This window comes from Gymnodraco acuticeps, unplaced genomic scaffold, assembly GCF_902827175.1.
Source record: "Gymnodraco acuticeps unplaced genomic scaffold, fGymAcu1.1, whole genome shotgun sequence".
Taxonomy (NCBI): domain Eukaryota; kingdom Metazoa; phylum Chordata; class Actinopteri; order Perciformes; family Bathydraconidae; genus Gymnodraco; species Gymnodraco acuticeps.
Window position 1 is genome coordinate 3,291,844 of NW_022991180.1, and position 71,833 is coordinate 3,363,676.

The 71,833-nt window shown below is 41.5% G+C and overlaps 2 protein-coding genes across 6 annotated transcripts; one reads left to right on the forward strand and one right to left on the reverse strand.

The window, feature by feature from the left end:
• Nucleotides 1–32,288: 32,288 nt before the first annotated feature.
• Nucleotides 32,289–35,354, forward strand: LOC117560934. Its single transcript, XM_034238071.1, has 2 exons — nucleotides 32,289–32,884; nucleotides 33,472–35,354. The coding sequence occupies exon 2, from the start codon at nucleotides 34,070–34,072 to the stop codon at nucleotides 35,120–35,122; it is 1,053 nt and encodes a 350-aa protein (XP_034093962.1). The 5' UTR covers nucleotides 32,289–32,884; nucleotides 33,472–34,069; the 3' UTR covers nucleotides 35,123–35,354.
• A 439-nt stretch (nucleotides 35,355–35,793) lies between these two features.
• Nucleotides 35,794–41,541, reverse strand: LOC117560933. Of its 5 annotated transcripts, none has more exons than XM_034238065.1 (11): nucleotides 41,506–41,541; nucleotides 39,906–39,972; nucleotides 39,254–39,385; nucleotides 39,010–39,149; nucleotides 38,603–38,693; nucleotides 38,210–38,375; nucleotides 38,017–38,125; nucleotides 37,503–37,581; nucleotides 37,248–37,389; nucleotides 37,014–37,141; nucleotides 35,794–36,649 (listed from the first exon to the last, which is right to left on the reverse strand). In XM_034238065.1, exons 2-11 carry the CDS (start codon nucleotides 39,957–39,959, stop codon nucleotides 36,335–36,337), a joined length of 1,356 nt encoding a protein of 451 aa, XP_034093956.1. In that variant the 5' UTR covers nucleotides 39,960–39,972; nucleotides 41,506–41,541; the 3' UTR covers nucleotides 35,794–36,334. The 5 variants fall into 5 exon arrangements, with proteins under 5 accessions (XP_034093956.1, XP_034093957.1, XP_034093955.1 ...); XM_034238066.1 differs by lacking the exon at nucleotides 41,506–41,541 and adding an exon at nucleotides 39,475–39,583 and having other exon boundaries at nucleotides 39,906–39,991; XM_034238070.1 differs by lacking the exon at nucleotides 41,506–41,541 and adding an exon at nucleotides 39,470–39,583 and having other exon boundaries at nucleotides 35,795–36,649; nucleotides 39,906–39,953.
• Between the last annotated feature and the right edge of the window lie 30,292 nt (nucleotides 41,542–71,833).

A 71,833-nucleotide genomic window follows, 5' to 3' on the forward strand; every position in this document is an offset into this window, starting at 1 on the left:
TCCCCGTTTGGGAATTAGGAAATACTTGGAATAAAAGCCGCTCTGTCTCTCTGGAATTGAAAAACGCACGGCAGTCTTTCTTCTCTGACATCATTACCAAAAACAAAAACAATGCACGTGCCTTGTTTGCTACCGTCGACAGACTAACTAACCCCCCAGTGTCAGTAGCCTCTGAATTTCTATCCACCAGGGCGTGCAATGATTTTGCCTCCTTCACTGACAAAATTCAGAATATCAGACAAGCAGTCAGTGCCTCTGCATCAGGAACAGCAAATGTGTTGTCCCTATGTCCACTTAACATCAATTCAGACATCATGACACAATTCCATCAGATTAATGATAAAAACCTAGAGGACATTATTCAACTTCTGAAATCCTCCTCCTGCTGCCTTGATATTATTCCAACAGGATTTTTCAAAGATGTTTTGCCTTGCATGGCCTCAGATCTACTTCATATAGTAAACAAATCTCTTCACTCGGGTATTTTTCCACAGGCCCTGAAAACTGCAGTCATTACACCGCTCTTAAAAAAGAATAATCTAGATGCTTCAGTAATGAACAATTACAGGCCCATATCAAACCTCCCATTTCTAGGTAAAATCATTGAAAAAGTTGTTTTTCAACAGTTGAGTAATTTCTTGCATTTAAATAACTGTTTCGATGTGTTCCAGTCAGGCTTTCGTCCAAACCACAGCACTGAGACTGCTCTTGTAAAGGTCTTTAATGACATCCACTTAAACACAGACAGTGGCAGAACTTCAGTGTTAGTATTATTAGATCTCAGTGCTGCGTTTGACACTGTTGACCACAGCATATTACTAGACCGACTGGAAAACTGGGTGGGACTTTCGGAAACAGTTCTAAATTGGTTTGAATCCTACTTAAAGGACAGAAACAACTTTGTTTCTATAGGTAAATACACATCTGAGTTGACAAATATGACATGTGGGGTTCCTCAAGGCTCCACTGGCTCAGATAATGAAAAACAACAAAATAAGTTACCATAGCTATGCAGATGACACACAAATTTACGTAACAATTTCACCAGGAGACTATGCTCCAATTCAAACACTGAGTAAGTGCATTGAATAAATCAATGACTGGATGTGTCAGAACTTTCTCCAATTAAACAAAGATAAAACTGAGGTTATGGTTTTTGGAGCCAAGTCAGAACGTATAAAAGTTAGCGCTGAGCTTCAGTCTGCAATGTTCAAAACAACAGATAAAGCCAGAAATCTAGGTGTAGTCATGGACTCTGACCTGAGTTTCAACAGTCACATTAAAACAGTTACTAAATCAGCCTACTATCACCTAAAGAATATATCTAGGATTAAAAGACTAATGTCACAGCAGGATTTGGAAAAACTTGTCCATGCCTTTATCTTCAGTAGACTGGACTACTGCAATGGTGTCTTCACAGGTCTCACTAAAAAATCTATTAGAAAGCTGCAGCTGATTCAGAACGCCGCTGCTCGAGTCCTCACTAACACTAAGAAAGTGGATCACATCACTCCAGTTCTGAAGTCTTTACACTGGCTTCCTGTGTGTCAAAGAATAGATTTCAAAAATATTACTACTGGTTTATAAAGCACTGAATGGTTTAGGCCCAAAATACATTACTGACCTCCTGCTAAATTATGAACCATCTAGATCTCTCAGGTCTTCAGGCACTGGTCAGCTTTCTGTCCCCAGAGTCAGAACTAAACATGGAGAAGCAGCGTTCAGTTATTATGCTCCAAATATCTGGAACAAACTCCCAGAAACCTGCAGGTCCGCTGCAACTCTGAATACTTTTAAATCCAGGCTGAAGACTTTTATTTTTGTCGCTGCTTTTAATTGAACTATTCACATCTTAAACTGCACTGTAACTTTTATCCATGTATTTTTTCTTTTAATGTTTATTTTATTAGCTTTTCTTTTTAATGACTGATTTTAAATGCCCTTTTCTTAATGTCTTTCATTTTTTGTAAAGCACTTTGAATTGCCTTGTGTTGAAAAGTGCTATATAAATAAACTTGCCTTGCCTTGCTCTGACTCTGCTCGGCGGGTACTATAGATACTCTTTTCTAGAAGTGAGAGGATCTCTCTCTCTAGAATATGGGTTGACTTTCCTCGGGCTTGTGAATACAGAATGCCCGAGAAGCGAGGGGGGGTGACAGCGAATTGGAGTCTGTAGCCCTGTGTTACTGTCTTAAAAACCCAAGCAGATGTTGTGAGCATCTTCCACTGTATGCTCCTTAGAGCCAGCGGAGATGTCACGTCTCTTACCCTCTGAGTCTCTATTTGTTGTGTTATGGGGCCCTCCAGTGACTGAACACGGTGGTACCCCATTTCGACAATCCCCACCGACACTGCGCATGCGCGTGACGGTGGTGCCTTCACAGACCCGTCTATTATCCGCCTTTTGAGAGAGGCCGTAGCTGCTCTCAGAAGGGGAACAGTTGACGGACTGTTTATTGTTTTTATTGTTTTTCTTTTCATTTTTTTTGAGCTGCGCCCTTGGCCTGAAGCCTGGATGTGTCAGCGGAAAATGGTTTATGTGAGAAACAACAACAATATTGTGACATGTGTTTTTGCGGACTTGAGGATGGCGTTGAGGCATCTCTCGAGGCAGCGGGAACACATCTAGAGCTGGGGAACCGTGGACTTCCAGCTCTGTCACAGAGGGGAGAAGGGGGGGCTGTCAGGCCGCCCGCTTCTTCTTCCTCGACTGCTGGCCGAAATTCTGGGTTGGCTGCGCCTGAGCTGCAGCCGGAACCGGAGATTTTCTAGGCCAACTCGCCCTCGTCTCCTGCCTGGGCTGGGGACTCGGGGCGGGCTGCGACCTCTGCTGTTTTGGTACTTTGAACCGAGCAGGGTTCGAGGCAGCTTGGGCGAAGGACTGCCGCTGTGAAGGCAGCGGCTGGACCCTTCGAGGGAGACAGAGGTGGAGGGCCTCGTCCTCCTTCTTTTTCGACTCGCATCTCCTCTGCATGGAGGCGAGAGCGGAGCCGAAAATCCCCTCGGGAACGATGGGCATGTCTAGCACATCCTCCTTTTCCCGGTCTGGGAGGTTGGTGAGGTTGAGCCATCTAGCTCTTTCCTGCACCACCATGATCCCCATTGCCTTACCCGTGGCCTGGACGGCGCAGCGTTGAACACGGAGACAAATGTCTGTGATCGCGGCCATCTCGTCCAGAACGGCCGGTCCAGGATTGCTTGACAGATCCTCGCAGAGCTCCGCTTGGTATGCGGTTAGCAGCGAGGAAACGTTCAAAGCCCTGGCAGACAACGCTGCGGCTCTGTAGGACCGTTCAGTCATGGTCGACTGGAATCGGTCCGCCTTCGCTGGCAGCGTGGGGTTCCTGCTTAGTGACAGGACCAGCCTCGGTAGGAGGTGGGCTGCCACCAGCGGTTCCATAGATGGTATGCGGAGCAGGCCGAGCCTCTCCATACCGTCACAGTCTAGGGAGGAGGCACCCTGGATTGGGGCCTTGTTGCTAAAGGGTCGGTCTCTCCACGAGACCGACACCTCATCCAACATCTCCGGGAAGACCGGAAGGAGTTGCCTCTTTGTCCTCGTTGCTTGGGGAAAATGTTTCCCCTCGTAACGGGACCTGGAGGTCTCCTTGGCCATTTCGGGCCACGGGATGTCTAGTCTGGACGTGGCACGCTGACACACGGCCTGCAGGTCCATGCTCAGACAGGGCGAAGCTGGTGTGCTATCGCCCGGGAGAGCAGCCATCGCTCCCGGCTTTGCAGCCTGAGCCGATGACACGAAGAAATCGTCTTCTTGCTCATCCGAATCAGACAGGAGGAACTCAGAGGCACCCTCTTCGTCCTCCATATAATCCAATTCCAGGACATCCTCCGCGGGCGAAACCATGGTGAGGTCCAGCCGGGAGCCCCAGCTTGGTAAAGCGTGGGGCTCCGTTCTCGCGTCTCTTGCCGCCACCGGGTCCCAGCCTGATACGGCGCGGGACTCCGGTTCCACAGCTGCCGCTGTTGATGAGCCCCAGACCGACACAGTGCGGGGCTCAATCTCTGCGGCGGACGCCCCCGCGTCTTGATTGCCAGCCGGCAAATCAGTGGACATGAGGGGGTCCTGTCCCGACAAGCTAGCTTGGCGTGCTAACCGTCGGCGGAGGCTCTTTACGGTAAAGCGGGCACAATGCCCGCACGAGCCGAGGTTGTCAATATCCTCCTGGGCGTGTTCCAGCCCGAGGCAGGACGAGCAGACCTGGTGTGAGTCTGTGCCTGATATTTTCAACCCGCAGCCGCAGAGCCGAGACTCCGAATCCCTGACTCCACTGGTGTGAGGGAGAGAGGCGTCCATCTTGTTTGCCGCGTGGCGTGGAGAGGACCCGCTCGTAACAGGTACGTAGCCTCGCTACCGTGGTGTCGGTAGTGAGGGAAAGCAAGCTAGCAACACACCTGTTGCTAGCTTGAAAAAATCAAAACCTTACCTTAATTTCCGAGGAAAGAAACGGCGAGGTCGATTGTAATACTAACTGGTGTGTTAGCATTAACAGTCTTCTTGCGAAGCAGAAGAGTAGCCGGCGAGCGCCCGTCGACCGAAAGTTAGCTTTGGGTTCAGTCTGTGGACTGTTAAACTAGCCCGGCTACCATCGAGATGTGCTCTAAAGCGAGAAGAGGTGTTTGAATGACGCATGCGACGTAGCGCAAGTAGGGTTGGGAACCGAAACTCGGTTCCAGATGAGAACCGATAAGAAAATGCCGGGTACCGGGTACCCATACAAAATACACAATTTCGGTTCTGCTTAACGGTTCCTAAACGCGGTAGACCCTGTATTCCAGCGGGTCCGTCTGCACCGCGGCGCCGCGGTGACCCGGTGGAATACAGGGCGGACCTGGAGAATCACAGAACGGCCGGTCGTCAGCGGGCCGTTGACGGCCGGCTCGGTACGCTGACGGCCGTCACCGCCCTTCATTTTTTTAAACGGCATCATATAAATTGCGCTGACAGGCGACAGAGGTCCACAGTTGCCCCGCAGCGATGCTCCCCCGCCCTCCCGTAGACATTTCACGAGCTCAGTCACTTCATAACACCAAAGATAGGTCGCGGTAAACACTCTGAAGTGAGGCTCCACTACACTAAAAAAGAAAAGGCAAAGTGTAATGCCTGTTAATAGCTTGCCACAGGCATAGCTCAGTTAAAATAAAGCACAGCTATTGTGCAATACATTTGTATTGCATGTATATTTTTTAGTAACAATTTCAGTTAAAGCTTTTAAGAATAAATATATTTTTGTTATCTAAACGTTTGACCTCTTTATTTTACAATTTTGGAATCGAAACGGGGAATCGATAAGAACCGGAATCGATAAGCAGAACCGGAATCGAAATCGGAATCGATAAATTTCAAACGATACCCATCCCTAAGCGCAAGCTACTTATAGGGGGTGGATTCCCCGACGCTGACGTCAAGATCACCAGCCAATCAGGATTGGTGTAATGAGATTGATGCTTCTGTTTGCTCCGCGATGAGGCGCATCCCATAGTGAGACATCGAACGGAGTGTTATGAATGAGAACAAGGAACATTAGCTGAGCGTAAATAGTGACAACTCCCACAGTCATTGTAAATTAGCTACAGCTTAAGAACTTCAATGTCAAAAGTGACTTTCTTTGCTCATTACATTACATGACATTACATGTCATTTGTTAGACGCTTTTATCCAAAGCAACTTACTCAGTACTGTGGATAATCCCCACAGGAGCAATTTGGGGTGAAGTGTCTTGCCCAGGGACACAACGACATGCTGACTGCAGTGGGACTCGAACTTGCTATCCCCTGATTTGAAGTCCAGCACACTATCCACTATCACTATCAACTGAGCCATAGCCATCTTCATTGATGTACTGTAAATTGTAGCCATAGAAAACAAAGGTAAAGTGAATGTTTTTGATTGGTATTTTGATGTTATTATGTGAAGTTTTGTATTGCAGCCTATGTGAATACTTTGACCCTTACTACAGCACTGAATGCCCTCACATCAGATTATTGTACTTTCTGTTATTCATCACTTGATGAAAAAACAAACTGTCCAAAAAATCTCATGCTGCTGACCCCTGTTGAATTTGATGGAGAGCGGAGAAGATGGCTCAGCATGATCTCATACTGTGGCGCAGTAATAGCTGTCCTCTTTGTGAGCACCTTTGACCTTAACAACTAACTGTGTGGGGTGTGTTGGAAACTGATTTACATAGTTCAAGGTAAATTGGATCACTATAATGAAATGTTTTCAATAATGATGCTTAAAAAAACAGATACTTTTATTTTTGGACCCAATAAGATGTTCAAAGCTGTTCGCCTGTCCCAGTGTTTTGAGTTAGAGGATGATTACTCTGACAGTAGTGGGTGTTACAAACTGTGAAGGAAATGGTTTCTGGCAGATTCAGAAGAGAACTGAGTGTACATTTGCACTCATGCCAACATTTTCATGTTCATTTTGGTGTTCATTTGGTTAATTTATGATTATGACTGTATTCAATAAAGGACATACTATTTAAAAACTTTAAGTTTAAGTCTCTAAGGCTTAATAGTTAGTCCAGGCCAGTATATAGGCAGGGCAAGGCAAGGCAAGGCAATTTTATTTATATAGCACTTTTCAGCACGTGGTGATTCAAAGTGCTTTACAAGATAAAACAAAAGACATTTAAGAACAAATACAGCATAAATACATTATTAAATGGCATTTAAAAACAGGCATAAAAAGCAAAGATAATGAAATTAAATAAATAAATAAACACAGCAGGTACAGAATACATGACTAAAAGGCATACGGTAGCCCATACTCACATGTGAGTATGGGCAGCTCAATTAAAAGCAGCGGCAAATAGATGCGTTTTTAGTCTGGATTTGAAAATAGGAAGTGTTTCAGCGGACGTGCACAATTTGGGCAGTTTGTTCCAGATTGTTGGGGCATAATAACTAAAAGCTGCTTTTCCATGTTTAGTGGTTATTCTCGGAACAGAGAGCAGACCCAGAATACCTGAGACTCGGATGCTTCATAGTGAAGGAGGAGGTCGTCTATATACCTCGGCCATTTAGTGATTTAAAAACTAGCAGTAGTATTTTAAAATCAATTCTCTGGTCGACTGGAAGCCAGTGTAATGAATGATATAGTGTCCTGTATTTACATTTAATAACTGTTTTAAAAAGTGATGTACATCCTAACAAATACTTGCAACCACTCCCAGTGGTAGAGCACTTTGTTGAATTAAAATCAATCAATTTAAAATCCTCGAACATGACTAAGGTATTCAATCCATTTGGACTGGCGGTATTTTGAAAACTCTTGCCGAGCAATCCTTTTAGCTGACAAAAATAAAGGGGAACCATGACTCATGACAATCATGCATCCCAATGTCTTGGATTGCTGCTTGTATTTAGACAATATTTTGCAAATCTTAAACATATTTTTGATAAACATTTCCAAGAAAGTTCTCAAGAAAGTTTATGTTTTTGTATAAGTTGCCTTCCAAGGTATTGGATGTTTAGCCTGGGGCAACAAAATGCCCCAAAGAGCTAGTGCCAGTATTAACTATTCAGCAAACATAAAACAAATTCAGAAAAAGGTCCATCTTTTAGGATCATTTGTATTGCTGGCTGCTCTGAAAACAAGTAAGACTGAATTTAAATGCATAAGACAATGCTCCAAGTGGATAAGATAAGGGGGAGACACTATAGAACAGGTAAAGTTATTATGTGCTTCTCAATATAACCCCTTAACTCGTGAAATGTCAATAAATGTCAGGAACTTTAATCGACCGTGTCTTAACTATTTGTGTGGCAGGTCAGCCCCTTATCCTAAAATTGAAAGCAGGATATGTTGAGGAAATGATGTGCATCCCAAGCAAGATAAGCAGTTCATGTTGTTGTGTGTGCAACAGGCAGCAAATGGAGAGAGAACAGACAAAATAGGTATTGCGCATAAGCATAAATGATGGTATTTTTAACCAAATAGTCGTTATGTCTAATATCATCACTACACTTATTGAAATAGTAATCCAGACGGGGGACAGGAGGACCTGATCTCAATGATGGCCACCTCCAGACAAGTAAAAAGCTTTGGCTAAAGTTAACCTTTGGAAACACAACAGTAATATTTAATGACTAATATTTTGTTTGTGTACTTTATAGGCAGTAAATATGTAATGTTGGTCCTGCAGTTCATCAAATCAATAAAACAATGTGCCCAGTAGTATAAAAAAGCACTATAAATTCATTATGCATGTTGTATTGCACTCTGAAGTATTGTATTTCATTTTTTTACATATAATCCATGTAGATGGTATTGCAACATAGCTCCTTACATTCTGAAAATACTCTCTGAATTGTCAGGATTCTCATATACTGTGTACATTAGCTCAAACGTTCCTCAAAATGACCCATGATGCAGTGGGGTGAACAGCTCAAGGACGAGTTGACAGCTTTCTGAGAGTAATTGTTGCTCTCAAGGAAAATGTGTTTTCTCTGCTTTTTTACAGAGCCGTTTTTAACCTTTGCTAGACACCAGATAATCAACCACTGAATTGGTAGCTCGGGCATGCATGTTAAAGGTATCACTTTGACAAAATACAACGAACGAAAAAGATACCAACTCCAGAATGACACTTTTTCTGGACAGGTATCTTTAGTTTAATCCCGTTTTGTGCCACAAAGCAAGGAAGTCATAAATTGTAGCTGACGATTTTGACTGCCAGACATGATCTCTTCAGGAGAACAGGGAGGTAAAGTGATGGAGAAGCAATTTGTGATTGCAAAGCCGCAGCAAAAGTGCTGCTTACATCCATGAACAATAAACATTGAAATGCACATTCTGACACTTCTGTTTTGTTTGCCATTTTTCTTTTCTTTGTAACTCTTTCTGCACAGGAGTCTATATCTATTTGTTTTATTCTTATTTGTCTTTTATCTGTTCCATCATTGCATCTCAGTTGGCTCTGATTTGCCTGCATCGATGTTACTTTTTGTACAATTTCAGATGGTAACACCCACAAACAGGTGGCTGGTTTCAATTGATTTTTCTTGATTTTTCTTCTCCCAGTCTTGACTGGGAGAAGAAAAATCAATTCCATTTACATCCAAACAATACAGTGGACAGTCAGAGGCCTGTGAACACTACAATAGCACAATGCTACCATCACCCCTTTCCCTTTCTCAAAGGATGAATTGATTTTGCTTGAACAAAATCAAAAGGATTTGAAGCATATTCTGGTTGTGTGTGTTTGCTTTGTTTTCATACAGAACAAAAAGATGAGCGATTGAAAGCTAGCTTGTTGCACTTTGTTACGAACGTACACCGACTTTACTTGGTTGCATCTCCCAGGTATAATAACGTAAAGTATGTCTGGCTGCCCATTTTAGTACTTTTTTCATCAGTCTGACTTACAATGCAACACCAGGGGCCTCATTTATAACGCCGTGCGTAGGATTCACGTGGGAAGGTTGCTTACGTAGTAGAAATCCAAAAAATAGGTACAGAAATGTTTCGACATTTTCCGATTCACCAAACATTGCGTACCGGCGAGGAAAGTGCGTACAGCACTTCCTACGCTGGTTTCCCTTTATAAATCACAATCGACTCGAAATGCGGTGCAGCTTTTGCGGGCTTCACGTAACGCCCATATTTGTCTATAAATAGTCAAAGAAACGCCCATTCATTCATTCATTCTGACTGACTTTATGAAGAAGATCGCAGGAAATGACGACGGAATAGCTAAAAAATACATCTCACACCGTGTCAGATTTTTGTTATTTTGGGGAGGTGGAGATAAATCATATTGTTTGGTGGATGCAGTTTGAACCAGAGTAGCAGCATGGAGGTCGGGTCGTCACCAAAATAAATAAATAAGTGGTCCGAAAAAGGTTCATGACAAAAACAATACATAGCCTTCCTCAGGCAGTGTGTTTGTACCGGGGATAGGAGACACCCCCTTGATGAGAGACTGTAAGACGTGATCGGGGAATCCCTCCAGTCATGACGACTGAATCTGAATTATGTTTTCGTATTTGGTGGTTTGTGTCCCAGCTGTCGATCAGCTGTGCGCAGCGTCTCCACTGCAGCAACTCTATATCCACCAGTTAAAGGAAATACAACTAATGTGTTGTGTTATATTAGCTGTACAATTTACCACATATGGTGTTCTTAGTTTCCATACCTCCTGTGTTTTATGAGCGACTTATCAAGTCTTAGCAAACGGCATAACACATGATTAAACATGGTAGTATATAAAACCATGCTCGTACAACCTATAGAAATGCAAAACCATTTATGAGAAAACATTTCATAACATTAACAAAACATATTCGAGGTGGTTTTAAATAACATATCCGTATTTATTTATTTCTCCAAGTTATGTTTTTGTGTGCACTGAGGAGTCTCAAACAGGCGTTTGTTTAATCATTTTAAGATTGGCTTTAATCAATGTTTGAAAATGAATTCTTCATATATGATAAATGAGAGGTAACATTTTGTTTATGGTATTATTTCCACATATTTCTCTCCATTCTTCCTTCTGCCAACGGTATCGCAGTTTCTCGTCTCTCCCGTTTTTGTGCTTAGTGCGTACGCATGGGTTAGAGTTTGCGTGGAGGACCGCACGTTTTCCCGTCAAGTTAGTATTTTATAAATCGCAAACATTGCGTAGAAACTGGCGTACGCCATTTTTTGAGCGTATATCCCTTTATAAATGAGGCCCCAGATCAATCGACTAGTGTAATAATGGCAGATGGTTGCTGATGCACAATGCCTCAACTATCTGGGCTACGGTGGGACATTAATCTTATCGATGTTTTTTTTATAATCCTCGTTAGTCATTGTTTTCTCCTGAATTCTCCGTTAAACATAAAAAGTGGTTTAGTAAAAGAGCAAGACGCCATGTTTTGCATCACAAGTTGTCCCTATCTTTTTAATTGTTGGGCAGCCCATTGAAATGCTCAGACCCCTTCACTCTCTTAACCACTAGTTTCTGTTCTTCTTCATAACAATATGATGTTAATTTGGTAATCGATTGTAGGCCTACCATTTAGGGTTTAAAGAGACGATAAAGCAGCCTATGATTTAGGGCTTCATTTGCAATTTTCACAGCCTGTCTTCAGTTCATGAAAACACTCATTCATTTACATTTCTCACATTTTCATTTAATCACTCTCTCAGACTCAATATTTTAAGGTTTTCAATATTTTAATGATTTCTTTTGGGGCCCATTGCAGCATGGCACTTATATCGATGTAGGTCCCAGATGTTCCTGACATTTTTAGAGTCCCTCTCTAAACATGGAGGGTTTAATCTCTGAGTCACTGCACAGTGCACACATGGGTCTACTTTTGTCTTCACTTTCAATATTGCCTGGAGTCTCTCTTTTAGCCTTTGTCATTTCTCCAGATTTAATATTCAGTCCTCTTTGACATTGCTGCCCTTTGAGACTTCTACAACAATGACTACTGCCATTTTTTGTTTACTAGAGTTGAGAACAACCATTTTTTGGAAGTGCTAAAGGCTAAGTTTTGCTGTTTGTTTCATGCATTGATGTTCTCAACTACTGAATGATGATCCTATGAACTGACAACTCTTTTGGTTGAGGTTAACTTATCGCCACCATTGGTTTCAAACTGAGGCGGAAAGGGGTATCGCTGAAGGAAATACCCCCTATTCATACTCCTGAATATCTTTGCTCAGTGAAGGCTTAATACACGATACACATATTTTTAGATTTGATGTGGTTACACTTCTCAAAGCCGCATATATTTCAGCTTATAAAGACGCCAGCCTGCAAGAGGAAGTTAGGGGATGTTCAGGGTCAAGATCACCACTCAGAATGAAACAGAGTAAATCATGGAGGGGTGTAAAACCTCTCAGCCAAAGAATACTGATTTAAATACATTGTCTTCATATCAGACACTTACATTCACCCTAACACTTTACTGAACTAGGTGTATGAGTCTCGACAGGCAGCAAATTAAGAAAAACCGACTCACAATGGCTAAAAGTCATGTCGATCTTGCCTGTCAGTAGTGGATCAACCTGCACTGCATATGATTTATTTCTACTTCTGGTATTAAAGGAGTGCTTCTTTCTTTCAGTCTTTATTTCGAACAGATTAAAAAATAACAAATAACAAATGTGAAAAACAGAATACCGTATTGTTATTACATTACATTTCATTTAGCTGACGCTTTTATCCAAAGCGACTTACAATGACCAATCACAGGGACATTCTCCCTGGAGTAACTAAGGACTAAGTGCCTTACTCAAGGGCACACTAGTGGTGGTGTTCCTGGCGGGATTTGAACTCACAACCTTCCGATCTTCAGCCCACCTCACTATCCATTGGACCACCACTGTTATAATATAGTATTTATCCACATTCATGGTAATATTTGTATATTCAACAAAAAAAAAAAAACATGTCTTCATATTAATAATAATAATAAATCATATGTGTCCGAAAGGGAGTAGGAGGAAGCAAATGCTTATTAATTCCCACCCCTTACTTGATCAATGATTGTCCTTTAAATCATTATGCAAGTTATTCCTACATACATTTACATTTATACATACATATACAATCACTTCTCATCTTCAATCACCTTTCTTCATTCTCATATTTTTCCAAAAAAGCGTTTCTGTACATCCTTTTAAACTGAATTATGCTTGTGCTTTGTTTTAACTCCTGCTCCAAACCATTCCATAAAATCACCCCACAGATTGTTAAACTCATACTTCTCAGAGTTGTTCTGACCTTGAGTTGTTTAAAATGTAGATTTCCTCTCAGATGATACCCACCCTCTCTGTCTACGAACAATGTTTTTAATTTCCTAGGAAGTAGATTATGTCTGGCTCTGTACATGCTTTGTGCCGTTTTAAATTTAACCAGATCAATGAACTTCAATATGTGTGACTTCAAAAATAATACATTAGTGTGTTCAAGATATCCAACATTATTGATAACTCTTATAGCCCTTTTTTGTAATGTGCATAACGGCTGTAGGTTGGTTTTGTACGTGTTTCCCCAAATCTCCACACAGTAAATCAGATATGGCAATATTAGTGTGTTATATAGAGTATGCAATGAGTTGTAGTCCAGAATGTATCTGGCTTTTCCCAATATTGCGATAGTTTTAGCCAGTTTTGCTTTTACATGAGTGATATGAGGTTTCCAGCTGATTTTGTGGTCTAAAACCACACCAAGGAACTTAATTTCATATACTCTTTCTATGTTATCTAGTATTAATTGTATCTGTGGATTTGTTTTATGTTTTCCAAATAACATAATCTTTGTTTTGCTTATATTTAATGATAATTTGTTTGTGTCAAACCAATGTTTTACTTTAATCATTTCTGCTGTTATCACTTCCATTAGCTCTTTCAAATTGTCACCGGAACAAAAAATATTAGTGTCATCTGCAAATAAAATAAATTTCAATATATTTGATACTCTGCAAATGTCGTTGATGTATATTATGAACAGCTTTGGACCCAACACGGACCCCTGAGGTACTCCACAAGTTATGTTCATGTATTCTGATTTATGTTCACCAATTTCAACAAATTGTTGTCTGTTGCTTAAATAATCTCTCACCCACAACATGACAATTTGTATAATATCTATGATCTTGAATTATTGAAGAAAAATGTGTTTTCTCCTAGGCCTCCATTTTGAAGACATTTGAGAAAATGAATAATTTGTAAAAGTAGATTGGGGTTGAAATTAACAACAGCAAAACTAACTTAAAGCATTGGTTCACAAACTCTCATAAAACTCATATATTGTAATCCAAGTCTCATATACTGTATCTCACTTTCTTCAATTACCAAAAAACATAACAAGAGGATTTAAAGTTTAAACTATAATTATCTCATTGTATGGAGAATATCTCTTCCATAACCTAGAGTTAATAGCCTTTTAAGCAATTGTGCTTTTCTATTCCTACATGTTTGTAATCCGTATAGATGAATATCAGCTACTTTAATGCTGCCTCTTCTCCCGTCTATGCTCCTCTAGAGATTGCAGTGCCTTCAGGTCTTTCAGTGTGCCTAATGTAATGGCTGAACTAAACCTTATGATATCCTTCTTCAGTACTCTCTACTTCCACTGATATTTAATTAGTACACTAACATTCTCAATTTATCCGAACAGTCTTCTTCTGACTATGTTTGAACAATGGTTGTTGAACTAGAAGTCTGATGTCATATGGAGTTATAATGTAAGCCTCTTTGTTATTATCTCTTTCATAGCTTTAGTTAAATCTCAGTCTCCCAGTTGCCAAGATACATTTGCTGTGTGTAGATTTCATTTCATTTCGAACCTTTATTTATCCAGGTGTATCTCATTGAGATCATTGATCTCTTTTTCAAGTGAGACCTGCTCAAGTAGGTTCCACATGAAACATAAAAACATAAACAGAACAACAAAAAGGACATAGATGTTTACGCGATTATGAAAGGGCAGCACAAACTCAACACCCAGACATTATAAATATATCAACTGTGATTACTTATAAAACGGACAAGTCAAATCAAGCAATCTGATTGGTTCTTAGCCGTGATATACTGAGCGTATACCACGGGTAGAATTGTAAGTTACTTTTCACAACAAGTCAGTATCGCTCCGCGTCTGAGTAAAACAGTATACCGTTGGTCAAACTGGAACAAGAAAGCAGCGGAGAAGTAACGGGGCAGAAACCCTCCTTTTTACGCAGCGGTCCAGACATAGACATCAAACGGCAAAACATAGGCCTATTCAGTGTGCCGTTCCTTTGGCATTATGGCAGGGATATCTAGATACTTTCCAAGGTTTGACATCATGAATTGAGCTACTTTTAAAGCAAGCAACAATGTTTTCAAATCTGTAATCAAAGAGGTCCGCAAAAACACTATCGACCAATCAGATTGCTTGATTTGACTTGTCAGTTTTATATATTTCCATTTCTTCCGTTACGAAACAAACTTACAAAGCATAAAATGGAAACATTTAAGATTAACTTCGACCTCCGGGGGGGGTCTTCTTACTATGGAGGAGTGGATTGAGCAGTGCCTATCTCCAGAAGAAAAAAAAGCACCTAAACGACGACATGCAGAGCTACGTGAAGAGCAGGTAGACCAACTTGAAAAGTACCACCATTCCAAAGCTTTCTGATGCGGGTCTTGAAACAAAGCAGAGAAATTATGACCGTTAGTGGCCACAGGTGCGAAAGCTCTCTCCAGAGCTACTGGAAGCCAAATCTCGGGGACCGGAGAAAGTGGAGCAATATTCTGACCACGCCAAGCAACAGCCTAGAACAACCTCAACCTATACAAGTGACCACGTAAGCCATGCTACTGATGCTGGACAGTTTTTCAGTGGCTGCACAATAAACGGCAACATACAAATGAATGTAAATAAATAGCCAAATAATGGATCAACGCTCTCTGTCTAATATGTTCGCTAGCTGTTAGTGTTGTTGCATAGCAACCACCTCGCACTATGTTTCGTGCAGAAGGCAACGGAGGGACTATTTTATTTTGAACATCATTATTTACTAATAAAAACTATTTAAATTAGAGTGTGTATTTTTCTTTCATATTGCCACACTTGGTAACCATTTTATAAAAGCAATAGCTCACTTCAGGCCGTGATATATGCTCGCGGAGGGTCGACAACCCCCTTAGCTGTGATATAATGAGCATATACCACGGCCTGTCGTGAGCTATTGCTTAAATATACCATTTCAAATTCGATTAAAACACCATGGCATATCATAATAGAGTACTTTAATTTACATACGCCATGATCACTTGAAGTAAACTTTAGATTAGCTTCTGCCCTGAACTGTGTTGGATTTTAAATAGGTTCAAACTGTGTGTCAAACAGGTTCTCCTTCCTCTTGCCAATTATTTCAGATCAGTGTTACAGTCACACGTCGATGCTTGGTCATTTTTACTAGGCGTTTGATGATCCTTTTATCTGCATCAATATACTAGAGGAACATCGATCCATACTGCTGTAAGCAAGAAGAGAGCGAGTGGGAACACTGTAGATGTGTGTCAAGGTGCAGTGTGCCTTTGAAAATAATTATACAGCTCGACAAATATCATATTGTAGCCAAATATTTGATACAAAATCTTGTTGTGATGAAACTAATATATTTAAATGTTTATAGAATTATAATCTTCTCCTCCTCCTCTAACAGCGATGTCACCAGAGCTTTTCTGAAAAGTTAAGATATTTTCAGTGGCGCTCAGACCGTTCGCACTAAAACAGCGTTCAGCGCTTAGTCTCAAGGTGGCCACATTTGACGCCAAACTCTCTCTTTAAGGAGTGGTGCAGCAAATAACGTTTCTTTTTTAGGCCAGCACTGAAGTAAGTATTGCAAGGAGTCCCTCGACAAAAAGCTGTTGGATTGCCCCATTGGATTTCGATATACAGTATTGCAGAAAATAAGCGTTGTGGCCAACACACGTTTATGATACTTATCACGTGTTGTTCAGCAGGACAACCTCCAAACATTTACACCACGTTGTGACTTTTGAAGTGTAAATGCAATCAGCAGAAATAAAAAGCTAACACAAAGCTATAAACGAATTACATCACACGTCACTTGTAAGCAACCACCGTTTATGACACATAGAAGCTGACATTCAGGAGTGGGGTAATTACTGACATAGTTTATGTCGTAGAAGACCTAATCCTGGACCACTCTATTGGGAACAATTGAAAATAGACGCTGGTGCTCAGAAAAAGCTGCTTTGTGGACACAGGCCCTTAGGTTTATTTTATATTATTCCTGAATTATTATGTTCTAGATATCAATTAAACAATTTCTCTCATCACTGTCACCTCCTCCACTCTAATAAAGCTGGTGCCAGAACTAATCTTGTCCCGTTTTGAAATGTAGACATCTCTCCGTGGTAAGTAACACTGTGCAAGACCTTTAAAGAATTGCAGCTCTCTCTGACACACAAGGGTGAGCATGGCAACTGTAACATTAATGATTCAAATGAATAAAAAATGGAACCGTGTGGAGGACTAATCAGGGGAATGGATAGGCTGTCTGTGGCATTCTGCTCCGCTACCCACCGGTCAACTCAATCAGCTTTCAAAAGTAGTGTGGGAGGGGGGGCACACAATAGCTCTCTATTGACTGCCAAGCATCACCATGGCAACACTCGGTCTTCTTTTCCATTTTCCCTTATTTTTTTAAATATCTCGGTTACTACAAACCTTTTGAGCAACACTTTCATAAGCATGGGTTTGTAATGTTTTGTCTTTTTTCCAAGGCAGAACGATTGTTATTGCAGTTTGAAACAAGGTTGCTTTTCACTTTATTTCTGTTTCTTAGTGGTTCGGTTTGTTTTTGTGCTCCTTAAAAATAAAATATATACCCTCAGTATCTCATGCCAGCTAGCAGCTAACAGGGAATGGTCGATACAACAGGTTTAAGATATCTAACACAAAGGAAACCCCCAACAACTGATGTATATCCCTGCAAAACACCTGCTGCATTTGTATAATTTCGTACTGCTCTTAGCATGCTGGAAAAAACTACAACAGAAAGGCTTTTAAGTGTAACATTATGAAACAGATCATAACTTAAAGATCTTCAAGCAGAAAATAAAGGTCAAAGGTTTTAATGATTACAGTTTGATGTCTGTAGCTTTTTCTAATATGGTGAAAGTGCAGCAAATCAGATTAAAACAAATGAGACAAAATAGTCCTTTGAGACTCTGCACAAACAAAGAAAACTCAATACTTGACAATTGACTGAGCATGAGAGAAAAAGAGAGCCACAGCTGCTGATATCCTGGTATAATGCATCCCTCTAGTTTCTTGTTATCACTTAATAGGTATAGTGTTTACTCAGAAACTGAACTTCATTTGTCTGTATAATGAGTCGGTAGCAGTAGTGCTAAATTACCACTGCAGTGTAAGTCCTCAACACAAAACCAAACATCCTGACTTCATTTGATACAGCTTCAAAAAGATGGAGGAGGTCTCAGCTGTCTTGTGTTTTTCATCCACCACATTGAAGCACTTATCCCTCAGGAAAATATCACCCATCTCCGGGGTCTGCTGGAGTGCTGCAACATGTGCTCATCAACAGTTTGTGTAATCCATTTTGTACAAAGTAGCCAGCACAAAACAATAAAGGCCCATCATTTGTAGTGTGTTATGAAGACTACGTATAACTCCTCATGACTTACGTGCTATAACATATTAAATATCAGTTCACTGTGCTTTCAAAAATGCCCATGTCCAAATACTGCAAATAAATGCCCAAGCTTTAAAGGCGTCTGATGGCTGATGAAAGATTTTGTAGGATGGAGCCAGTGCTAATGTCAAGACTCCACAGGTACACAGTAATTGCCATTGACAAACATGCACAGGTTTTTAAGCCGCTGTGTAGGCGACACTCAGCCCCACTGCATCCCAGTGGCCAACGAATTGGCAGCAGATTACTAAAGCACGCAGTCTGACAAGGTTTACCCTTTACACTCTCCATGTCAGGTGGTGTGCCTCGCAATTTGAGATCACTAGAGAATGTATGCAGTATAGCTTTGGTGTTAAACCAACGTTTTATATGCAATAGCAAAGTGCAGTCTTGCATCAATGCGCAGTTAGAGAGGTGTCGGGAAGAGAGTGCCCAGTGGAGACGCCTCCTATTTGCACCAGATTCAATAAAATCAGCACATACTATACTATCTCTAGAATGATGGGCTGGATTGCACAGAGCACAGATAAAGCAAGATAAAGGATTGCTTTTTGTACATGTTTAGGATTTCTGATCATCTCCTTGTCCTGTACTACAAAATCTGCCCGTGGTCTATTTTAAGTGAAGGTCCTTTCAGGGCTATCATTATACTGTAAAACCATTGATTTTCAAGGAAAATAAGTAGAATTTGGACATTTTCACATATCTTCGGCCATAATTCCTGGCAAAAATCTTATTTTCAACACAAAGCACAATTTTTGTGTTTTCAGGAATATGCTCAACCAGCTTTCTTACCATTATCAGTTATTTTGGCCAAGGGTTTAGACGAGTCTGCACCACATTTGCTGCGATGCCACAGGCGTGCAGGGCATGCCATCTCCGTGATGATGATGGAGGCTCTAGTTTCTCCATGGCCTGCAGTATTTTGATTTAAATTGGCGGCAGCACACCATAATAAAATGTGTTGATGCAGATGGGTCTACTGTATTATTATGTTGTTGATTTGCTTGCTTGCAAATATAAGATAACATAATTTATCCCATTTGTCCAAGTAATTAAAATCTTTAAAAAATGACATGTGGACTGTCACCCGTTTTGTTTATGGAAACCATTAGTGCATACGGAGAACAAACCTACTGTTTGACATACAGCGTAATATAAGTGGTTGCAGATACAATTTAAATAAATGATGGCTTTACTGAAGAACATCTTACAGATTCAGTTTCAGGAGTGCACAGTCGCTCCGTTTAGTCTTTGATGATGAAACGATGGGAGGATTTTATTTTTCGTTTCAGATATGCAATGATTTCAAGAAAAAAAGGTTATAGATTTTTGGGGTTGGATTAACTGGATATGTCACCTTGAAGTATTATTTAAATAATTTATATTGACACTGTTAGACAAGGCAGACTTTAATTTGCCACCTGTTCTTTTGAAACGGCATTCAGTAACATGAAGCACCTTAGCTTTGATCACAAACAACAATTTGTTAATCAATCAGGCACAAACCTGTAAGAGTGAAAAGGATTCCAGCTAAATTCCAGCAAATTATACACTCTAAAAACAAATGCCTTGGCTCAACAAAGAAAATCAACGCAACAGTTTGCATCGATGTTTATTGAGTTGAGACAACTTCTAATGAAATTGTCTTAAAGCAACAAAGTTATTTGAGTTAGGGGAGAAGGCTTTTCTTCTACAATCAGAGGTGTTTTTAATTACCACTTACTTAATAATTGGTATTATAAACACAAGTTTTGAAGTTGATTATTCAAAAATGAAGTTGCTCCAACTTGTTTTGGAATTTTAAGTTGTGTGTACTTAATTACCATCATTGTGAACACACGTTTTTAAGTTGACAACCATTTTTAAATGAAGTTGGTCCAAATATATTGTATTCAATAGTTTTTTTCTTAGCTTTTTCATGTTTTTTCCTTTAAAGAAAGAAATTAATTGATTCCACAACAAAAATATTAGGAAATTCACTTTTTATTTTGAACTGCAGTTGTTTATTTCAACACATGATGTTTCAATCAGGAGAGAATTCATTTAGTTTGAACATTTATTGACACATGCCATATGATAAGGTGCATGAACACCTGAAATCACAGCTGACTGCAGGAGAGAGGAGAACCATTTTATAGTTTGGCTGCAGCACGTTGATTGGCTGCTGGAGAATGAGGTGAAATGTAATAGGTTAAAGAGAACGCCTGTGATGAGCTGGTTATATGCAGCTGCGGAGTGAATGTATGTACACCCAGTCTTCCTGAAATAACTTGCGCTGAGCTTCATTTCAATCTTGAGAAAAAAGATAAATAACACAAATTTAAATTGCCCCACAAATAATAAATAAACACATATTACCATGGGAAATGGGGACACAGCAAATACATGCTGCCATCACATCGAAGTTAGAGGCCTTTGCATATTTAAAACCAGTGCCAAATGTGTCAAATCTGTAAAGTTTTTGTAAAACTACAGAAACAAACTCTCAATGGCCACCAATCTGCAGATCACAAACATCAATTTTACAAAAGATGTAACAAAGATGTTTGCATTGCCAACAGTCATTATTTCAAACAGTATGAACACATTTAACGCAGAATGCTCTTTCATTTGTTTCCCTCGACCACGATGGTTGCCATCGTATGGTCAGATCCTGGGGTGGACCGGTCACTGATGAAGGTGATATTCATGTCCTTTTGAAGCACATTAAATAATAGGTTAGCGCATAAGAGATAATGAATTAGGTAACTGCATACTTTTTAAACTGTCACTCTTAGCAAATTCAGAGCCATTATTACCAGCTGCTAAAGAAATGCTGGTATTGTTTTCACCTATTGAGTCTGCATGTGTGTGTCGTCATTGCAACGTGGTCATGGAGACACACAGAGGTGCTTTTGAGTACTTTGCCTAGTGTTTAAATTAGTGCTGTCAAAATTATCGCGTTAACGGCGGTAATTAATTTTTTGAATTAATTGCGTTAAAATATGTAACGCATTTAACGCATGTGCAGAATGGCCCGCCCCATACGTGCCACCAGTGGCAGCGCCAGGGTATGGCTGGGGTAGGCTACACCCATACCAAGAAATGGCTTAGCCCCACCATGAACAATGATGTTAAAGGAAGCAAAATAAAGTCTGCCAACTCGCGCGGAGTAAATTGCACAGACAGCAGTTAGTAAGATTGATTTCAGTAGCCACGGTTTTGAAAACTTTTGTCACGTAGTGATCGTCTTCTCAATAGAACATCTTTGATAACGGCGTGGTGTTATTGCAGGAAGTCCCGACGGAGAATACTTTTGCTGTAGTACAGGGGTGCACATAACTGGTACGCAGGTTATGTGCGTAATCTCTCTGAAATGCGTACCGTCACTTGTGTCACAAAGTGCATTTGCGTACCGACGTACTTGTGAAGCTTTTCCAGAAGGCGGTTAGATCACCGGACGACAGAGTCGGTCTCCGTGTGCACAGACAGGGCTGCTGTTAACGTCGGTCTGTACAACGGAATTGTGCCAAAACTACGCCAACCGGCTGCGGAGGGAGACTCCCCCCCTTCACTGGAGAACTGCGCTAAAACAGCTGATCACACTCTGTGATCACGAAGTACTCCACTAGCCGCCCCCCCGTCGACTTTCCTGAAGTACTCCCCCGTTGATAGAAATCAACACGTAATGAATTAAGACCCCACGGTTTGATGATTGATAGGTGTGTGGGTTGTCTTTCATTTTGACACGCAGAAAAATGTTATAATAAACATAGATACTGTATGTTAAATGGATATATCCGCCTTCTTTCATTTATCTTTCCATTCCCACAACAATATGCATAAATAAATGGCATATTTTGGACATAGTTCGAATGGTGATTAATCATGATTAATTAATTTTTAAGCTGTGATTAATCTGATTAAAATTTGTAATCGTTTGACAGCCCTAGTTTAAATGCATGTGGACAGATTTTGTCAATCACAACCGTGCAAGTTTTAGTGTACCTTCTCATCTTTTTAGCAGGTTCCATACAATATTTGAACTGGTTAAGTGAAGAGCAGAAGCCACTTTTCAAATGTTACACAATCCTTTTCCCACGCTATTGCTGTCAACACCTATCCATGCTGAACGTTGCTAAGATATTATTGATTGGGGTGTGGCCAAAAGTGCAATATGCTTCAAAATGTAACTGACAGAGAGCAGTGCTTTTGTCCTGTGCTTTTTCACTGTGCCCATGGATTTTATTTTACTTCAAGATTTTTAATTACGTCGCTAAACTCCTTGAAAAGGTCCTCTTCCTTTTCTCCAAGGTACACGACAAGGCAGCGGATGGCTATAGTTCTCTGCGTACTTCAATTGTATTGTGCTATCTTTGAAAAAGGAAAAAAAGAGAAATGACCTACAGTAAATGAATATATTCTGAATGGGTGACTGCCAACAACTTGAAATTTCAATGACAACTCTAAATAGCGATCCTACCTCAAGAAGCATGTCCTTGATCTGCTTCACGAGATTCATTTTGAATAAAAAGCGATATCACAATAGTAACCAAAGTATTTGTACTCTCACAGTAGCCTCTACTACTTTGTATCCTCTCACAGAACTATTCACAGTTCAAAGGCTGCTAATGTTGGTCAAACAGCAATTTGCCATACAGTGCAACTACAAGGCTATCTACTGTATTTGAATGACAAAAGATGACACTCACCTTAAAATGTCCTTTGTATATTTCTATTTGTCTTAACTGTCGGAACTTGTCCAGGCATGTTAAGCGGGAGTGGACTTGAAATCCTTAACTCAAGGTGTAGAACAATTAAGTTATCAAGTCAATTGCATTACTTACTACAACTTGAATTTTGTTTTAAGTCAATTAACACAGTAAGTTCAAATTACACAAAATATTAAGTTGATGTAATTACCAACATTATTACGTCAACACAACTTATAAATTAATGTTTGCAACTTCAACTGTTTATCTAAATCAATTAACTCACATTTGTATCTTGCAACCATGCATTTAATTAAGTGGAGGTGAAAGGTCGCCTGAATTCGTTTTTAGAGTGTAGGAAGAAGAAATAGGAAATTATGAGGAGGAAGCAAGACTATGTTTAAGTAACAATCACTCTAAGCGAAATAACAGTAAAGACTCCTCCTTGGTGACATGATTTGCAGAGATATTAGTTTGAGATGGAAACACACACACACACACACACACTTAAAAGGTGCTTCTGAAAAGACATGGCAAAGCAATGTTGCCTAAAAATACATTGCCTTAGTTTCCACCATGCAAATTGCAACGTCACTGTAAAACACATTAATGTTACTTCCAGCAGATGATGCAACTGATGCATTGTAACATAGTTTATGGTTCAGCAGCTTGCAAGAGAATAACATGTCATTTCCAGAGCAGGGATGCAAATAAAACAACCTTTCTCTGAAGATATCATCAGCAAGATCCCTGGAGAGTTTGACCGTCTTTTCATGCTTGGCAGATACGCCGGAAACTGTGTACACTCAGATTTCATGTGAGACAACAAGGTTTTATCTGCATATTAGCTGAGACAGCTCAGTCAGCTGATGACCTCTGATTACATACAGTATTGTGTGCCTGAGCCTGGGGTTCAACCCCCTTTAGCTTGTGAATGATATTAATTGACTTTGCATTATCTATTAATTGAAATTCAGATGGTGTTCACTCCTGCTGCACATTGTTTTTGTTTAGCCAAGGAGTTTCCTTCCCTGACCTTGTGAATAAAGTGTACACATCTTAAGTGATTTATATTAATAAGGAAATAGCCACAATTCCCAAAAACAAAAGCTACTGCAATAATGTTTGTCAATTAATCACAGCGGGGTGCTTCGTCTTCGCTATTATAACCTTAAGCCTCTGAAAACTTCCAATATTCAGTATGTATACATAACATTGACTACTCAATAGCTAACAAATGAAAGCTTGAGCGCAAGTTCAATAAGGAAGACCTAACATGAGTCACTTACACGTCACTCTATTGCACCCTTCCCCCCTCATTAAATACGAGGGCGTCACCCCTCAGCAGCCAATCGCTGCACAGGCTAAATTCCTTAAATGCCTGCTCTTCCTCCCTGTCAGTTGTCATTTCAGGTGACTACACGCCGTGGTAGCACTACAATACTCCTCCTCGTGAGAAAAACCGTAAGAAACAATTAGCTCAAGATGTCCAACTCGGACAATTCGGAACACGAACCTTCTCTGGAAGTCTCCGATCCCGGTTCGGCTCCCCACAGCGGCTTATCAACAGAGGCAGACTTCCTCATCGCCCGGCTCCTGCAGCAGGGCATTCCCACAGCCCCAGGCCTCACTCTCTCTCAACTCCGAGAGCTCTCGGACCAGGTCTCCAGCGTAGCTCCCCAGTCCGGGGCAGCAGCTCCAGTCAGCTCCCCAGAGAGCAGGGCGAGGACGCGGCCGCAGCCGCGGAGGTAGAAAAAAAAAAAAAAAAAAAAAAGGGCAGGAAGTCGAGCCCTCCAGGATCCCGTCCGCTTCCAAAATCCACCCCTTCCCAGGCTCGCCAGTCCGGGAGCGTCACTAACACACCCCTTATGGAGAGTAGCGTGGCCGGCTCCCTGCAAACCCTGGCTAGCTCCATGATAGCTATCGATGCTCGCCTCCAGGCCCTGGAAGACTCCGTCACAGGAGCTTCAACTTCCGTTGCACTCAGGTACTAGTTTTAATGAAAATGTTTGCACTCACACAGGGTTGGGTCGTAACGGAATACATGTAACGGCGTTACGTAATCAGAATACAAAAAAATCAAGTATATTCAGCTGGCGTTACATTTGAAAAACGAGTAATCTGAGTACAGTTACTTTCGTAAACCTGAAGTGAATACTTATTGTAATTATTGGTGGAAAAGTTTCCTCACAATATGTAATATTCATTACCGGCAGAACCGTGTGCACACTGCACAGCGCTGCAGCGTATCTGAGCGAGAGATGCAGCGTGTCTGTGAGGCCCCGCCCCCGCACGCAGATGAGAGAGTTATTTTTCAAAATATATTGGAAGGTAGAAACGGAGATGGTTAGATAAAACGTGGAAGATAACTGTTTCAGTCTGCAGCTGTAACAATAACGTTTATGTAGCATTTATTTATTGTCGAAATGATGACATTTATAACGGGATCAAATCAAACTGAATGGCCTGCTGCTGCTGAATGCATGGGGCAAGTAACTGGGAAAAGTTTTAAAAGTTATTACATCGTTTCAGATAATAAATAATAATGATAATTCATTCCATTTAGGGGCGCCTTTCAAAGCACCCAAGGACACCTTACAATTCATAACATATTCCAAGGAAAGGTTTTAAGACAGTACAAAGAATGCAGTCTGGGTGAGTTTTCTATGTGTGGTGCAGATGAGAGAGCTGTCCAGAATGACACTAAGATGTTGTCTTTGTGCTCTTCATAACGGCCCGTCCACACAGCGGCGTGCGTTGACGCTTGCCGGCGGGCGTGTCTGACACTCGACCAATAACCAATCACATGAATCTCCCGCCCCTGACACACAAGCAGCAGTTTGATTGGCTAGAGCTTGTACTGGCATATGATTCGATTGGCTGACGCTTCTGCCGAGGCGTCAAAAGTTGAACATTGCTCAACTTTTGCAGCGAGCCACGCTCGCTGCAAAAGCTCCGCGTCGCTTCCCACGATGCAGTTCGGCTAAAAGTGACGTCACCCCATTCAAAGTGAATGGGCAGAAGCGTTGGAAGTTTCAACGCACGCCGCTGTGTGGACGGGCCGTAAGCCATTAAAACAGTAAAATACGTGTCTCCCGTTCACCAAAACATACCCATCTGTTATGGAAAGAAGTATTCCAAAGAAAGAAAAGATAAAAAGAAGAAAGAAAAAGAGAAGAAAAGGAAGTATTCTAAAAGTAATCTGCCACCGGTACCTGCGGGGACTGTTGTTAGCTTCTGATGCGCAGAAGAAAAATCTGGCCCACCCTATATTTTTACAGGCCCACCCTAAAGTACATTTCTGCCTACGCTACTGGTCCGCACAGCAGCGTGCGTTGACGTTGGCGGTCGGCGTGTCTGAAGCAACAACCAATCACATGAATCTCTTGCCCCCGACATACAAAGCAATAGCAATGTTAAAACGAAGTAAACTGGAAAAAATCCTCAACAGGCGAAAACCTACCAGTTTCACCCACTGTCTCTGCCACCTCCCTCCATGCCTCGCTCCTCTGGTTTGTATCCCGGTAGATGAACAGAGACTGATCATACAGCACCGGGTGATTCACTACCGCTATAATGAATTTTCCCTCAAATTTTTGGAATATGAGGAAATGACCTGCGTAGTCTCTCCCAGCATACACGCGGTCTGATTGGCTAGCTTGTACTGGCAGATTTGCATAAACGGGATTTCATTGGCCGACGCTTCTGCCGAGGCGCCAAAAGTTGAACATTGCTCAACTTTTGAAGCGAGCAACGCCAGCAACGCTCCACGTCGCTTCCCAAAATACAGTTCTGCTTAAAGTGACGTCACCCCATTCAAAGTGAATGGGCCGAAGCGTTTGGAAGCTTTAACGCACGCCACCGTGTGGACGGGCCGTCACAGTAGCTCTGCGCCAGAAACATCGTGGGGAAAAAAAAAAACATTTTGGAATATCACCCCTCTACTCCCATTAACATCCCTCAGCTAGCAGCTGCGCTATCTACAGATTCCGTGTTTGTTGACTATCTCCCGTCAGGGCTCTCCCAAGGCTTCAGGGTAGGGGTCCTCCCATCTCCCACAGTGACTTTCGTAGCAAGAAACTTACAGTCAGCCGCTAAAGAACCCAACATAGTTTCCCAGCTCATCGACAAAGAGCTTCTCAAAGGATAATATAATCTGTCCTTTTAGCTCCTCCCCCTTCTCAGTGTTCCATTCAAATCCCATCGGAATAGCCACACGTAAATAAAAAGGCTGATTTTTTTTTTTTTTTTATCTGTCCGCTCCCCGCTCCGGCCCATTCTGCAGCGTCAATAGCATCATCCCTCCAGATCAGTTCTCCCTTCACCATGCTCAGTGGATAATGCAATAAAGATGATCAAGTTCACAGGGCACGGAGCTCGGCTCTCCAAAGCGGACATTACCGATGCCTTCAAAATCATCCCCATTCATCCGTCTCAGTGGAATTTGTTCGGTATTAAGTGGGAGTCCAAACTCTATTTTCGCCGTTCGCCTGACCTTCGGGTGCAGAAGCAGCCCCTGCATCTTCAATTCCTTCTCGGAAGCGCTCTGCTGGATCCTGCTGAACATCGTCAGAATCCCCTCCGTCCTTCACCTACCGGACGACTTCCTCCCCATAGACCCGCCACAGGACAGCTCAGGGATCTCACTGGCCAAGCTTAAACACTGCTTCAGGAGTTAGGTGTCCCTCTCTCCAAAGAGAAAACGTTAGGTCCCGACACACGCTTAGAGTTCTTAGGCATCATCCTCGACTCCATAGACATGAAGGCGTCTCTCCCCTCCGTCAAATTGCAGCGCATCCGGGACATCACCAAGTCATACTGCGAGCAACAAGTTATCACAAAACAACAGTTGCTCTCCCTTCTCGGAGACCTCAACTTCGCCATGCACGTCATCCCCCAGTAGGGCTGTGCATCTTCACTGGTCTCACGATTCGATTCGATTCGATTATCCTGTCAACGATTCGATTCAATTCGATATCACGATTCATACCAATGCGTTGCATCCTCAATTTTCTATATTACTGCACATGGCTTATTTTTCATCAATGCATACATGCAGTAAATACATATGCACTCTCTTTTTATTATTTAGAAAGTGCTTCAGAAATCAATAACATAAATGTCTTGACATTAATTTATAAACCAAAATAAATGAATTGTATAGGTCTAGCCTCAAAAACAAAAAATAATGCTTCTGCAGTCTAGCTGCATCTTCTAGTAACAGTCTTTTGTTATAAAAAAAAAAGGACACTGAATGTGGCATCACACAGGACTTGAGTCTGAACACAGCAGACAACAGGAGTATTTACAACAGCATATAACAACTAAAATAGTGCATGTGGGTGCACACTTACATTCTCTGTCTTACTGTTACATAAATCCCATGAATGTATGAGATTAAGTTAGCTTCATTATATCTCAGTGATTAAGTGAATAATAAAGTTTCTATCGGGTCACTATCAGCCTGTCACTCATTATTTTCAGGGAGGGGGCGGGGTTTGGAGGAACGGAGACGGTGATCGCGGAAGCTTTTCCTCCTGCCTTCACAAACTTTACACACGTGTATATATATCGTCTGAAAATTGCTAGAGGACATTCATACTCTGCAATCCAAAACTTAATTAAATCCACCAAAAACCTGACATGATTGTAACGCGATTATTTTTGAAAAACATAAATCCCTGTGTCTCTGAGCCGCAGCGACACGGACTGATTCAGAGCGGGTCCTTCTGTTGTTGGTTCTGGACTGGTGTTCTTGTGTTGGTGGATAAAGCAGACTGCTCCATGTTTGGTGTTGCTGTGCTGCTGTCACGTCTGTTCCCTGATCTCTGCGTCACCGACCGATTTGATATTAAAGTGACAGAAAAAAAAATGTTATAGTAAAGCCGCGGCCGGAAAATCAGGAAGCAACGTTACTACGCTATAACCGATTATCTTCCGTCACTGCATCGATACCGAATCGTCCACGTCCGCATCGCAATGCATCGTAGAAACGATTATTTTCAACACCCCTATCCCCCAGGGGCGCTCGTTAATCTCCCGCCTCCTGGACGCAGCATTCGACAACCTCCATGACTGCGTTTTCTTAGACGAAGGCTGCCGCTCAGACCTACGTTTCTGGTCCCTCCTGCTCGCCCACTGGAACGGAGTTACTTTCTTTTACGATGACCTTGTGCGTTCCTCTGACTCAATGAGGTTCTTCACGGATGCCGCCCCATCCGTGGGTTTTGGGGGTTTCTTCCAGGGAGAGTGGTTCGCAGGGCCATGGCCCCCGTGAATTTCTACCTCAAGCAAGTTCTCATTAAATCCGGCCTAGCACCTATATCATACTCGGGACATTCCTTCAGGATAGGTGCAGCCACCTCTGCTGCTAATCAAGGTCTCTCTACCTCATCCCTACAACAACTAGGACGGTGGTCCTCCTCCGCCTTCACAACCTACATTCGCCCGGACATCAGCGCCGTACTGGCTTCCCAAAGATCTCTCAGACCCTAACTATGGTATCTATGCATATAACTGGTGGTGGTTCATAACACGTATACATGTCTCATTATGGTACCGGATTTCAAACTGCATTCCCGTCCTAGTCCGCGGGCCCCGCCCACAGGGAACAATGTCTCGTCTCACGCTGCATCTACATGTAACGGGCTACATTCTCCTGCACGCAGGTATCTAAATCCCAGGCCCTTGCTCAAATGTGTTTGTGTAAAATGTATACCCTGCGAAGTCAGGTGTGGACCGGGGGTCCCCGTAGACTTCGGTGTCATGGCTTCGGGCCACCGTACACTTCGGTGTCATGGACGTTGGGCCACCGTACACTTCGGTGTCAGTTACAAAACAAGATCCCTGCTCCGGCAGGACGTTCTACCTTCGGGCGGCGTAGTCAAGCCCTGCTAGCCAGGCAGGCGACCCTCAGGTCGTTTTCAGATAAGATCGGCACTGATTTCCGCAGTCAGAGTCTCAGCATGACCCGTAAGCTCCGGCAGTGATTCCGGCCCACTGCCGCATACATATGTTAATCTATTATTTCATCCCCAGATCACCAGTCACCCCACAAGGTAAGAAACTCAGTTCATCTTAGTATTTCATACTTCACTGGTTTTGGGGATTTCATCGGAGCGGTTCTTTCCCTCCTGAATGATTATCCTGCAAACCGGGGCCTAATCGCCAAACACCATTCCATTCTCCTTTTGTATTATCATGGCAATCATTTCATTCATATGACGTGTAAACAATAAATATGTATTCCTTACATCACGTCTCTCCGGTTTGAACTAAAGATGAAAGACCATTTTTGGTATTATTTATTCAGACTTTAACATTTAAAAATGCTAACCTGCTTCATCATGACTGTGAGGATGTGGTTTGTCTATATTGGATTCTACGAAAAACTGAAATCTTAAAAGTTACACAACCAAAAATGTAGCTAGATAAGAACAATGGATGAGAAACTAACTGGAAAAACTAGTTTTAAGGTTCCAGTGTAATGGTAATGTGCTCCGATTACGTTCCTTTCAAATGGCAAATTTGTAGATTTACTTGAAAGAATAAAATGTTGAAAATAACCTGAGGATGCTATTTGACCTTGTCTGAGCTCTTGGAAAAGAAATGCCAGAGAAGAAGTGACAAGTTTAAAAAAGAAATACACAGTGAAGGCAGCCTTCAGCACTGTTCTAGTAATAATAACAAGGATAGTACACTTCCTCTTAGATATAATGTTAATGGTATTTAAAAATCTGTGCGGTATCGAGAACAGCATTTGGTTTATTAAAAGCATACACCGCCTGCAGGCTTTGGAAATACATTCAAGAAGATTAAAGTCGTTCAATTTGCATGTTCAACCTTTGACATTGTCTTGTTTTGCTGCAAAAGGCTAACACTGCAATATAATGATTAATGCAGCACAATACCTTACATGAAGCTCATCCATAGCTTACTACAAATGTATTTTCTGAACAATCTACTTTCACCTATGATCACATGATATCTTTCTACGCCGTCACCTTTATGTTTCTTCTGGAAAAATAGTTTTTGGGATATTTGTCCTAAATTGGACTGTTTGCTTTTCTGCATTTCGTAGGGAATATTTAGGTGAAACTACAAAAAACACATCTTGGGCATTTTGCCTCAGCCACAGGGGAAAACACATCCATCACCTAACAATTATTTTGTTCTCTTCATGCACTTTTTGAATATAAAAAGAAAACTGTGAAAACAAGATACCCTGGCACTCTTCAAGATAAATACAGAATAAGTGTAAACAACATGGACACAATAAAGTAGATACAGGCACTGCAAATGAATTTCAAATACTTTTTTCTACAAATGTACCAATATAGTCTTGCAATTCTCTTGATTTCCTGGATCAATTATGATGCTACAATCAGTTAATGGAGTCAACCTGGTTACCATCAATAGTATGGCGCATCATTTTCAGTAAATTGCAGATTGCGCTTTTTGTAAAGGTTAGCTAGATCAAGTCGATTATAGAGCTTTTAAACATCAGTGGTTGAGTTGTATGACCTTTAGACATAAGACATGTTTGTTTGCCAGTCTGTATGCTAAGCTAACCAGGTGCCAGCTACTGCTACAATTACACTTGTAATGGTATCAATATTCTCAAACTCTCTGCAAGAAAGCATATTAATTTCCTAAAATGTAAAACTATTCCGTATCATCCCTCTTATGATGGTTAAAAAGTCAGTATAATCTCATCTTGAATCAAAAAAGTATAACCTCTGTCTCTCTCTATATATATACAGTCTATGGTCTCTCTGTATTCAAATACATTATTTAATTAAAAGAAAAGTTATAACACTAGCCTGTAAACGCAACAACGTTTTCCGCTTATCTGAGTGCTCTTCAATTACCTGGCCCGAACAGCATGGCCTTATACTGGCCTTTTCAGGAGCAGTTAATTTAGTCCTTGCCCTTCTCAATCCTTTCCCACTGCCTTTCCTGACTAAGTATCTCTTGTCTCTTCTACCTCTGTGGGAATGTGTATCCTTAATTCCTGCCGTCTGTTCTTTAATTATACATCCTGCATTTGTGGTCCAACTACTCAGCATCTTCTGTGATTGTTACGACCCGTCCCTCTACCAAGCGGTAGTGGCTCGTGGGAAGACCCGTAACTTAAAAACAAACCACGCCAAACACAGAATATCGTTAAGGACGGGCATTTATTGTCAGCACAGCCGTAACTTACATGCCTACCAGCAAAAAGGAACCAAGTCTGGAGGACGGCAATAAACAAACAAGAAGGGGGCCTGGGCCAGCCACACCATGGGCCGTAGGACCCAGACTTCCCCCCTCTACCCAGAGATCTAACACAACCTACTGGGAAAAAAACAAAGCTGCAAAAAATCCTACACTAACATCCTCCAGAGTTCACACAGTATAAGACAGCAAAAGAATAATGGATCCACACGTGGGGTGAGAGGAAATCCACGGATATAATCCCTCGGCATCAGGGCAGGAAAAGAGAGCCTCTTCTCCTCCAGCTTCTCCATTTAAAGTCCCCAGCTGAATGTCATTAGGACACCTGGTGGAGCCAGGGGCGGACCAGGGGCCTATAGAGGCTTCCTAATGACGTCACGGGATTTCGCGTCAGACATCTTGGAGTACCACTCTACTGCTCTAATTATACATCCATGCTCTACTGGCGGGAGCGTTCAAAAATGGCGAAAATGAAAGGCTATTACGAATCACTATACCCGGAGGATAAGACCGTTTACAGAGAAAAATGTACGTCGATTGGTTCGGTGGACCCTTATTTGATTCCCGTTAAGGATTACAGCACCGATATAAATTCATGGCCTTCACTTTCCTACTGTGATATCGTGAACTACCTGTTTTTTTCGCCTATTCCATTGTACACCATGGAGGAAATGAAGGCGTACAAAGGACTCTAGGCACATAAAGAGTTCACATCTGGGTGGATCCGCGACGTTTGCATTGCATGTCAAGGAGATGTGGCTGTAATAGCTGAAAAAGTGAGTAAATATTTCATGAGGTCCTCTTCAGCTGGCTTTTTAAATGTCCCTAAAGTCCCCCAAAATAAAATGGGTGAGGCTGCTTTTATCCACTACGCTACCAAGAAATATCAGAGGCCAACTCAGTGGACATTTTTAAACACCAACTTTTATTTTTGTTGTACCTATATCTATATGTTTACTTTATTTTATAGGGTTTTATATTGTTGCATCAATTAACTTAGTCTTGAGTCTTATGTATTTTTATTATCATACCTTTTACCTCGCCGTGTCTCTTAACCTTTTAAAATGTTATATGTGTATATATATATGTTGTTGCTATGTAGCTGTAAAGGTCTTAACATCTGATCTGAGGGGAATTTCTCGTGGTTTATTTTTAACTTGTGATTGTAAAGCACTTTGAGCTACACGTGCTTTATGAAAAGGGCTTTATAAATAAAGCTTTATTATATATTGCAATATATTTAAATTCTAAAAGTTGTGAACCTATTCTTGGTTGTCAGCTTCTGTTATGTGCTACCTAGCATATGACAAGGTGGTTCTAAATAGTCAACAATCCAATAATATTTTTGTATTTTATTTTTCAGGTATTGCATTCTCAGAGTATTGGGCTGCCGCCAACATGTCCGTGGGTACTGATGAAGGATGGTGCAGTCATCACAGCTAACTGCAACTGCAAGGCTGGTTTGGGATCAACATGTACCCATGTTGCATCTCTCCTTTTCTACATAGAAACATACGGATACGTGATGCCAAGACAGTTACCCAGGAAAAGGCGTCCCCTCTCAAAAGAAACAGAAGTACTAATCAATCTGAATGACAGTGTGTTACGTGCCGTAGTGTTTGTGTGGTCGTGGGTGTGTTTTTCTCTCTCTCCCTCTGACTCCCCAGGTGCAGCCTGATTGTCCCCAGGTGCAGCCTCTCCCCAGGTGCTCCCAATCCTCAATCAGGGCTTCCATATAGGACCGGAGGAGGACGGCAGTGAGAGGCCTTTTCTCGCCTTCTCATCTGGCTGCATGTGTGCAGCATGTCTCTGTGTGAGACCCAGCATAGTTGTGTTTATTGTAAGAGTGTTTTGTAATTTGGCTGGTGAGCCAAAATGGTATCAGGAAGCAAGAGCTGGAGATCAGGAAGCAGGAGCTGGAGATCAGGAAGCAGGAGCTGGAGGCAGACACTGCTGTCCGGATGCGTCAGCTAGAGCTCCAAGCAGCTGGGATGGGTGATTCTGCAGTTACACCTTCTGGTCCTGCTGCCTCCTTTGACGTGAGCAGGCATATTTCTTTGGTCCCTGTGTTTCGTGAATCAGAGGTGGAAGTCTATTTTGGTGCATTTGAGCGCATTGCTGCTGCCCTGCACTGGCCAGAAGATGTGTGGGCTATTCTGTTACAGTGCAAGCTAGTCGGCAAGGCTCAAGCGGCTTGCTCTTCTCTTTCTGTCGAGGACAGTTTGGTGTATGAGAAGGTGAAAGGTGCTATTCTCAGGGCATATGAGCTTGTGCCTGAGGCCTACAGGCAGCGTTTTCGCGGCATGAAGAAAGCTTCTGGCCAAACGTACGTGGACTTCGCGAGGGAGAAGAAAGCCCTCTTTGACAGGTGGTGTAGAGCGTGTAGAGCTGATGACATTGCTTCAGTGTGCGAGCTAATGATGTTAGAGGAGTTTAAACACTGTGTACCGGAGCGTACGGTAGTCTACCTAAATGAGCAGAAAGTGACTACCCTTCAGCAGGCTGCCACTCTGGCAGACGAGTTTGCGCTGATACACAAGAGCGTTTTTTTTCAGCGTGATCCTCCTCAGCGGGACACTTATCGTAGAGCTCCTGACAATTACGTTCCCTGTGCCAGTGTTCCATTGTTAGGTCCCAGGATAAACAGAGCTTGTCATTTTTGTCTGGACCCAGGTCATATGATAGCCGACTGTGCAGCTTGGAAGAGAAAGCAGACAGTGGATGGCCGGCGTCCAGAAGGGGTGGGTTTGGTTACAGCAGTGTGTCCTAGTGGACGGGCCACTGTTAACAAAGGGCCTGATGAGTGCTTGAAACCTAAAGTGTATCCTCAGGGCAGTTATCCTCACTGTAGGGCTCGTAACGGACGTGTCACACGTGCTCAGTCCGTTTCTCTCCCAGGTCCCGACACTAAGAGATTGTGTTTCTTTTGTCTTGACCCTGGTCATTTGGCGGCGGAGTGTGATGCTTGGAAGCAGCAGGTGGCAGCTTCCAAGCATCCAATGGTATGCTGGTGAACTGGGTGGTGGGTGTTGTTGGTAACTGTGACCAAACACTTGTTTGGTTTTATGGGGGGAAGTGTTACGTGCCGTAGTGTTTGTGTGGTCGTGGGTGTGTTTTTCTCTCTCTCCCTCTGACTCCCCAGGTGCAGCCTGATTGTCCCCAGGTGCAGCCTCTCCCCAGGTGCTCCCAATCCTCAATCAGGGCTTCCATATAGGACCGGAGGAGGACGGCAGTGAGAGGCCTTTTCTCGCCTTCTCATCTGGCTGCATGTGTGCACACACTAAAAAATGCTGGGTTAAAAACAACCCAATTTGGGTCGTTTTTTAACCCAACGCCAGGATCAATATTGGACCAACCCAGCAGTAGTTAATTTGACCCAACGAAATGGGTTGCGTATTTTAACCCAGCAGATGGGTTATACATTTAATCCAAATGCTGGGTCAAATTAATTACAGCCCTGGGTTAATTCTACCATGAATTGGGTTAAATATTACACCCAAATGCTGGGTCATAATAGCTGCGATGGGTTAATTCTACAAGTTATTATCGTCATGTTTTTAATGCAATACCCATGTCTCTTAAACATTTAAATTACAAACCCTTTTAAAATGCATCCTATATTTGGTCATGCAAATAATATAATATGCAATAAACGTTTTTAAACAATGTTGGAATCTTAGAAAAATATTCATTTTATTGTTATAACAATTGACAGTTCAATAAAGTGCAAACATATTCAGTTCACAATAAAGTGCAAAACTTTCTTTAAACAAAACGTAACATTTATGCATGTACAGTACAGCCTGTAAACAACACACATTAGCAGATCTACAAGCTCTGGTTTGAGAACCACTAATAGCAACATACGTTTTTTCAGAAATGACTGGTTCATATACTGGCTATGTAAACGTTACAAAGAAAATCCTCCAACATGATCACAACAATGTACTGCTCCTTTAGGTGATCCGAACTACAGGAAACTAAGATGTGCAAATAAACATTTTAACAATTTATGCTTCCACCATTTAGCTCTTTTTTTAGCACACAACTTGCTCATAAAATACTTTGAGCATTAGGTAGTATTTTGAACATAACACACACACACTTCACAAATCCAGCAATATTTAATTTAACCAGATAGAACCCTACTCTGAGCCAAGCAGCAGAAGAGAGAGAATAGAACAGGAGGACCAGCAGAAGAAAATAAAAGGATCAAGACCACAAGTCTACTTGCAAGCAAGTATTGCTGCACGCAAGGACGTAGCAGGTTTTGACTCCTCTCCTCCCTTGATTTCGTACACTGCATTTTGGAGGAATTTCCATACAGCTTCACACTGCTTTGTGTAGTCGATGTCAAAGATATAGAATACCTTGAAACAGACATCTACTGCCTGAAGCAATGTGTTTTGTTCCAACGCCTCCCCATCAAGAATAACGAACGCCTGAGAGGTGTGCCAAATATCGTTTCCCAGGGACAGGACATATGGGTAAGGTCTTGACACCTTCGCCTCATGGAGGTACTCCACCAAGTTTGTTCCAACCTGAGAAAGAAATAAAGAACAAAAGACAAGATAAATTAAACAAAGTAAAAGATTGTGCAAAAGCAAAGAGTAAGCAAGATTTGGCAGTGGCTGATACAATGCATATTCAGAAACAATGTTTTGAATTATTCTTGAGCCCAGGAATAACAGGCAGTCAGGCACATTCTTAACCACTTAAACTGGACCTGGGTTGGCTCTGTACTTTAGACCACTGTTTTCCATCTTCACCAAATCTCTTCGCCAAAAATAGCCGATCTAGCTGCCATGTTTGGCTAATGTCCCCGCCACCCCCCCAAGAATATGGATGCTGGGTTCAAGTGATTAAAAGAATAACATTTCCCTTTAGATATGCAGAGGGACTTACAGGCTTATGATCGATGAAGGCCAACTTAGACTCCTCGATAGTGTACCGGAACACTTTTCGGCCAACCCTGTAGACAGTTGGTGGAAGCAGTGTTGGTAACTGGCTCAGAGCAAGTTCCCCCAAACAATCTGTAGGAAGACAATTTTATAGGTATCAATATGTGGCATGGCATATCTGTGAATTGGTCATTTAGTAGCAAAATAAAGTCTGCTGTACAATATAACAATGTATTACCGGGTGTTAATCCATCAAGCGACGAGATAAGTTTCCCTTCCCGTCTCGCCAGGTGCAGGATCTTGTCTTTAAACAAAGGTAGCCAGGTTTCGAAGAGCTTAGGCGCAGCCTCTCCATGTAGGATCTGAAAGTCCTGTGCAATCTAAATGAAAAATTGAAAAAGAAAATTCAATGTGGCAGCTGACATACTGATAAAAGATTGTTATAAACAATGCATCCACATCATATGTAAACATATACTCCTTCCTAACTTACCATGCCTGGAGTGAATAGATGTGGGAACTCTTGGCGGATCCCTTGAATGTCCCACCCGTTTTCCCTTAAAGACTTGGCCCTGTTTGATAGTTTGCAGAAAGTACAGCAGTACAAGAATGTTAAAAGGATATCACAAAAAGCCCTGAGGGCAGTTGCAGACAGGTGCTCTTGTATGGCAGTTTTGGAGGGTAAGGAGTTGCACTTTCTTGATGGCTGGTGGAGCTCCCACTGGTGTTGTGCCCTTTTATTTTGACAGGTACATGGCACTGGTCCCTTGAAAACCAGGCCCATTGCAAGTTGCTGTACTCTGTCCTCCCCTGAGCCATCCCACTATAGCATCATAATGAGCAGGGGTTAGGTCATAGGTGTGAGAGGTCTAGTAGTAGTTTGTTTTGAGAAGTCTGTAGTTCAGATTTGAATGACTTGAGGTGCTACAGTACCATGAGGTGCATGCATAGGCAAAATGACATTGAATGAGTGCTGCAGCTAGTGTCCTCAGTGCATTCCTACTGACCTGTACACTGCTGTATCCTGCATGTATTGCTCCACCTGGTTGAGGGGCTGCGAATTGTGTTTCAGCCATTCTTTACACTGTATGGCTCTTTCTTCCGATATGGTACATTCTATAAAAGTACACATAAGGATATTAACAATCTCAAATTATATGTCTGTATTGCTTAAACAAATGATTCAGTTCCAACGATTACCTGGTATGAATGTCCTACGAGTGCTAGCTTCACTACTTTGTGGTGGTGTCTGCTGCGTGCTCTGTGACCTGGCCGGTTTTCTCATCCTCTTTCTGACGTTCCGAAGCCTCTCTTCGAGGAATCCAGTGGCTGGGCGGCGGTTCCGTCCTGGGGTGAACCAGTATCCCTGTCAAGAAATGAAAGTCTTTGGTGAATAGAGATGAGGCACATTTTGATAGCGTGGCGACAACATGTGGCTGAGCCATCTAGAACAGGGTTTGTCTGTATGTCTGTCTGACAACACCGGGCATCAAACAGCACAGAAGTCCAGTACTCTGGTGCTGGGAGATGAGTTATATTGTGTTCAACTGACTGTTTTAGCATCAATTCCTCAATAAAATGTTAATTACTTACGAAGCCACTGCTTGAGTCCGACTCGTCCTTCAAGGAGGGAAACCCATGAATCAAAGCTGCAGCCAAGGCCTTTTTTGTCTCACTGGTAGGACTGCAAACACAGAAAAACTAAATTACCAGCAGAGTCAAATTAGATCTTAAGTATTTCTAAAACATGTGTTGCACCCCAGTATAATGGCTGTAGCATATTCTGCAGCTAATAGGCATCCTAATAAATTAAAAACACTACTGAACGTGTGTTTTGGTACATGTGTTGTGCATGTTTATGTTGGTGGTCTAGGTAAAGGTCAGACTTGAAAGTAGTGTCCCGTCTTATTCTTTTCCCCTGAAAGAAGATTCATATACCTTTTTCAAACTAACATAACATTCACTAAAAACAAGAAAAAAAACCCACTATTTTTAATTACCTCTCTCCAAACTTCTCCATGAGGTGAGACACCAAAATACGGACAAGGCACTTTCTTTGCGAAGGGATGATCACATCCTCATCAAGGCTCCCCAGGATCAGCTTGCCTTCAGTTGAGCCTGTGAGAATCTGGCGGATATCCTGAGAAAATTGCAAGAAGGGACAACATCACAGATATCGTTTATTACTCTTTAGTGTTGATTAAAGAAAAAAGTGAAACCCAAGTCTTAAAAAGTGGAGCTTACAAATTGTGGAATTATATGTAGTGTTTGAGGTATCATCGCTGGTACGACAGGTGCCGTTTGGTCCTCCATGGAGGGTGGAGTTGTGGCAGTTGGTTGGACATCAGGACTTGTAGGTGGCACAGCAGGTTCAATCTAAACAGAACCCAGGTTAATGTAACAAACAGTGACAGCCACCTAGAATTGCCGGATAAGCATCAGTAATGTAAATCAGTGTACCACACCAGCGGACTCAGAAGACTGCACACAGTATGCATGGTGTGAGAGATATGCACCACGCCAAAGTTTTCACCCGAGTGAATGAAAAATGCGACAAGTTTGGACCATGCAGATCTGCGGCAAATTGAAAAAGATATAAAACAAACATGTAACTTCTTAACTGACAGTGACTACTACTGTACATCGTCACCGTCGGGTGGAAACCGTGTATGTCCAAAATTGTTCCTTTTATAATTTTTAACATTTAAAAATTGTGAAATAGCCAATCGACAAGCTCTTGACATTGGGAGCTTGTAGATCTATTTGAACTACTTTTGTACAACACTATGACGAATTAGTACATTTACAAATATAAAAAACATAGTTTAAATATGGAGACACAAGGTTTCTGCCCAACAGCAACGATATGTAGACAGATTAAACAAAAAATACTTACTGTACAATTTATCACATCCATCCCAGTATTTACAGAAACATCCCAGTACTCCATCGCATGATCATCCCTGTAGTCCAAAGGCACCTTTTAAGCAGCATTTATAGCTAACCACTAAACAAATATGGCAGGAAAAAATGGACTTGACGAGTAAAAATGCTATTTACAAAGTGTCATACCTACTGTACACACACCTGGTGGCAGTAAGCTGATTTTCTAAAAAAGTCTATAGCGCAGTGAAATGTATAAACTGTCATCAGTCTCGCTGAATGACTTCACTGCATGTAGGGGATGGTGATCAAGCAGCTCTCTCACATCAACAGCTGCCAAAACTTGAGTGGGAATCACACTGTATGCAAAGAAATGCCTATCAAACCATTGTGTTTCCCACTTCTGTACAACAAGTTTTATTGTTGGTGTGTGTGATGTTTGGTCTAGTACTAAAATGGACTTTATGAGACCAAATTGGGGCTCCCCATCTGGGTCATAAGACAGGAATACAGTCATGCCTGCTCGATATGCAGTTCCCTTAAAGGTAACCAAGGCTGGTTCATACAATTCACTGAAAAGGGGAATGCCTGTTAGACCACTTTCGATGTCTTTAACTCCCTCAATGTTGGCCAGAAAGGTAGTGTGCCCTGGACCAACTTCTGTATTGTGGCTCAACACAGTTCCACACAGCAAATTATAGCACTGCGCTATCTGATGGCGAATGGCCATGGTTTTGCAAATGTTTCGGAAGTTGCATGTTACATGGCTAACCCGTTTAAAAAAGTTGTGTTTCGCTTCGAATCTCATAGCCCAAAACTGAGTCAAGGGTCCAAGCTTTTGAATGGCTCTTGGGTAATGGAGCATGAAGTGGTGTTTTGGCAGCAAATGGTGAAGAGGATAGAGCTGCAGGAAGAGAGAGTGATGCTCTTCAAGGATTTTAGCTAAGTACAGTGTTGCTTCAACAGTAAGAGAAGGAGAGAAGATGAACTCCATACATAACAGTAACAGTAGGAGAAGTTTCCATTCCTTGCTATGCATGGGGACCAGGTCACCTATCATTGTCGGCAGCAACCTAAGTAGGCACCACATTTGAGCTGCTGATTGATGCATGGCGCCTTTAACCTTTTTTAGATCATCCTTACTAATTACAGAAGGTTTAGACCTCAGATGAGCTAAAAAAAGGGCTACCCGGTTGGTCATGTCATCTTGCCCTAGTTCATCCCATTCATCCTCAACTTCCTCATCTCCCTGTACAGGCTCATTTTCAGCAAGCTGTATGTCAACAGGCTGGGCTGGACCTTCAAGGGGATCATCGAGAGTATCACTTTGGTTTTCATGCTCCTTTAATAGGTGTCTTCTATAAGACCTTATAAAAGAAAATGTTCTACCACAACCAGTTTCACTACATTGGAAATATGTTGATGAATGGTTTACATGATGTACTGCACGTAAATGTTGAAAGAGAGTCTTGGCATCCCCTGGAATTTGCCTTTTGCATTTAAAGCAAATATATGCCATCTGCTCACAAATTTGAACAAATCCTCAGAATGAATATGCGTGTGTGGGGGAGGGGTGTAGCCTCTCACATCTGCAGTGATCTAACTATACTTACAAGTCCTCTACATTTTTTGAGGAACTTAAGCCTGGGGCCAGCTTTTGGAATCAATTGGCTGATGGTCCCCTCGTCTAAAAGAAGAAAACTCTCCTCGTCAATTCTCCTCGTCAATTCCCTCGTCTGAAAAACAAAAAACAAGGACATCTATTTAAACCATGGAGAACAGCAAAAAATAAGAGGCTAATTACATGGAAGCTATTGGAATAAAAATGCATTTTCAGTAACATAAAATACAATGCAGTCAATGCCATTTCAAATAATTCCTTTACCTAGCTATACAGACCATCTGCTTGCTGTGAACGTAAAAAAAAACATGTTCTTACCTTTAAATCTATCAATAACGTCTGTCAACTGCCACTGTGTCAACGTGTCACACACAACATCGTCCATTGATCTGAGACAAAAAACACATAAAGAGCTTAATTAAAACAAAACATAAAATGTACATTTGCATGACTTCAACCTCACTTCTGGGGCTAATTTATTCAGTTGATGAGGCTACTAAAACTGATAAATGTCTGCTTCTCCTATTTATTTATTTGTATTACCTGTTGTATTTAGCACACATGAGCCCCACTTACTATGGTTATTAGCATTGTATTTTATCTGCAGACTTATGGTTATATCAAAGCCTTTATTTTTATATAGAGTGATACACTTTTGTGACTGCTAGAAACAGGTCAACCCACAATAGAGCAAGATTAGTTAACCAACTACGGACAGCAGCCACAGGAACTTTTGCAGTCACAAATTGCTGTGAAAAATTGAGAGACCAATGAAAGTTAAGTTACAGAGAACCTGCTTTTTTTTTACACCAAACCTTATCAGTCCCCTTATCAGACAGAGAGTGCGACTACCGACACTGGCAGAGCGGCATCCGTCACGTAACATTAACTGCAGAGCGAAAACCACAGTGGCAGTCAGCTCCGCATGGCAGCTAGCTCCGCATGGCAGCTAGCTTGGCAGCTAATGTACGTGACGCAGCCGAATAACGGCGCAACATTCCTTTGTAAAAGGGGCTGATATTACTGACATATATAAGCGCCTGGGGTAGCACACTTTCCGTTTAACTTTCCCAGGGTAATGCTACCGTCCTTTAGTTTTCAATCCTGATATCCTATATTTGAACCATCTCCCTAACTGGCAGTTACACAGACTAGCTAGTTAACGACGTTAGCTTTAGCATGTTTGTCGGCTCATTCGGCTTTTTAAGTGAGATAAAAAATAACACTAAATAACAAATTAACTATCAACGTTACCACAATATCGCTCATGGACTAGCAGTTGATGACATTTATTAACAGCTTCACAGTTAGATGACAATGTGTTCTGCTTACCTCCTCCAACTTTCGCCATCGGTCTTTATTGTCTCAATGATCCTCTCTCGCGATGATGATGGTTAAGTTTACGGTTATGCCCAAATATCGCGAGTGCACACAGGATGCAGGGGAAACCCTTTCCCGCCAGATCGCGGTCAAAATCAAACCATGGCAGAGTTCTCTTAATACATCCATGGAAGTGTCCAAGAGCAGTCAATAATGTAGCATGCCTTATTGTTCAAGCCATGTTTGTTGTTTCACATCTTTACAACCGTGAACATTTAAAAGTAGATTGATTTTTGTCTCTGTTTACATTAGTTGGTATCATAGACTGTGGTTGGTATCCAGTTTATTGGTGGTTATACCGCCACCTTCTGCTCTGGAGTGGGAATCAGATATACCCTAATCCCTTTGTCTCAGTTTATCTCAACATGAATGAATCTAATACATGTGAAATGGTTGTGATTCATGCAAACCAATACCCAATACCATAGGCGGCGCCGGCGCGTGAGGCTCAGGTTTGGAAAGGCTTAATCACTTTTTTTACCTGACGCTGCACGCCTCCGGCATCTATAGAAAAGAGATCAACTCAGTGTGCAGAGTTTAAATCTCTCAAGTCATATTACAGGATAAAGGAAATACAGTTTAAACTGCCGTATGCAGAGAAGACGCCGACGTGTCGCACTTATCATTCATATTACATCATCAATCAGATCATCGATCATATAATATTATAATATATCATATATTTCCTTATCTGAGTCAGCTTCTCCAGCCATATCTGGCCGTGCAACACTTACAGTGTCACATACTGTATGCAGAAGTATTATTTTAAGCAATACATTATGTTCACGAAACACTCGAGTCAAATGTAATTAAAGTCAGATCTGGTGAGAGAAACCCTGGCTTGATTTACCGAGTTGATAACCAGCGTCGTAGGACCGCTTAGCGAGATCTCGTTTGTTTGTTTGTTACTCAAACATATCCAGGGTATGTTGAACTGGCTTCGTAGTACAGGGCTAGCGGGTGGCTAGCAGCGCTAATGTCAAAGACACAGACATTATACATTAGCCTATATTTGTATTTTACCAGGATGCAGTGACACAAATATTTGGGAAGGCTTAGCCTTCCCTAGCCGCTACAGCACCCGCCGCCCCTGCCCAATACCATATAAATAACCCAGAATGAGTTAAACATTTCATAACCAAATGGTTGGGTAGACAAAAATATTTTGACCCAGTACTTGGGTTGCACAAAAATAACCCAATACCATATTAATAACCCAGAATGGGTTAAACATTTCATAACCCCATGGTTGGGTAGATGAAATAACCCACTGTTTTTTAGAGAGCAGCATGTCTCTGTGTGAGACCCAGCATAGTTGTGTTTATTGTAAGAGTGTTTTGTAATTTGGCTGGTGAGCCGCCTTACTTATTTACCAATTAAAACCTCACTTAAACTCCTTCAGCATTCAGTTTCCTCTCCTTTTTCTCTCGTCCGGCTATCTTGTGTGTCGCTACTTCCCTTGGTACCCCTAGATCTACAAGGGAACGTAACACAGTGTATATATTTATTTGAACTTGTTTCTTTTACATCAAATCTATATAAAGAACATGCAAGTACACGGCACCTCTGTTGTTTCCCCGACTCAGACTGCAAGGAATCTGGGTGTGACCCTAGATAATAACCTGTCCTTCACTGCAAACATCGCTGCTGCAGATACACGCTTTACAACATCAGGAGGATACGTCCCCTCCTGACCCAGAAAGCGACGCAGGTTCTGGTCCAGGCTCTCGTCATCTCACGCCTAGACTACTGCAACTCCCTCCTGGCTGGTCTACCTGCATGTGCCATCCGACCTCTGCAGCTCATCCAGAATGCAGCGGCTCGCCTGGTCTTCAACCTTCCTAAATGTTCCCACGCCGCTCCTCCGCTCCCTCCACTGGCTTCCGGTAACTGCTAGAATCCACTTTAAGACACTGGTACTTGCGTACCATGCTGCGAATGGATCTGGCCCTTCCTACATCCAGGACATGGTTAAACCGTACACCCCAGCACGTGCACTCCGCATCAGCCAAACAGCTCGCTGCACCCGCACTGCGAGGGAGACCCAAGTTCCCATCAGCAAAAACACGTGGGTTTGCTATCCTGGCTCCAAAATGGTGGAATGAGCTCCCCATTGACATCAGGACAGCAGAAAGCGTACACATCTTCCAGACTGAAAACTCATTTATTTCGACTCCACTTCGAGCGATAGAACTACTAACAAAGCACTTATATACTAATAAAGGACTGGCCAGTTGAGTAGCACTTGAAATGTTTTTGCTCTATGAAACCTGATGTACTTATATGATTCTGTTTTCTTCAAGGTTGTATTTTGTTGGTCGAACGTACTTATTGTACGTCGCTTTGGATAAAAGCGGCAGCTAAATGCAATGTAATGTAATGTAAGTGTAACAATCAAAACAAGTGCACACTAAAATGACACAAATCATCATTATTTAAACTGACACTCAAAGAGCAAAACCTCAGCTCAAATATCCAAAACTCTAAACACATGTTCAGCTCTGCACCCAATTTGCAATTCAACTTTCCACTTTTTGAAAAGTAAAAGTATAACAACAGTATATTTGTGTTTCTGCACATATTTTTGGAGACTTGAACAATCTTTATTATTCAATTTGGCATAGTCGATCCTACGCTGTCATTGGAGGCAGTCGCAATTTCTACAGGCTCGCACTACCTGTTAGCATCTGGCATCTGTTAGCATCTAGCTCTCCTGCTTACAAACTTTTAGCCATCCCTGCTTATACAAGTAATAGTTTTAGTTATCTGCAATCTGCCGAGGCCTACTCCCACCTGTCGAGTACGGCTGTACTGAGGTGTTTTTCCTCCGGAAACGTCGCGAAGAGACGGAGCGGCTCCACCTGTTGCTGCATGCGATCTGCGATTTACGGAGGCCTGCTCGTCGCGAAGAGACGGAGCGGCTCCACCTGTTGCTGCCTGCGATTCTGCGATCTGCGATCTACAGAGGCCTGCTCCCACCTGTAGAATACGACTGTACTGGAGAGGTTTTTACCCCGGAGTCGTCGCGGAGAGACGGAGTGGATCCACGCTTCGGGCTTGGCCTGCTTCCACCGGGCGTGGGCTGCTGTACGGAGGAGGATTTTACCACCGCTGGGGCCTGCTTTCCACCTGTCCTGGTTCTGCTGTTGCAGAGGCCTGCTTTCACCCCGGGGATACCACGGAGGGACCGGAGCGCTTCCACGCTGCTGTTTTCGCCTGTCCTTTGCTGCTGTGCTGATTTTGCTCCAGGAACATTGCGGATACTGTGTGCTGGTCTGGGAAAATGGCCCATATCGGGATTCTGCTGTGCCTGTTAACTGTTTTGGACTATGAGAAAATCTCTAGTCATTCTGAGAAGACTACTGGATTCAGGTCTGTTCTGCCACCCGCAGTGGGCATCCCCTGCAAAGGTTCGGATGTGTTGCTCAAACAATTACCGGTTGCCTTGTCACAGACAATCTGCTCGACAAAATGTTTGTCTTTTTTGTTTTCCTGCGATGATGGTTCTTCAGGACTGCTTCTTAAGCTCAAATCACACTCTCGCAGACTTTTCTGGTGTTTCTAAATTAGATGACAATGTATGTGTCGTTTAAGAGGAAAAGATGCCTGTTTTTGTTATTACTGTCAGGAAATGTACAACCTAACCCTGGTCCGCCCAGTAGTAGTAGTCAGATCACTACTCCTGCTGATTTTAAAGCTAGGTCTGGGTTGGGTTTCATCCACTTGAATGTGCGCAGTCTGTTAGGTAAACTAGATTTTGTCCGTATCTGGGCGAGCTCAACTGACGCTGACGTCATTGTTTTATCAGAAACATGGCTAAACAAATCTATTTTGGCCTCTGACATTGCCTTAAATGGTTTTAATGTGTATCGTACCGACCGGCCTAATAAAGGTGGTGGCGTTGCCATTTATGTTAAGAATAAGTTCAGTGTAACCACATTAGTTTCCAAATCGATCAGTAAGCAATTTGAATTTTTAGCCATAAATATAGAAGTGGCAAAGGGTCAACAGGTCATGGTGGTGGGCTGTTACAGACCCCCCTAAGCTGTCGAAGACTCCTTGTCTTCACTAGCAAATCTTTTATCACAACTAGACTACAAGGAAATAGTGCTACTTGGAGATTTTAACTGGGACTGGTTAACTGCAGTGTCAGAGGATTTTAAAAACCTTTATATCTCTTTAAATGTTACTCAGATTGTGGACAGTCCTACTCGCCCTAACATTAAGTCCCCTAATAAATCCTCCCTAATTGATCTCATTTTAACTAATGTTCTCCATAAATATTCATCTGTGGGAGTATTTGCAAATGATCTGAGTGATCACTGTGTTGTAGCCACAATTACAGACACTAAGGTCCAAAAGGTTAAACCTCGCATTATCATTAAGAGAGACAAAAAACATTTTGTGGAGCAGGGTTTTGTGCATGATCTTTTTGATTGGGGTAAAATCGATCTGTGTGCTGATGTAGAAACCGCATGGTCTTATTTTTATCTTGGTTTTATGGAGATCATTGATAGACATGCACCCCTGCGTAAATTTAGAGTAAAGGGACGAGACAATCCTTGGTTTTCTGCTAATCTGTCCAGTCTCCTTCATGAGAGAAACAAGGCCTGGGCAAAGGCTAGGAAATGTATTGACCTTTCAAAAGCGTTTGACACCGTCGATCATCGCATTTTAAAGCAGAGGCTAGCCAGTATAGGCATGTCCAGCCATGCAGTAGGGTGGTTTGTGAACTACCTCTCTGAAAGGTCCCAATAGCCGCTTTCACACCGCAGGACTTGCCGTACTTTAGTGACCACTAAAGCCGTTGTGTATTTTATTATGTGAAGCAATGGTCTTAGAAAAATATCGACTCTTTGTTTGTAGATATTTACTAAACTAAAGCAAATAAAGAGAGTAGGCCTGTTATACTGAGTGATATATATTTTACACACTGCTCTGCTTTCTGCATGGACCTTACAGCTGTTCTCTCTGGAAACATCGCGACGCGATGAAAGCAGTTTCTAAAATAATATCCAGGGGATGCATGCATAGCTGTCATTGGCTGAGATAAGTCCGGCCGTGCGTCACGCCGCCACCGTTCCCGGAAATGCATCCGTGGAGGAGCCGTGGAGGAACCATCAGTGTATCCTCGGTTATAGCTCCTCCAGAGAGCCTCCTCGACGCTCGATGCTCGGTCCTCGGTGTGCATTTAGAGAAATTAGACGTCCTTCAAAATGGCGCGCTGAAATTCATTTCCGGGTCACTACCGGAGGACCGAGGAGTCGAGCAGTCGAGGAGGGGAAATTTGAGTATTGAGAAGCCTCTAAAGTCAGTCAGAATTAATGAATGAATGGGCGTTTCTTTGACTATTTATAGGCAAATATGGGCGTTACGTGAACCCCGCAAAAGCTGCACCGCATTTCGAGTCGGTTGTGATTTATAAAGGGAAACCGGCGTATGAAGTGCTGTACGCACTTTCCTCGCCGGTGCGCAATGTTTGGTGAATCGGGAAATGGCGGAAAATGTATGGACCTATTTTTCGGATTTCTACTACGTAAGCAACCTTCCCACGTGAATCCTACGCACGGCGTTATACATGAGGCCCCAGGTTAGCCGCTAAGCATAAGTTACCATGGAGATCTAGCCTGCTAAAAAGAGAACCAGCTTCGTAGGACCGGAAAGCCGGAGTTTTCCCTGAATTTAGCCGGCTAAGCGAAAATCCTGCTTCGTAGTATACCCCCCTGGTGTACCTGCGCAGCAGAGAGACAGAGAAAAGCAACACAAGCACGTAACAGTGATCCACACTCATCCATAACCAAAGTATCCTCAATTGTTTCCTTGTCGTAATTTATTTTTTGGATCTATGCACCAGTAGTGACATTTGCAAACCTTTAATTGGCTAGATTTTCTCTACCGATTGATTGACAGACTCTTGGACTGGTTTAACAGCATCACCGTGTGGAATGAAATGGACGGTGCCAACAACTCATCGAGAGAACAAATTGAATCCTATGGTTTATAAGTGCATGATGCCAGGCTTCCCGGTTAAAACCTGATATACTCGACTGTCAGATGGACTGGAGCAACAGACAGCTGTGAGCCTCAGGCAGGAGGAGGAATGAAGGCAATAACTATTGTAAAGATGTCTAGAAGCAGAAGCAGCAGTACGTTTGTAGCTTCCCCACAGTAACTGAATAAGCAGAAGGTCCAACACAAACAACGTGGAAACTCTCTCCCTTTGGGTCAAAGAAACTCTCTGTGAGTTGGCTGATGAAGAGGACTGAAGCAGTCTTCTCACCACAAAGTGGCACAAATCTGAAACTCTTGTAGAGCTTTACTTGTTTTTTGCACAGCACACAAAATACTTCAGTGACAATATGTCATTGTTCTGCATGGGCACCTGCTTTGTTTTACCTCAGCAGCCACTTGTCAGATTTCTGTGGGAGCATGAGATACAAGACTGTATTATTCGAAACAAAAAAAGGGATGTGTCAGAAATTCTGCCTTATTCTCAACGCTGATAAACAGAGGTTATTCCTGCTCTCAGCAGCAGCAGCAGCAGCAGCATGTGTTTCCTTCATCTTACAGAGTCACTGAACTTATTATCAATAACGACGTGCGGTTCAAGGGGCACCTCAGTGCCTCAAATTCTCAGCAAGAAAATGTAGACATGTGTCTATGACGTATGATACATAGCTGCCATTTACATTTCGATAACATTAAAAAAGATAAAACACATGTTTAAAAGGTTCCTGGAACAATTAACTAAATCTAAAAAAGATTGTATCGGCTGTAGCAAGATATCAAAATATAGCTTATGTCTTTACATTAGCTTAATGAGCTGCTTGAAAACGCTCTATCATGCTGACTTTTTGAGTTGACATGCTTTTCTGCTTTAAGAATGGGGATCATATTACTACTATATGTCCCAGCCTCAAAGACGTGGAAAAAAAAGTAACACAGTGAAGAAGTAAGTTCTAGTGTCTTTTGTAGATGTGGGCTCAGACTGACTGATTTTTCACATAAAATGGGAAAAAGTTTGATAGTTGATGTTATGTAATGTTATAGTGTCACTATAGGCCCTAGGAAGTGATGATTTGTAGTTACTAAGCTAGTTAGTGAAACAGTTTCAATGGGGCAGCTTACATAGAAGCAGATAAACAGACTTTATAATCCATTCCTCACACTTTTAGTACTATAACGAAATTATTTATTAACCCAATGTGTTTTAATTAAATCCAAGCATTGGGTACAAGCTCTGCACACAGAAGATGATGAATCGCAAATGAATACTTGAAATTGAAACACTGTCTTCCTTACAACAGCGTGAAAACAATCTGCCAAAAGGAGCCAATTCAAGTGTACACACGCTGTAGAATAAATGTCTTCTGGGATTTAAAAGTCCACAAAAGCAAATTCTTGTTCAGCTATCTCTAACAACCATTTGGAGATTGCAATGTGTGAAGCTCTCCGCTGATGAGGCAAGAAATGTGCGTGTCCCGCACACTTCACTTGGCATGATGGGAATCCCTTTGACAGCCAAAGTAGGTCTACTGTTCCCTCCATCCAACTCATTACCTCAGTGATAATTTTAAAGCAATAGTTGGGTTATAATTACCCAGTGATGTTGCGAGGCTTATCCGAGCCAGTGTTATATGTCGAGCCCCGACTAAAACTCCCTCGGTTAAATGATGTTGCAACAACATCACATTATTTACAAGTTCTGCAGCAAAACTATCTTTTCTGGGTATCAATAATTCATCAGGGATCCGTGGTCTGTGTAATAGAGACTCCCAAAGTATTCCTTTGAAGTGGATTGTGTAGCTGTTGCCTTCTGCCTCCCCTGACAATACCACTCTCCGTCTCCATCTCTTATTGTCTCCCTGTTTCTCATCATCCCTCTCGTTCCCTCTCTTCACAGATCATTATGTTAGAATTATTGTTTGCCAGTGTTCTGCTCCACATCTGTCCCTCCGTTTAAATTCGGGTGGCCGACAATAGCCGTGACTGCAGTCCCTGCGGCCGTGGCTGAGCTGGGGTAAAGTGGCTTACAGCATGCTCACTAGCCCGAACGCCCCCCCCTCCCCCTCCCTCTCCATCACACCCGTCCTCCACTCATTAGAAACAGAAACTAAAAAACACGAGGCAAGCTGAGCTAACTGGAAAAAGCATAAATTATCGAAGAAAGCCATAAGGATTGGGATTTAGCTGACTTTCACAGAGGGGTAATTAAAGCAGGAGGCTGTCGTTTGAAGTTAACCATTTAATTAAAACACAGACACAGAGACTGAGGAAGCGATGAGAGGGCAACAGGCCGGACTGTGCACAGGACACACACACCTCCATCTGAGAGGGTAAGTGTGTGTCAGCTGCTCCAATTATTCTATGCTGGGGTTTCCATAGCTGCTGATTAATTAATAGATATCATCCTTTGCACATATATGAATATATCTCATTGTTCTTTTCCGGTTTTACATTAAATTGGTCCATTGTTTTACAACCAACACTCTCTCCTTTTGAGACACATTTTGCTATTACATAACTGATGCATTTCATAGTCAGATTTGTTCAAATGTATTACATACCTAATTTATTAACTGTTTTTTACTATCTTTTGGCAGCTCATTATTTCTATATATTGTATTAACCTGCTAATATTGTGGTTTATAAGGCTTGCAAATGCAGTAAACGTGTGGATGCCATCATATCTACATAAGAAGATGATGGGTAAACAATTTTAAATTAGTCATTCTGCAAAACATGAATATTTAATCTTTTTAAAGGTTGATGAATATTACAGAAAGCTCTTCCTGACTGATGTTTGACAGACGTCGGAGCAAAAGCCAATTCCCTCAAATTAACCTTTTTGATGTTTCTTTTGAAGGTTTTGCTTTATTAGGCAAAATATGATTATTTAATAAATTATTCATCAATTTAATTATACATTTTATTAATTGCATAATTTTTCATGGAAATATGATTAATCATTTCATGCATTCACAAGTAGAGCATCCCCCTTTGGGTTCTTTACACTGTTGTTGTTGTTGTTGTTGTTGTTGTTGTTGAAAGCAATGCTATCTATTTATGTTAATGGTCCATCCATCCATCTTCTCCCGCTTATCCGTGGTCGGGTCGCGGGGGTAGCAGTTCCAGCAGAGAGCCCCAAACTTTCTTTTCCCTGGCCACATCAACCAGCTCTGACTGGGGGATCCCAAGGCGCTCCCAGGCCAGCGAAGAGATATAATCCCTCCACCTGGTCCTAGGTCTACCCCTTGGTCTCTTCCCAGCTGGACGTGCCTGGAACACCTCCCTAGGGAGGCGCCCAGGTGGCATCCTAACTAGGTGTCCGAACCACCTCAACTGGCTCCTTTCGACGCGAAGGAGGAGCGGCTCAACTCCGAGTCCCTCCCTGATGACCGAACTTCTCACCTTATCCCTAAGGGAGACACCAGCCACCCTGCGGAGAAAACCCATCTCGGCCGCTTGTATCCGCGATCTCGTTCTTTCGGTCATGACCCATCCTTCATGACCATAGGTGAGGGTAGGAACGAAAATGGCCCGGTAGACAGAGAGCTTTGCCTTCTGGCTCAGCTCCCTTTTCGTCACAACGGTGCGGTAAAGCGACTGCAGTACCGCTCCCGCTGCTCCGATTCTCCGGCCCATCTCACGCTCCATTGTTCCCTCACTCGAGAACAAGACCCCGAGATACTTGAACTCCTTCACTTGGGGTAAGGACTCATTCCCTACTTTCATTCTGTTAATGGTATTATATTTAATACATATATGGGTTTTGATAGATTACAAAAATACCCTAAATACTGGAATGAGAAAATGATTCCCAAATTAACAGACCAATAGATTTTGCAGTGATTGTGGGGGAAACTTCTGAAGTAATTGGAAACAGGACTCAGAGAGACACGAGGAGAGCTGGAGCTTTGATGTCAAACATTGATGGTTTATTTGGAGTTACGGCCGGAGAATTCACAAGACAGGTGGTGTGTCACGAGTTGACGCAGGGGCCGGTTGCCAAACCAATGCTGAAGAACTCTTCTGCAGCTCGAGGTTTTAACTAGTTTGGAGTGTAATAATCAACATTCTTCATCAGTGAGACTAAACAATTATGGACCCTGAATCTAAGTAGAGCTCTCGTCCACAGAAAGAATGAGCGCCAGGGAACTTAAACCTTCATCCCTGAACAGTAACTACCTCATGGCAGCTTGTGCTCTGTCATAGACTGGCAACAACAATGCGCCCAAGCTGCTCCTCCTTAAGAGAGATAGCTGCAATACCCAAGGCCGTAGACCTATGCCTTGAGAAAAGAGACAGTAAAGAGAGAAAACGATTAACTGTGTCGAAGGTTGAATACCTAAGCAAATTATTTCCCTAACAGTGATGACATATCTTTGTAGGCCGACTTCGCAAGCGGTCTCTCAACAAAAGGCAATAGGATTTCTAAATATTGCAGAAAATCAGCTTTGTCGCCAACACACGCCTCAGCTAAGGGCAGACTCGTGTCGGCGTGATTGTCACTTATAGAAAACAGCCATTTTTAAGACACTTCAAAGATCGGATATTTAAAAGTGGGGTAATTACTGGCGTATTTTATGTCGCAGAACAAAACATGAAAATCGTGTAAGCTTGTGTTAACCACAGACCCATTTTAGACTTCTGACCACAAACATATAAAAAAAAACAATGGTCTTCGAGACAAGGGAATCGGAAGAGGTAAAATGCTAAGTCTTTCTCTGGTTTTAGGGTTCTGTAACGCACCGCTCTATGGGAAAAGATTAGAGCTGCAACAATCAGGTGTTAGTCATCAGCAGCATTTCTTAGTTTGTCAAATGCTTGTGTAGAAAATAAAAATTACTCTGTTAATTGCTTCTTCAGGTGAAGTCATTATCTCAAGGGTTTGGAGACAGGCACTGTGAACACTGAGGTGAGAGCTAAAACAATAATAAGCTGTTCCCTCCAATCAACCATGGTACTTGCTCACATTACTGTGAAGCAACAGAAGTTAAGTTGAGCGTTTTCACTGTGCATTTCCCCTTTTGGAGTTGCATTTTCTCTGTCCGGACAAATCATTTGCAACAAAACGTTATGACGACAGAACAAAGAGTTGCTGGATCAGAAGACATCATTTAATGCACAAGCGGCTGCTACATCCCCCCTATGCCCTTTGCGGAAGTGGCTGTTTGTGAAAGTTAGGGAGAAGTCGTTCCCAGGCCTGTGCTGATAAATATTTCAGGGAGAGAACTTCGCCCCGTCTCTCTGCATCAGTTTACAGTGCCACTGTTCCTCCACACGCTTGCACTTAGAGTACATACACAAACAGGAAAAACCGTATTGAAAGGCTTCAGTCGACAGGTAACCTTTTTCTTTTCCCCCAATGCTGTTACACCGGCTGCACCGACTTCACACAAACAGTCACAGTGAGAGCCAGGGGGAAGACAACAGGAAGTGAGGGGAAAGTGGACAACCAATGAATAAATCCAATGTGCAGTGAACAGACAATAAGTCATTAAGACAAAGAGTAAGGCTTCTGACTTTGACACTGTTAAAAGTATATGTTACAGCTACCAACTTCTCCAGTGTAACATAAACTTAAAGACACTGAAATTACAAAGCCAAATTATCAATTATTAAAAAATGTCTTGACTGTCCCTAATTAACTATCTGATGTCTAAAATGTCAGGAAACGTAAAAATGTCAATAATAGGTTCCTAGAATTCAAAAGGACGTCTTTTTATTTTATCTGCAGCTCAAAACACAGACTCCAACTTCTCAAAGTGAATAATTCGTTTTTTTCCTTAGTCCTCTATTTTGGGTTTACATTACGGATCTGCCTGATCGTTCAGCTCTAAAGCCCACAATGATTTAAAATGTAAAAATGCAGCAAAATGTCCGGCATCGATAAATAATGATTAGTCAAAGACCAATACATTTTTTTGTTTCGTTTTTTTGTTGTTGATTGTGTAGTGCCCATTTTATACTTAATCGCATAACATACATTTCCCAATTAAATATATTCCAACACAAAGAGAAGATTTTCTCAAGAGAATAGATTATATAAAATTGGTCTTATCTTTTACCAAAGCCATAAAACATGAACAATTAATTGGTGATTGCACAAAAATATCAAAACGTATATAAATATGTATCCAATATATATAGAAATATACACAAAGCACTTGCAGTATATTAATAAGGTCATCTTTGAAAAGTTAAATTTTTGCAAGGGATTTTCTAAAAGTTGAATGTGTTCTTGTTCAAAAAAGTAATATGCTTTGGGACAGCATTTGAAGTGTGATTGTGTATTCCCTCAAATACTATACAAAGTCACTCAATGTAAGTCTATTTTCTGTCCCTTTTATCGTTGAATATACACCATAAATCAATCCTGCTCATACTGCTACATTTAAATGGTAGCCACTGAAATGATAAAGTAATTTAGAGCAACAGAGCAAGCATAGTGAAAAATCTGTATCAGAATCTTGAATGTACACATAGCTACACTCTCATGCATAGAATTAGGGCTGCAACCTGAAGCTAACAACTAATTAATTATTTTCACCGTCAATTAATCTTACAATTATTTTCTCGATTGCCCAATTAATCATCTAGTCTATAAAATGTCAGAAAACCAGAAGAGTCCAAGGTGAGGCCTTCAATTACCTTTTTTTGTCTGTGGAACAGTCTAAACTCAGAGATATCCAATGTTTAAAATAAAACAGAACTAACAGAAAATCCTTACATTTAACAGATTAACTAGAAAACGTTTAACATTTCTGCTTCGAAAAGAATATTTAAACTTATCCTCTCATCTCAGCACCTCACCACAAGGGACATTTAGTTGGATCTCAAACTCTTCTACTGCCGCCAAACTCATTTATAAATGTCAAAACGTCATCTTCTGCATTGTCAATCTTGCCGCCCAGGCATAGGCGGCGCGTGAGGCTCAGGTTTGGGAAGGCTACTTTTTTTACCTGACGCTGCCCCCCCCCCCCGGCGTCTATAGAAAAGAGATCAACTCAGTGAAAGCACCGCCTGCTGACAAATTAGAGCTCAGTGTGCGGAGTTTAAATCTATCAAGTCATATTACAGGATAAAGGAAATACAGTTTAAACTGCCGTATGCAGAGCAGACGCCGACGTGTCGCACTTATCATTCATATCACACTGATATCACATCATCAATCAGATCATCGATCATAATATCACAATATTTCCTTATCTGAGACAGCTTCTCGAGCCGTATCTGGCCGTGCAACACTTACATTGTCACATACTGTATGCAGAAGTATTATTTTAAGCAACACATTAAGTTGACGAAACACTCAACTCAAATGTAATTAAAGTCAGATCCACTCGTGTCTATGGGGCAGTGATATCATAAAACTATGTTGTACGCTTTCAAACACTCGGTAGTTTATTTTATTTTTAACCAGTTGTTCTATATTCACCTTGTAGGTGCAACTATGTGGCTTGTATCCTGGATTATATGTTTAAGTCATGGATGTTTAAAGTTCATATTTGTCTAATATTAGTTTACTTTTCATGAATGAAGTATGACGCTGCGCTGTCAATACACTTGTCAAATGTTGCTAACCCCGCCCCTTTCACGTGAACCGCTCTCAGCTGGAGAGAGAAACCCTGGCTTGATTTACCGAGTTGATAACCAGCGTCGTAGGACCGCTTAGCGAGATCTCGTTTGTTAGGATTAGTTAAGATAACTCAAACATATCCAGGGTCTGTGGAACTGGCTTCGTAGTAGAGTTTACAGGTGGCTGCATAGCAGCGCTAATGTCAAAGACACAAACATTATACATTATATTTTTATTTTACCAGGATGCAGTGACACAAATATTTGGGAAGGCTTAGCCTTCCCTAGCCTACAGTACCCACCGCCCCTGCGCCCAGGGAATGACAAAGAAAGACAGAGAAAGATAGAAGCTGAAGTAGAGAGACACAAGTGCTGAGTCACGTTGACCTAAACGGCTGAGGTCATATCAGTGACTCAGTATGGCTGACTGAGTCCTCTGTCACTTGACATGCAGACAAGGACGATGTCCAAAACTCTTAAGAGGACTTGATAGGGATTTCCTCTGCTGCCTGATCGAGTTGACACTTTTCTACCTCCGTGCCATTTCTGTGAGAGCACTTTACACCAAGCGTCAATCTACATCAGCCCAACCTTTCGAATGTGTCCAAGACCATTGCTAGGTAATTGACAAACATGTGGTAGACCAAGGCCAATGTGACAACTGAGAAAGTCTGCTTCAAATCCTAAATAAGCTATCTGGGGTGAAACAGCAACCAGGAGCAACTGAATATCACAAATTACAGCTATTTCCCCTGGAACCAATCTCAGCTTTTTGTGCCTCAAGTTGAATTCTCAATTTGGTATTCATTGAAAAGCAAGGCACATGCTAATGCTCTGATATATTCATGGGGTGTTATAGAAGAAATGCATTGAGGTGACAAGTGACTACATTTACCAGGGTATTTGTGACGTCTGTCTGTCACACCAGAGGACATCCAGCTGTCCTATAAAGCTTGGCCTTCAAGTCAAGACTCTCAGAATAAGTGAAAACTGAATGTGATGTATGACTTTTCTAAAACGAATCCAGGAGAAGTCCCTGGAGTTCAACAGCCACACTCTCTTGGCCTAGACCACAGCGATGGTTTCCATAAATCACATTGCGGCTGCTCAAGATCTTAGAAAGGTTATTGGATCACCTACGTTTGGCAGGAGTTGGAGGTGGAGAAGTGTTGTGGGGAAGAGGGGGAAGGTTACGTCAGAGAAGTCAGTAAAATATCAACATTTACGTCGTCTTGTTTTGTATTGGGTGATATTGTGAGTTTTACCCTGAAGCCAAAGATGAGCCTAAAGACGTTACACAGCCAACCTGCAAGCTTATTGTAATCCCTATTTATATGGGTATTACCTGCATCTTTTAGCGTCTGTCTGAGTTTTAAAACAATCACATATCTGAGCAATCTACAGCACTCATCTTAAAGTTACACCAATAAACATTCATAAAAGAGTGAAGGAAAGGAAGAGGAAGGTGCAATCTAAAACGTATTTATAAGAATTCCCACACACAGTCTCACTCACTGTTTTGATCATATTTCTTATGATTTGTAAGCAAGACAGCTATCCAAACATTAAATATGTGAAATATTTTAAAGAAAAATGTCTCCACTGTGTCTCCACTGTGCTTAGTGCAACTATCAGCATACTAACAGTTATTATCTTCTTTTTTTTATTATTCCAAATCCAGTTCATATCCATAATGTAAAATCCTCTTATGGAGTGCAGAGATGGGGCGAAGCCTGCAAGCTAGTTCAGGCAGTCAACTTGAGCACTTATGCTGCATTCATACATAACGCCCCCTTGCCACTCTACAACCAACCAAACAGAGTCTCCTTAATATGCCACTCTATTTAACCTGCCAGATCTCTCTATGCATTGCTTGCTGCTACTATTGCTGCAGCTACTTCCACGTCACTGCTGCTTGCCTGCCTCATCGTGCTATGTATATCTGTGGAGTGATGAGGCCCGAGCCTAGACGCCAAACTCAACTACTGTATATGCTGCTTCTAATAAACATATTAAAGAAACACGTGAGTTGTCTGACTGAACTAAGTTTTTGTTTACAGGCATATGGAGATGTGGGGTGATAGATCCAGGAAAATAGTCAGCAAGTTGGTTTATACTGAGGATAAGATAAAAGGACTTAAAATACACGTCTTAAGTTAGTTAAATATACCTTCATATCATAAGAAAAAACTATCCTTGATAATCCCTACAAACGTTGATATTTGACCTTACTGTATAGGCAAACTGCTCAAGCCTAATTAAATATTGCTTCTCAAGGAAAAGATTGTTTAATATTGTTGCCACCATTAAATAACTTAACTTCAGAAAAGCGTTTCATATAGAGCCTAACTATTTGCCTGCAACGGTTTCAAAACATATAATTACCATCTGCAAAAACAGATAAATAAACTATTCATTGATTTTGATTTTGTTAATGAAATATTTAACTCAGTGAATTTGCCTTTGTAACAGCATTAATAACCCTGATGCTAGGTCTACTGCCACAACATTATCTCTTTGTAAGGAATATCAATGAGCAGCAGGGTGCTCTTACAAAGCTTAATGAACAAGGGTCAGAAAAGGTCTCCCCTTTACACTGCCATGGTATGCATGCCTGAAACATATATTCCAAAAAAAATTGTTCAAGGATGAATGAACTCTTAAAGTCTCGGTGTGCAACTCCAGGCCATTAAAGAGTGAGTGTTTACTATGCTGGCTCATGCAAAGAGTAATTTTCTTCATCTCTATCTTGCTGCATTATGTATTGGGCTCCAAAGAGGCAGAGTTTTATTACAGCCAAAGCCCAGTTTAGCATGCCTGGAATGGCTCACATCGATCTGTTTGGCCCTGGTAGATCCTGTCCGATACTTCGCATTAGGGGGCTGCAGTTAGGTAAGTGTTTGCACCTGCCAGGTAATGAGGGTAGCTTTGATGAAACTTAACATCATTGCTTTTCAGAAGAATTCTGTGTGAAAACCATTTGATCTTAAGAGCCTTTTGATTTTCAACCGTCTGTTTTTGTATCTTTATTTTCATCATTTCTTCCCCCATGTCTGCAACTCATTAGATATATACGTTTTAAGTGAAGAGGTGGATTTTTAAGTTAGTGTCAAATGTGACTCAGCAACCCAGAAATACGTTGTGTGCAAACATGACATGGATGGATGAAAGGCCTTAAGGAGACTCAAAGCAATATCACAAGACCAAAGAAATATACCTTTACTTTTCCAGCAAAGCTAGTCTTCAAATAATAAGCTGAGAATCTGTATCAGGTCTGCTGTCAAGCAGCACACTACTGATGCATCTGAAAAATGGAAAGGCGACAGATGTGTAGTGGCAAGAAATAACTGTGATTGTGTCTGTCCATCAAACAACACCTTGTTTTCTGGTCTCACTCAGGAGAATATGGGAGCGCTATAGAGTCGGTGTCGGAGTGTGTTAGTGTATGCCAGGGCTGACATGACAGTGTCCTAAATATAGGACAAGTCTATTATGTGTTGTGCGATAGGAGAGCATTATGCAATGACATCGAGAGTTCAGCAGACAGAGAAGGAAGGTGCGTATCACACAATTTATTTCGAGAATCACAAAGGTTTCTGATTTCTTACCCTTTTTTATTTTCTTTTTTTTTTTAAACGCGCCCTACCTCTGTGAGCCTCAAGGCTTGAAATGAAACAATTACACCAATTTCGACCATAGGCCAAGTCTCCGCAGAGCTTTAAGTATAGATCTCCAACGCGTCCCCAGTTGTTCGAGGGTCTCTCAGGCAACAGATGTGTTTCCAAACCCCATTTAGCCAGACACAGGGAGTTGATCAATGCATCGGAGGTAAGGCCCCACGGAGGTGATGGAGATACCTGCCACCGCAGCAGCATCGGCTGATCTGTTACTGACAAATACTCTCCCTGGGACATGAATCTACTCCCGATCCCTCCAACTGAGCCGGGGCAGACGAAGAGAGAAAGATAGAGGGGGGATGTCCAAAAAAGGATTTAAAATGCAAAAAAAGAAAAGTGTCTGGAGACATGTGCTGATTTATCCAAAGTTTCAAGGTCGGATTTATTATTATTATTTATTTTTGTCTTCAATGTAATGTGAATGAAGATTATCTCTGCGTTGATGCTTCTAGAGGCATTTATTGCAGCAGGGACCAACACAGAAGCCATGTAGTACTTTGCCAGGTGTTTATTTGTTGGTCTGGTATGTGAACACATTTTTGTTGCATTTAGGTTTCAAGTGGATTATAAATAGTTTATTTATTTTCTGTTCTTTCTTTGTTTACTTGTCAAGTCATGTTGCATCCAGATGAGTGGAGGGCACAATTATTCAAAGATTTAAGGCTAAATGTAATGATAAAGCATGATATATGTTATGTAATGATGGGGGCTTTATCTCTATTCATGTCGGCACATATATAGCGAATCCCCATCTGTCCAATGACTGCAACTATAGCAAAGCTTGTAAATGGTGAAATGGATGGACTGCATTAATATTGTGCTTTATCCAGTCTTTACAACCCCCCTCAAAACACAAGTCATAATTTACCCATTCACACCCCATCATACAGAGGGTATGATAGGGGTGTCAAGGGGTGAAGGAAGGAAGCTAACATTCACACTCGGTTGGTCATGTATCTTGCCCGAAGATACATTGACATGTTGACTGTAAGGGAACGAACCCTCAAACTACCGATTGAAAGAAGACCGCACTGCTTCACAGCTGTGACGCTATTTAAGGAACAAAATCTTCCCACGACCAATATCCAGAAATATAGACAGCTGGCAAAGTACTCAAACCATCGTTACGCTACAGTAGGTTTCTCCACACAGTCTGACAAGGTGAAAAAAGGTAGGGTAGCTGGCAACATGTATGTATGTGTAACCGGTGTCGATAAGCGGTGTCTGCGTTGTGTTGATGTTGTTGATGGATGAGACCCGAGCCAGCATACAGTCAAGGCGATCTCCTTTTATTCACTGACAATATACAACAAATCAGTCGTCATTCAATTGTTTTCCTCCTCACACCAACTCTTCTCACATGGTACATTCACAAAAAGGGAAGAGGAAACGTGAGGGACACAATATCAAGGGAGACGTCCCCACACAAATAATCTTCTGAGTACAGTGACTACATTTCGGAGGTTCCACCTGCTGATCTCAGACCTTGTCAGGTATTGAATGTTCAACAAATGAAGAACACAGAATTATTAAATATAAAACACAGAATTTGTGTGATTATACTAAATGATTTACAAAAACCCACACCACTGTATATTTACAACTGTTACATATGTATGTATCAGCAGTGTGGGGAAACAAAACAACAGAAGAGAGACTTGTTTAGTGTTCAGCAATGGAGTGGTGCTTACTAGGTGGCAGTTATTTTTGTTTCTCAGCCAGTAATTCCCCCATCTGCTCTGCCACTGAGTGTGCTTCCTGTGATCAATCCTACACAGTGTGCTGTTTTAAAGCAACTTCTCAGCAGGGAGTATCCAGTTGATGTATTTATTTTGAAGGTGCCAACAGATAAGACAAACATACACTCTATAACTTTGACAGAAACACCTAATCTTTGTCAGCGATGCAATCTGCTGACAAAGTATATAGTATATTGACAAAAATCAATGAATAGAGACAAACTGTTTTTCTCTCACATGACCGCTGCTTATTTCACATTTTTACTTAAAAATGTAATTCAATAAATGCATTTATTATCATTGTCACCGTTTCTTTCAATGAAATGTATTCGCATCACATTTTAACATTTAGAAATTGCTAACAAAAGGGTGAAAATTGCTTGAAATACGTAGATTTTTAACAAAAAACTATTTTACTTTGACTGATTTTATTAAGCCAATCAAATAAATAGTTAATCCCACTCACATTTATGCTAGAACGAGCATAAATCATTTACTCTATTAAAAGGCTTCAGATGTATTAACAGTCTAGACCCAGAGCCTTTTTGTACAAAAATACAAGACAATGACCGTGTAGTGAGGATCATGGATAGGAGCCAACGTTTAAAATATTGTGTTGTACTCCTTTTTTCAAATGTATTCATTTCATTATTTGAAAATGTACTGTAATTCGCAAGATGTATAGCTGTTTTTATTGGTTGCATGTTGTGTGTATTGTGTGATGTTTATGTATTGTATTTCTATGATACTGAAAGCTTTAATGTAAAAGACCAACTATGGAAAAGAGTAGGAAAAATATCAACAGCAAATCAGTTTCTCTGTTTTGAGTTCAAACTATCTTAAACTGCAACATCCCTAATAAATTCAAATTCAGCCAACTCACAATGTCATAGTAAGATTGGTTCAAAAATACATGTAAAAAATGAGGAGTTTGCTTCTCTCCGAATTCAGTCATTCTGACATTGGTGTCTTCCCTTGATGTGACTGTTAGATAGTAACCAAGTGCAGATACATCTCTTCCAATAGCACAATCCTGCCAAAACCAGAAGATATTTCCCTCCATCACTTCTCTTATCAAAGACTAAAGTGAACATGAACGTCATATTTCCTCATCTTAAATGGGTGATATTCAGTGGTAAAGCAGTCCTGCAGGGTTCATGCTCCATAGACTCTCAGACTGTTTGACCCACACAGACAGACATTACTGAGACTTATCACTGCCACTAAGTGTAAAAATATCTAAAAGGACATTTAGAGAGAGCCTTCCTGCCCAAGAAATCCCCCTACAAAGAAAAACTGTGAAGCCATTCTTAAAGAGGAAGGCACTCATCTCTTCTTTATCTCATTTCCCAAGGCTTCAGGCGCTTAACATTAGAAAGCAAGCAGGATGTGCTCTGCATTCAAAAATGACTAAACATCTATGATATGAGCTGGATTTTTTATCTAAGCAAATTAATTCATCTCATACTGGCAAACAATGTTATGCTGTATTGACATGTTTGATTGATGACTCATTTAATCACTCTGGAAACTGCATAGAGACTGCGACAGTGGTATATTCATATCAGATGTTCTTTGGCATGATTTGGCCCCCATGGATGTGATTATACAGTCTGGCTTTTTATGTTTTGCCTTCATGTTGTTAGTGTCACTGTAATCTGAGGGTGTGTGTGCTTACCTTCTTTGGGTTGTTGGCACCACTTTTGATGCCAGTTTTCTAATAGAAATGCTGATTTAAGTTGAATTTGTCAGTTCATAGCCTAAATTACATCTTGTAACTAAAGAAAAGGCTTTTTGTAGCCACCATTAAATGAAACTTAACCTCAGAAAAGCTTTTACAAAAATACTCACTGTCTGCTTGACCTAAAGAGCTTTGAAACATAATTACCATCTTCAAAAACAGATCAAAGCTATTCATTGATGATATTAAAGGTGGGGTAGGTAAGTTTGAGAAATCTGCTCGAGATACACTTTTTGTTATATTCCACCGAATGCTCTTAACATCCCGATAGCAATGAATATCTTAAGTGCTTTGACAAAAAATCCATAAAAAAATGTCATCTGTGGAAGCCTTAGTAGGCCTACTGTAAAAATCATGACCAATCATCTGAGCCGGCCCGGCTAAAATAACTGGATGGCCTACCTGCCTGTCAGCCTTCCATCTGTGCACAAATGTATCTCGTGCCCTCACTGGTCATGTGCGCGTTCGTGTGTGTTGGAGGAAGGGCTCTGTAAGTGGCAGATTTTCTCCGGCTGTGTATTTTCAAATTCTAGCGCACCTGTATGGGCTCAGAACAGTCTCATAATACACACATGTACATGTAGGATTCACACTTGTATTTCATGATCCGCAAAAGGATTCACATTTGTATTTCCGGATCCACACTTGTGTTTTTCAATGCACACACAAATGTGTTCCGTTTCATATGTGTAAATAAAATCCAAACACAGAAAAAAGTTTTACATATGTATTTTTGATCCACACATATTTGTTTTCCGTTTAAAACCTCTGAACCTGCAAACACAAACCGCTTTATGTGCATGGATCGCTGTGCATTCGTGTGTGGGTTTTTTGAGACTCCCCTGACGGTCAGCCGATTCGTACTTGTAATTTCTCTCATCTATAGCCAATCAGATGTCTCCTCCAGTCTAAGCCAATCTCATGAGCGCGCCCCCACGAGGGTAGGATTTCTTGCGTTCATTACACTTCATATATACGCATTTTGCGCAGTCCGATCAGCTCGCTAAACAGAGGGCGGAGCTTCAGGTGATTATGTAGAGCTGTCTCCGTCAGACTCAGCAGCTGATCTGATCTCTCTCTCGCGTCCGGTTATACTTCACTCGCGTTTATGTCCATATCGATCAGATCCAGCTCTCCTGATCGGCCTTTATAGAGAGCCCCGATCAAACTATTTAGAGTGAATATCGACCGATAATGACCGGCGGGGCTCCCCCCGTTGACAGTTCACTGTCTAGCACTGGCTTCGTAGTGCACTGATCGATTAGGCTAAGCTAACCTGTAGCTGCTCCCTCCACACTCACAACAACTTCATACAGACATAAATAAAGCAGCTGTATTCACCATACAACACACATTTAAAACGGGTTTGCCTGCCGTTTTTGTGTACACACAAGCATTCATCAATGGTTTGGAAAGTGGCGCTGTACCTTAATAATATAAAGGCTTGTATTTGCGTGCATTTCCTGTTCGGAAAGTGGCAATGTACTGAGAGTGGAGGTGTCCTGAGATTAGCGCCTGCAGGCAGGCTCTATGGACCTGTCAGCTCCGGACTGCGCAAAATGCGTACATGAAGCGCTACGTCATGAACGCAAGAAATCTACCCTCGTGGAGGGCGCGCTCATGTGATTGGTTTAGAATTGAGGAGACATCTGATTGGCTATAGATTAGAAACAATTACAAGTACGAATCGGTTGACCGTCAGGGGAGTCTCAAAAAACCCACACACGAATGCACAGCGATCCATGCACAGAAAGCGGTTTGTGTTTGCAGGTTCAGAGGTTTTAAACGGAAAACAAATATGTGTGGATCAAAAATACACATTTAAAACTTTGTTTTGGATTGTATTTACATGTATACAAATGTGTTCCGTTTCATATACATATGAAACGGAACACATTTGTGTGTGCATTGAAAAACACAAATGTGGATCCGGAAATACAAGTGTGAATCCTTCTGTGTGTATTATGAGAATGTTCTGAGCCCATACACTCGAGCTGGTTTCTCCAAAATGACCTACCCCACCTTTAAGGGATATTTATTTCAATGAATATATGTCTTTTGAAATTCTTAATAGCCCTAATGCTAGGTTCACTGTGACAATACTATTTAATTCTAAGAAATATATAAATGAGCAGAGTTTGATGATCAATCTTTCACCATTTTTCAGCCATGGCAGCAGCGGGAAATGACACCCTCGAACACACTGCGTTCATCATAGTGATGGCATGTTGTTTTGACAGGAAGTCCTCAGTGCATGCTGTGATGCACAGTTCAAGGGAAGTGACGGATATCCATCAGAAATTAGCAAAGAATATCCATTGTGACGATCACCGTTTGAACCGGCACTACCTACAGAGAAGAAGATCTTAGTTGTAAAGTAAAAGCAGCATCAAGCTCTAAAAATGAACAGAGAATGTGGCCTTTTGTCGGTTCTACCCTGGATGTCGACACTCATCTCAGATGCACTCAACCCTTCAATGGGTTTGTTTTATCCTTCTTAGCTTTCGGACATGCTCTTTGTAACTGAAGGCCACAAGAGCAGTTTCTGACTCAGCACTCAAAGTTGTATTGCTTGCTTGCTCAGTTTTTCTGTTGTTTTTCTTTGTACCTGCCTGTTTTTACTCAATCAAATGGATGAGATCATGACACAAGAGCTGGAACTTTGCCTTCCATTTAAATGTTTTTAAGTTATAAGTAAAAGTGCAGTTTGTAGCAAGAACATTTTAAAGAAATGTTGGATTGACAGTTCGAAGTAAGGTTTTAAGAAATGCAAAAAAACATGATTAAATTATCTTTTTTAAATATGTTGACGGATCAATGTTGTTGAATTTATTTGAAGCAAAATAATGTTGTCTGTATTTTTTGATTTAGCGCAGCTCCCCGCCAGCATTCATAGTCATGGCAGGTCACCCTTGAAAAAGAGATCTTTTGATCTCAAGGGGCTTTCACCTGGTTAAATAAAGGCTACAAACAAACAATGGCCATGGCAGCAAGGCTTTGAGAAATAAGCTGACTAGTTCAGTTAGAAGCAGTTAGCTGTAAGTGCTACTTAGCAAGCAGTAAAGTGTTGTCCATCACAAGTCTTGAAGTCATCAACAAAATCACCAGAGGGAAAACCAGTAACTCACCAAATCAACATAGTGACGTAAGGACACACGCACGTCTCCCTGGATGGTATTATTGAAGCCGTTTTTTATAAAGGTAAAATAGTTACACAATATGTCTGTAAGTTTTGTCCTATTTTATCAAAAAGTAGTTGTTATGAACAAGAAATGTGAGTTACATTTATTCATATAAGACAGGGCCAGCTCTATGCACTTTCCCTTTTGCCCTTTATTCTATGAAGCAATAGTGGTAAACAGCAGAGTTTTAAGAGTCTGCCGGAGCGATTTGTCTGACTTTATTCTGTGCAGACAGTCCTCCAGCCATCTGTTTTTCTCTCATCCGCATCCCTCCTGTGTGGAAAGGTCTAATATACTGTAGAATAGGCTACCCATTACCAGAACACCAACTACCAGAAATCCAAATGTGTCCACTTACATGGACATAATCATGATTTATGAGTGCACAAAGTCTAATATGAGAAAGAAATAATCATGCTTAACAGAATAAGACTCCATACTTCCAATAAAAGGGCAGCCTGTGGGCCTGCAAAAAGTGCTAAGCCGAAGTGAGAGAAGGTCTCTCCATATTACCTTTCTGAAGCAATGGAGGGTTTGAGTAAGTAAAAAGAAATGCACAAAAAAAAGAGTTATTGCAGGTTTAAGTAACATAATAATAGACACCAGCATTGCTGTTGACAGGTTAGTTTAAATGCCAATTACAAGCTTTTGACAACAAAGTGCCAGACCTGTAAAATATAAGAGAAGTGGCACTCGGCACTTTGACAAGAGAATATATTATTTAATTAACGTGACACATTTATCAGAGCTTAAAAGAGGCCACACCATCTGTGCAACAGGCCAAAAGACGAACAGACAGATATATATTTCCTGTCATCCCGCAATCTCCTTCACTCTTAATTTGTTGTAAGTGCTCGTTGGGTTTATACCTTGTAAATACAAAACTGACATAACTTTTATTGAAAAATATATTTAAACTTCCGTCACAAGTACAAACTAAAATATGTTATTTGCAGGCCCTGGCCTTCACATTGAACTAAATATTGCACCAACAACACAAAGTCTAAATAATTAGTATTTTTTTTTTTTTCAAAATCTTGCCAAGCCAACAAATGCCCCTGACAGCAGAGACTCTGAACTGGTACACAGGTGATCTGTAGGTCATTAAAAAAGCGGATCACCACTGGATAAATCAAACTCATCAGGACAGCTATGCATAGCAATGAGCATCTGTGTGTAAATTAACGTGTCAGAGTGAGAGGGTCCTGTCCTAGAGCAGGTAGAAGTCAAACAGCTGTCAGGGGAACCAATTAAGCTCATGTTCCACTGCCATCCCACAGCAACACACACCAATGTTGTGTTTTCACCCCTAAAAACTCTGTCTACACTCAAGTTAAGCCATTTAGCCTGCAGCGTTTGTGAATATTTGAAAGCATTGCCGGAGGAAGAGAACGAGGCTGGCATTTCTCCTTCAAGAGAAGTGTCCAGGTACCCTGGTGGCAGAGGGCTCTGTCTAAAAACATGACAGAGGTAAAATACACAAAAGTCCCTCTGAGTCTTTGTAACTGCCTTTCTGTTAAATAAACTCTCCTCCACGTTTTCACAGCAGGTTTAACTTTTCAAGTAACCGAAAGGTTAGAAGGTTTAGAAGGACCTAAAAAATACAGATTCTTCTTAAAATAATTGGCTGGCACTAACATCTGGTATACATCTTTCCGAGATAAAAAAAATAACATTGTGACAACTCAGTGGAATAACACTCACTTAATTACGCTTTTTTCATCATATTAACTGTACAAATTGTTCAGAAAAGACACAATTCAAATCTAATGAAAGAAGAATAAATGTAAAACTCACGTAATTAAGTTGAATTTAACATAATACAGCTACCTCCCACACACTTCTTAGTGCAGAAAAAGCGGCCAGCATCCAACAAGGAGAGTTAATGAGGAACACTGGATCCTGTGACATACACACGATGTGCTATATTATTGCACTAACCCCGTTAAAAATTACAATGCAGACTACCAGCAGTAAGCTTTGGCCTTAACAAAGACGTTCTGCTGCAACACAATCAAGTACACTATGAAAGTCCTCATTAAGCCTTGCCTTACCCTGCTACAACCCGCCAGGGATTAAAATCACATACTGCACAATTATCATTAACAGTGTCCTGTTTACCTTTTATGGACCACTCGCCACACTGTGTACAGTCAGAGGGACTTTTGCAAACTTTTTAAAGCACCCACATCAAAGTATAGTGCAGCAACACCCTTGTTTTTCATCCACTCAACAGTCAGTTTTTCATGAGTTTTATGGAGCAGATGTGAGCCACCTTGTCTGAGGTAGGAACAATTTCATTGCATGCTACTCAAGCTAGAATGATAACCAAACACAGTTGCGCTACCTAACAGGTCCGTGGCGCAACACACTCTCTAAAACACAGTGAATTATGTCCCGTAATGTTCCACCACAGGTTACTGTTTAGGATGTCATCCAACTCAATTGATCATGAGACTACGTGTGTTTGGGGATCTGAAAGGCTTGCTGCGCCCGCTATTTCCTGGGGCAAAATCCTAAGTAAATCATAAATAACTCAACCCTGCTATCTGAATATCAAAGACAGAATATTTGTGTCTTTACAGTATCGCTCACTTAACTCACTACGCGTGCATACTGCTATCATGTAAGTACACATCTTTCCAAATACATTTATGTAAATTACAACATCTGGAAATGATTGCTGTTCTAGCCTCAGCAGACAAACACTGCACCACGAAAGGTTTAAGAGATTAGCAGCAGGAAATGTCTACCTTCCGACTGACATATGGGATTATTTGCCCCCGAAACATAATGGAATATATTTGTAATTAAAGGACCTGTATGCTTAGGGTTATAGACAGGGTCGGACTGGTCATCGGGACGTTCGGGACGAATCCCGATGGGCCGGTACTGAAGTGGGCCAGTCAGACGATGTGGGCCGGTCGGATAAGTCACTAGCACCCCCCGTTGACAATTTACTGGCTGTAATTACTTGCAGTACCGAGGTGGGCCGGCGGTACCGAGGTGGGCCGGTCGAGAGTCCCGGGCTGATTTTCCTGGAGGTGCAAATATCCTGGAAGTGCAAATATAAACAGCTAGCTAATGTACCAGGCAGAGCGCACTAGGTTTTTTTTCTGAATTAACGACCGAAGAAATCACTGCATGTCTTCGGATTACATCTCTGGACTTGAGGGGTGTGCTTTAGGTCGTTACCAGCGTAAACTAGAGCTGTGTGGGTTGTCGGATTGCCTTTACAGACTGCCTGCAGATGTATGGAAAAACGACCCTCGAAAGTGGCCTTCGTCGATTTTGGCTGCATCTACGTCTAATTTCTGGAAACACCAGGTGAATACCCCACTTGTCACAATAATATTATCATGCCATTATGTGTGGATATGTGGTATTTTAGAGTTGACTAGATATTGATTAAGGCAATAGACTATGATATTCAGTACAGGAAGCTTAGCAACACCTAGACGGTGTACGGCTGCTTGCACCTCGCGTAAAACGGCGGATACCGGAAGTACGGTGTCGCCCTCGGCCCAATACCTGTATGTGTGTGTGAAAGAGATTCTTTCATTACATATTAGAATAGAGAATTACGTATTTCTTAAATCCTGTTCAGCCCATAACCCCTTATAAGGCCCACATCATGACTGTTACATCTCTAAGCATATAAACAAAATAACAGCATCAAAATACAACAAACAACGAAAAATGCAGCCAGTACAAGAAGTTAAATCATAACGATCTAACTGCAAGATGATAAAAGATAATAGCCAGCAGCCTCGTAGCAGCACACAATATGCAGGAAGCACAAACCGCAGAGACTTACCTTGAAGACGGAAGAAAGACAGTTTGGTCCCAGGCTGCCGACAATATCCAGAGAAAACTCCGCTTCCGGGTTGAAGTTGTGTTTGAAATTCTCCTGCAAGTGCATGTTAACAGGCGAGCGTGTGTATATGAATATTAATTAATTGAAGCAACAGTTTTCTGCAGCATTGTTAGTAGCAAAGTAAGCTAAAGGAGTATGGCAGCAGATTAAACAAGTTATTTAGGAAAAGTAATTATTCAGTAGGCCGCCATGTTCAAATGTGCTATTGAAGGAAGCTCATCTCAAAATCTCCTAACTGATTGGTTGCCCAATTAAGTGGCAAGAGAGAGAGAGAGAAATAAAGAAGAGAGAGCATTCAAATAACTTTATTGACATCACCATATAGACTTTTTTTCCCAATGCAAACATATTAAAGACATCTAAACATGTCCATAACTATGTATGTCGAACAGTATTAAAAACTCAACATTTAATCAAATTAACCTGCAGCACCATTCTAGTGTTGGCTTGACACTTCCACTATCAAATGTAGCATAAAAACAATACATTCATTTCATGGGAGGCGTGTGGTGCAGTGGGTTGTGCGTTGGTGTTCGGACCAGGGGTCACAGGTTCAAACCCCACTGCAGTCAGCATGTCGTTGTGTTCCTGGGCAAGACACTTCACCCCAAATTGCTCCTGTGGGGATTGCCCACAGTATTGAGTATGTAAGTCGCTCTGGATAAAAGTGTCTAACAAGTGACATGTAATGTAATGTAATGTAATGTAATGTAATGGTGCAGCCATGATAAAACAAATAGTCTTTGTGGTGTAAAACATCATGTTTAATGAAGAGCTGCATTGCAGAATATAAATGTGTGATAAAAGAGGGTTTTCGAGGTGAAATGAAAAGGGAAACTGAAGGATTGTATCTCCCTGCCGTTAGAAATAATCAATACATTTGCATAATTGAAGAGCACCAATTGTATAATTTTATACTGTCTTTTCCTCGATATTATCCATAAAGTGACTCCAACAAACTTGTGTCCTCAGAGGTAGCACCATGCAGCACTCTAACATTACACAGTGAAAACTTGCAGCATATTTGACAGTTTATGATAAAAGAGCCTGGCTTCCTTTCAAAGTGAGAAACCTTTTGCATCTCCAACCTTTCCAAGTTAATGACAGTGTCAAACTACTCCTTGCGCTTGGCAGGCTGTTATC

What these genes read in the sequence shown, in the direction of transcription:
- LOC117560934 (XM_034238071.1), top strand. Translation starts at nt 34,070, where the DNA reads ATGCGTCAGCTAGAGCTCCAAGCAGCTGGGATGGGTGATTCTGCAGTT.
- LOC117560933 (XM_034238065.1), bottom strand. Translation starts at nt 39,959, where the DNA reads ATGGAGTACTGGGATGTTTCTGTAAATACTGGGATGGATGTGATAAAT. An exon ending in TACATATAATTCCACAATTT is followed by an intron (nt 39,150 to 39,253) that starts GTAAGCTCCACT and finishes CAATTTTCTCAG; the next exon opens with GATATCCGCCAGATTCTCAC. An exon ending in ATCTATTCACTCCAGGCATG is followed by an intron (nt 37,390 to 37,502) that starts GTAAGTTAGGAA and finishes TTTTTCATTTAG; the next exon opens with ATTGCACAGGACTTTCAGAT.